General features: G+C 41.0%; 1 protein-coding gene across 1 annotated transcript; it reads left to right on the top strand.

The window, feature by feature from the left end:
• Positions 1-11,556: 11,556 nt before the first annotated feature.
• On the top strand, positions 11,557-61,592 carry LOC126094975 (alpha-(1,3)-fucosyltransferase 10-like). Its single transcript, XM_049909633.1, has 7 exons — positions 11,557-11,981; positions 12,060-12,138; positions 17,528-17,655; positions 20,855-21,077; positions 43,556-43,739; positions 50,424-50,598; positions 61,086-61,592. Exons 1-7 carry the CDS (start codon positions 11,898-11,900, stop codon positions 61,575-61,577), a joined length of 1,365 nt encoding a protein of 454 aa, XP_049765590.1. The 5' UTR covers positions 11,557-11,897; the 3' UTR covers positions 61,578-61,592.
• The last annotated feature ends 10,497 nt before the right edge of the window (positions 61,593-72,089 follow it).

The following is a 72,089-nucleotide window of genomic DNA, read 5'->3' as shown; positions in this document are numbered from 1 at the left end:
ACAAAGTTCTTGATCCAGTAACAAATCTGGTTAGAAACTTCTTGCAGATTTTCTTTCAGAAGCATTCTGGAAACCAGGAAACACAAAATAACACTGAACATTGCTGTGCAGTGCACCAGTTGGGTTTTGAATGACTAGCATTTTCTGAGTCCACATTAGGTGCCATGTGGAAGGCCATTTTCATTAATATAAGAAATTGTATTTGAATACATGTACATTTCATAATCGTGACTCATGTAGAGGTGAATAATACAGAGCATGTGACTGACTTATACTGTCTTTTATTTTAGTACCATCTGACAAAGAAATTTACTGTAAATTATCATTACTGCAGAGATTTCAAGTAGATAAAATGTGGCAATAATACTTTTCACCTTGAAGTAAGTTATGTGCTAAAATAAAGTTTCATGAAAGTGAAGAGGATTACCAGGTTGCTTGCACCAATAATCACACCCATTTAGCAATAGTTCATTTATTAACCTTTACACATACAAGGATCACAAAGAACTGAACTGAACATGGCGGAACAGCCAAAAATAATGCTTAGAGTCCAAAGATGAATGCATATTGATGTTGGTGTCGATGTCATTGGCACCACACATAGCCCCCCCCCCTCCCCCCGCAGTATGGAGTACTCTTGAGAGGCTGGGGGGGGGGGGTGACTATGGCGTTGGCAGGGGTGGTCCGCGGGAGCTGGACCACGATCAGCTCAACAACGTCGTCTCGGGGAGCTGTGTGGGTAGATGTGGTGAAGGAAGGTTCGGCCACCGAACCTGGAAGTCGTTGAAGTGAGCCGGGCGTCGTACTGGGCGTGCTGGTCATGCGGTGACAGGTAGGCCGGCGGTTTGCGGATGGAACGGAGTGACGATGACGATGTCTCCGGTGGGTTGGCGAACATATGAAGCATGTCCAGGTCGATGTCGGGCGGGAGGGGAACACATTTCAGCAGGTGGCAGGGAATGGCAGAGGTTGCATCATGAGCACTGGATGAAGAGAAACACATGACGAACAGTGTATAATCACGCAGTATTATTGAGATGTCGTGGATTATGTCCGGGGGGACAGGCACAAACACCTCGAGCGAGGGCACGTCCAAGATGGGGAGGGGGGGGAGCGTGAGAAACCTTGACAGGGCGAGGCAGGTGACGGTGGAGAGGTCGAAGGGACTGGCGAAGGGCCCGGCGGCAAGGGCGTGATCGTACGTAAGCTCGACGTGGGGAGCATCTGGTCACTCGACGGAGTGCGTGAGACCAGAGTGGACGGCGAGGTTGGAGGAGAGCTCGACGACTGGAGCTGGAAGTCACTCGATCGAGTGTGTAAGTCCGACGTTGAGGGAGTGGTCAGAGCATCGTGAGCCACAACAGTTAGTGGCATGGTCGTGGCCTGAAGGGGGGTAGAAGAAGGCTCGACATGAGTAGGCTTAAGTCTGTTGTGAGAGACTGTAGCAGCTGAATATTTCATCTGGATGTCATAGGTATTGGCTGAGCACCAGAGAACTCGGTACAGGCTGGTATATGGAGGTTGGAGGGGAGCACGGACAGTGTCATCTCGGAGCATGATGTACTCGCAATTGTCCAGAGATTTTGGGACGTGAACCTTAGGGCGGGAGTGGCTGGTGGGCAGAGGGATATGGAGGTTGATGAAGTGGCGTCTGACACAGTCCTCAGACTGAGGGAGAGAAGTGGGAGGGCTTACAAGTTCACCAGGGAGAACAATGTTCTGGCCGTGATAACGTAGATTTTCCCGGCATATCAAATACTGATGATTTTCACGGGTTTGCAGCTGGGTTCCATCATCCTGATGACAACACATGGCCCAAATCAGAACTTCAGTTTCCAGTTTCTGGTGGGAGAACTAACGTTTTTGAATTAACACTTGAGTCAGGTCTTTAGGTGTACATGGATTACTCAGTATGTGAAGTATTTCCTGCAAAAGGCAAAGGCAAAGGAGATTGAAAAAGTACTGGTGTTGTACACAACTTTAATGTGTCAGGTAGGCTTTTGGGTCTTCTCTACCCCATCTGTTAAGCCCTGTACATAAGGATTCATTACTTGCATGAGAATTTTGTTAGTGATTACCTTGTTAGATGTGTTACATTTTCTAAAAAGTCTTCCAAAGAATATCAGACTGGTATCTACGGTAACAACATCTAAATTTTTGTGGTCATTCTCTTCTCAGTCATTCTGGATGGTGCATCTTAAATACGAGTACTTGTTTACTCTAGAAGGCTCTGATGACTTCTCAGTAGTGTTCTGTTAAACAATAAGGTGTCCTTTCATCTATTAATGTGTCTCTTGTATCCAACAGCACTGCATGTGAAGAATCTCAGAGAGTTATCACAATTATCTTCTGTATGACTGACATAAATGATATGAGTAGGCAATGGTCCCATTTTATTTTCCTTGATGACAACAATATATCCTTATTTAGAACAGTATTCTGTGTTCCACTGTTGGAAGGTCTTGGGTGCTGGTGCACTGCATTCTTGCAAAATCTTCCAACTCAACATTTCTGCCTTCTTCTGGGAATAGGCTGTACGAAATGGCACACAGTCAAACTTGTGCTATTTTATGGACAGTGTTTACCTCATTTATTGCCATAGATGTTGGTGATATGCTACAGAGTAACCTTGTCATGATTAGTAACCTTGTCATGATTAGTGGAAGCATTCATAGGTGTACTGGTGGCCACAAGACTGTATGTAAGCGGTGCATTGTTTATGTTTCAGTATGAACACTTCCACCAATCATAGCAATGACATTCAATAGCCAATCATCAATATCCATTGCAATAAATGTGAAGTTTACTGTCCTTAAATTACTGAAAGTTGTACAATGTGCCACAATGAACAGACTTTTACCAGAAGAAGGCTGAACTGTTGACTCATAAGATCTTGCAAGAATGACATGGAAGCAATACCCTAAGACTTTTAATGTCATTGACCATAGACCACTAAAGCACACCCTCTTATTATAGTGGGGCCTCTGTACGGAAACAGTCAATCCAATCTCATGTATGGGCCAATTATTTGGATTGGTAACCATGTAAGTTTATCTTGGCTGTATGTAGGTATGATGGCTTAAATGAATATGCTAAAATTCCACATGTAGAGATAAGGTCTTTAATGATCAGCTTCATACAGCTATACATAAACACACAGTCACTCCAATTCAAAGTGTCGCAACGAACTGAAGAACACAAGCTCGAATTGATTCAACATTTGCATCGGAACTCGATGTTGACAGGCGTCCTGGGCGAGGGTCATCGTTCACTTCTTCTCGGCCATCCCGGAACCTTTTTAACCACTTGTTCACAGTTGGTTCCTTCAGAGAATTGTCTCCGTAACCCTGTTTCAAACACTCAAAAATCTCACGGCCATTCTTGCCTAGCTTTTCAAGAAACTTGATGTTGACGCGCTGTTCCTCAATCAGAGAGAGCTCCATGCTGACGGCAGGTGAAAAGGGTAACTGTCAACAAGCTGCCGCACACTCCCACCTTCACACAGAGTGCTTTGACTCGAACTGAGCTTTGATGGGATTGATTACAGCAGTAGCCCCACCTGGCGGTGACTGCAACTTGTAACATAAAGACATTATTCAACTTTTATATGTATTTTCCGGACAAACCTCGTATGACGCCACGGCTACGGGCGGTGACTCCGCGGGCCTGGACAAGCTGACCACGGCCACTGAGGACAAGGCCGTCGACGGTGATGGCGACGAAGAGGAGCAGGACAACACTGCGGCAGGCACACAGCCGCTGCCACAGTTCCCCAGGGAACACCTGCGTGTCATCGAGGTGCTCAGTGTCGGCCACTTTAGGGACCTACACTTACGTGAAGTAAAGCAGTTTCCAGAAGTTCTCGACAAGAATCTCTGTACATGCAAACCAGTGGCTGTGAAATTCCTGCATCCAAATGCTTTGGAAGTTGTAAGACTTCGGCTGCAGGAAGAGGCACGTGTGCTGTGGTGACTGCGGCATCCCAACTTGTGCCAGCGCACCGTACGACTCGCCCGCCTTCCTGGTGGTGCAGTACTTGCAGCTGGGGGACCTCAACCAGTTTCTGCAGGAGCACCTGGTCGACACTGTCACCTTGTTGCCACCCTCTTGTCGCGGCCGCACCCACCCTCTTGTCGCGGCCGCACCCTCAGTTACGGAGGCCTTCTATACATGGCTACTCAAATTGCAGCTGGGTTGAAGTATCTAGAATCTCACAATTTCCGTCACAGAGATTTGGTGACAAGAAACTTCGTTGTCAGATTGTCCTATCAAATAAAAATTTCTAGCAGTGCAATGTGTAAAAGTATATACACCGGCGATTACTACAAGGTAGAAGAATGGGCACTATTGCCCATAAGATAGATGGCCTGGGAAAGTATTCTGATGGGTAACTTCACTGCGAAGAGCGACGTTTGGTCCTTTGCTGTCACACTATGGGAAATACTAACATTTGCTAGAGAGCAACCTTTTGAAGAGTTGTGTGGCGGCAAAGTGATAGAAACTATGTTGCACATCTACCAAGATGATGGACAGCAGATGTTCCTACCTCCGCCAAAGAACTGCCACAAAGAAATATATATGACCTAATGTGCGAGTGCTGGCAGAGGAACAAATCCAATAGACCAAACTTCCTCTGTGGTGCGTCCTCCGAAGGTGCCTCCACTAGCAATGAGTTGCCTGCCACCACAGCTGAATCGAAAGAGAACTTGTTGAGGAGAATCCCTGAGGCGGCAAAGTAGAGCTGCAGATGCAAGAAGAGGCCAACGTAGTGGTGCAGCTTGACCGTGACATCATGTGGGTGCTCCATGAGCAGGTCAGCCACGTACGAGAAGGCCACCGGCTCCGTGGACACATGCTGTTGTTCAGACACCCTCAGAAACGCCTTCGCGTGTGAGAATACCTGCACATCCTTGCTGAACTGGTGTTGGCATGTAGATGTATCACGGAGAAGTTTCTCATGTGGTCAAACTCAAACAGCACCGGACTGTCTTCCATGCTGGGCGTGTCACTTCAGACATGTATACCTCAATGTGGTCGGTCCGCTGCCTCCCCCCCTCCCCCCCCCCCCCAATCACAAAACTATAGATACCTCTTGTCAGTTACTTCTACAATGGAAAAACCTTGGCTATGAACTGGAAATGAATTGTTAGCATTAAAGACTAATTTTAGAGCTGAAGTTAAAGAAATTATCAGTATCTGCCCTGAAGGGATAGTATTCTAGTTGACTGCATACATCCTATTTTTGACAGATTAAGTTTGAAGTTAGTGGAAGAACTAAGAAGATTCTGCTCAAGCAATATGTGATAAAGCACTGGTGGATGAATACATTGATAGATAGCAATACTCATACCATATTATCAATTTTCTTTCATTTCAAAGGGAGTGTCCATATTGTATCATTAACAACATATCAGTTCAGGACTTAAAAGATCTTCTATCCAAGAAACAGTACAATCTCACATATCTGACGTTTACAAGAGAAATAGTTTTCAGTAGGGAGGGGGCAGACACGGGGTCCCAGAAACTTGACCACAGTGCTACATCTGGCAGAAAGTCATGTGTTGCAAGGGCACGTGGATGATGCCACAGTGTGGAGGGAGTGAGGTCACCTAAATATTCCTTGTGAATAATGTGGTGAATGATCTTGTCAGAAGATAGCAACAAACGTTAACAAATAATTCGTTTAGCATTTGTGTATTGCAGAGGGGGGAGGGGGGGTGGCGGATGCACCACTATGTCACTGATTAAATCCAAATGGTTGGGTAAATGGCTGCTGAGTCACACGAATTTTGATTCCTCGAAGTGGACACCAGTAGCATGAAAAACAGAGTCCACCAGTGCAAACCAGGTGTACGGCTCGTCCTTTACAAATGTAGGCAATTTTGGAAATTTGGCGTGCGTGACATCCGATGACACTGCATTACTTGGGGGTTGACTGCCAGTAACTATTTGTTTGGTAGTGGTAAAACTGGGGGGAGGGGGACGTGGGGTCTCAGAAACTTGACCAGGCAGGTGAGGTTCCTGTTGCAGACAGGGCGTCAGGAAATGTTGTGGTGAGGTAGTAGCATTGGCCATATCAATAATTCACTGCTTGGAATTCATGGGAGAGGGTTGTAATTTGGTTGGAAATGTGGCTGGCACTTGTGGCGTGACAGACTCGACGTTGGCCGAGGCAGGACGGCATAGGTCGGCAAACACATGTTGTACGAAATCAGATGCAGTACATATCGGAGCACGAGGCACACTTCATGATACATCACTCTCTGGATCAAAATGCCCATACATGTACGAAAGCACAGTCTGAGGCAATATGGCGGTGGCCGCATGGATCCAGTTAACTGTAGCACTAACAGGCACGGTGGAAAAATTATGAAAGTTCGTGTTCGGAAGTTCTGGTTGTATGGCTGGAAGCTGCGATGGAACCTGGTTCACTGATAAGTAAGGTGCTTGAGTTGCTGCAGGCAAAGGTATCTGCTGTTGGCTGTTGAAAGACCACATGGTGCAGCAACAAAAGATGTTACAAAAATCATGAAAACAATTTTTCGGCGGGGTCACCAATGTGGAAGTAGGTATGATGGCGTAAATGAATACGCTAAGATTCCACATGTAGAGATAAGTTTGGAGAAAAAAGGCAAAAAAAAAGCTATAAAGTGAGAAATCATTAACAAACTGTGTCTACTGTGGAGAACTCCTGACTGTGACTGATGTACTGCTTTTAGGGAAAACAAGGTGACAAATGGTTCCACTGTTTGGCAGAAATGGATTTCACTAGCGTCAGTAACAAAAATGTTGTTTGCAAGAAATTCACTTGAAAATAATAAAAGCAAAGTTATTAGAATTTATCCACAAGTATTTCCTTCCCATGCACACAGCATATAGTTTCACCTGTGTGTCTCAATAACAAGAACAACAAACTGTCATCAGGTATGATTTTATCTTCAATAAAGAGACAATTTCTGGTCTGCTACCAGAAATTTGTTTAAGGTTGCATCTTTGATGGTCTTCCGCCAAAACAATTTTTTCACTATATGCTGCAGCGATAAGTCCATCTGCATACAGACTGGCTTTGGACAAGAAAGCATCCCTTATCATCTCCATTTATGATACAGAGTTATGATCGCCTGGAGTAATAAAGGTTTCTTTTCTACAGCTGCTGGTTTTAGAGACGATGATATTCTTAAGAGGACAGTCTATACAAGACATTATGACAGCCATAATTTTTTATGACCATGTATATGCAGCATTTTTAGCAGTAACTTTTCAGCACTTGGCTTTTAATGTATGAGTGAATCAGAAAATCAGGCAGCACCAGAGCCACTTTCAAACTGGAGTGTGGTTCAAATTCAAGTTTATTTACCGTTCTTACCTCAATTGATAGAAGCAGAATCCTTAAACAGCCACTTTGTTGTCCATCTGTCTGTCTTTTAAGATCCCTTTTTCTCAGGAATGGGTAGAGGTATCAAGTTGAAATGTATGTCAAATAATAATGTTTACAGTTCCTCAGCAGTGTAAAAAAAATTAAGCTTCTCAATCAATTCAGGCAAAAGGTATGGCCATTTGTGTCACTTATGTTAATACTCACAAAATCAAAATTGTTGGTTCTTATGAAAGTGTGGTCTGTAAGGCAGAGAAACTGACTTTCTCCTGTGTGTCTTTATTCTCTTCAGTATACTAATCAAACATTTTTCTTGATCTTGAATTATTTATGATGATCAAATTTTTTATCTATGTTGATATGCCTATAGATGGTATTATTTGTAGAGAGTACTTTTTATTGTATTATGTGTGAAGATTTCTTCCCGTCCAATTAATTGACTGGAAGCTATTATTACTCAAAGCTAACCTTCACTACTTAATAGACAACAGAACATGGCAAGTAAAGAAATACTTGATACTCGAGTGTTTACCATTAAGTATCAGTTGCTGAGTAGGTTAATTGACAGGTTAGGAGCTAATGTTTGTTTTGAATCCCATTTGAGGTAATTTTCTTTGAGTTGCTGCATTGTTTCATACGCAGGAACTCCAAACTGAGAGGGTACACAGCTGACAGTTCTTATTAAGATATTTTGGACCCTCATAAGAGCACCATACATGAGTGGCACATATTACCTTCTCTTCAATAATCATCTGTGTGAGAGTGTGTGTAGCAGCCAATGAAGCACACATTTCTGACAGTTTTTCCTAGAGAGCAACGGTGAATTGGTGAAGTCCATTTCGTGTTCTCTTCCATCATCATTTACAGTGGGGTTGATATCTGGGTCAGAATGAAGCCAGTGGAAAGACCAATCTTATTCTGCGCTGTGGAAACTACTCCTGTGAGAAACAGTTTGCTTCATCAGGATATGGTTGAGACACTACCAGGAACAAACTTTACACTACTTGTAATCGAAGTATACTGGACTGCCCCTGCTGCCACAGATATGCTGCTACAGGGCCATTTGACAAAACTGATACCGTGCAATGTATATATTTGTGGAAGACCAGCAGTCACAGAGAAAAATGCTAATGCCTAAATACAGTTGCCAATTCCTGCAGCCACACAGCCAACCTGCCTTTGTACCAAGAAGTCCCTTTCACATAAGAACCTTTTAGGACTTGGGAACCAATTGGAAATATTATTTCAATACTAATGTGTTAATAATAATGTTAATTTTAGTTGAAGCATTTCCTAAGTTTAATTCTAATAAACAGTAACTGAATATTTTCACTAGCCACATCTAGGTACACAATATTATCAGCTGTTCTTCATCACAGAATAATAAACTCTGTGCTGCTGCACAGATTCTTCACTAGGATGATGTGTTCCAGAGTTTGGAAAGACATCATTGCATCTACATCTACGTCCATTCTCTGCAGACTGCTGTGGTGTGCATGGCAGTACTGTGTTATGATTTCTTTCCCTTTCATTAGTATATGGAGTGTAGAAGGATTGTCTGCTTAAATTCCTCTGTGCATGTTGTACTTAATTTAATTTTACCTATATGGTCCTCACAGGACTGATACATAGGAGGCTTTAGTATATTCCTAGATTCTTCAGTTAATACTGGATCTTGAAAAATTGCAGGATAATTGACACTAAACTTTGAGTTTCTGCTACTTCAGGTTTTTCAACACTTCTGTGACACTATCCTAGACATGAAACAAGCCTGTGAACGAAACTTCCTGGCAGATTAAAACTGTGTGCCCGACCGAGACTCAAACTCGGGACCTTTGCCTTTCGCGGGCAAGTGCTCTACCAACTGAGCTACCGAAGCACGACTCACGCCCGGCACACACAGCTTTACTTCTGCCAGTACCTCGTCTCCTACCTTCCAAAACTTTACAGAAGCTCTCCTGCGAACCTTGCAGAACTAGCACTCCTGAAAGAAAGGATATTGCGGCGACATGGCTTAGCCACAGCCTGGGGGATGTTCGAGTCTCGGTCGGGCACACAGTTTTAATCTGCCAGGAAGTTTCATATCAGCGCACACTCCGCTGCAGAGTGAAAATCTCATTCTGGAAACATCCCCCAGGCTGTGGCTAAGCCATGTCTCCGCAATATCCTTTCTTTCAGGAGTGCTAGTTCTGCAAGGTTCGCAGGAGAGCTTCTGTAAAGTTTGGAAGGTAGGAGACGAGGTACTGGCAGAAGTAAAGCTGCGAGTGCCGGGCGTGAGTCGTGCTTCGGTAGCTCAGTTGGTAGAGCACTTGCCCGCGAAAGGCAAAGGTCCCGAGTTCGAGTCTCGGTCGGGCACACAGTTTTAATCTGCCAGGAAGTTTCATATCAGCGCACACTCCGCTGCAGAGTGAAAATCTCATTCTGGAAACATCCCCCAGGCTGTGGCTAAGCCATGTCTCCGCAATATCCTTTCTTTCAGGAGTGCTAGTTCTGCAAGGTTCGCAGGAGAGCTTCTGTAAAGTTTGGAAGGTAGGAGACGAGGTACTGGCAGAAGTAAAGCTGTGAGTGCCAGGCGTGAGTCGTGCTTCGGTAGCTCAGTTGGTAGAGCACTTGCCTGCGAAAGGCAAAGGTCCCGAGTTCTTAGTCTCTTTTTACTATTCTCAAGATCTCTTCATTTGTTTTCCTTGCTGTCCATGGAATTTTAAGGGTTCTTCAATATAACCACATCTCAAATGCTTCCAACTTGTTCATAGTGTTTACTTTCAGCATGCAGCTTTCCATGCCATACAAAAGCACTTTTCAGCATCCAGCTTTCCATGCCATACAAATGCAATGACCACATATAGCTCCTCATAAATCTTACTCTAAGATTAAGCTCTGTGTTAGTGCTTGTAAAAATTTTGTTGAATTTCATGAATGCTTTGTGGGCTTTCTCTGTTTTGTATCTGATTTCCATGTCAGATGACCAATTTTCGCATAACCACATCTGTAAGTAGTTGAATCTATTCTCCCTTTCTGTGGGTTGACTCTTATGCATTAGTTCCACATTGTAATATTCGTTTCAATTGTGAGTGATTCATCAATTTTGTCTTTTTGGTGTTGATACTTAGGCCCATATTATTGATGCTGCTGACACTACTATCTAAACCATACATCTTTGCACTAGTGTGAAAATTAAACTGTGTCATTACTCCTGGATCTTCTCTTAAAGATTTGAAAATGGAGTCCAGCATTTCCACTCTTGCTTTGTTACCCTCAGTTTAGGGTTCCTGTGTCATGGCACCAACTTTTGTGCAGCTGTCGTCTTAATATATGACCAGAATGTCTTTAATTTTTGCGAGATCTTTCAGTTGACAAATTTCTGTTAACACCTCTCTATAGTCCTGTGCTTTGTTCTACATCTATTGTGAAGTAGTAGCAGTTTCATTACGCGATTCTTTAGCACAGAGACTGTACACCATGTATGGTCTTTCTTGTCAACAACCGTTCCACTAGCTACAAGTCTTGCTATCCAGTGCTTATTCAACCACTCTTGTAAACATGAGTATCATGTAGCCTACAGCTAAATGATTAACGTTCCTCCTAGATACATGTCACTGCAGTCTCCTTATCTAGTTTACGGTACATGTAAATCTTGTTTTCGTTTCCCTTTATATTTTGTTGATAATCATTGTTTCTGCAACTGTATCGTAGTCACTGGTACTTATTTCAACGTTGACATCCTCAAAGATGTAAGTGTATTTGCCGCCAATACATCCAATATATTATCGTTATGAATGGGCTTCCGAGCTATGTGTAAAAAATAGTTTTCGCAGAAAGTGTTTGCGTAACTATAGTTTCGCGTGTTGTCTTGTCACACCTGCCACTTCCAACACTGTAATTATACCAATCCCTTATTGGAAGACCGAAGTCTGCTCTAAGTATCATTTCTCTATCTTTGTGCTTGGTTTAATGTTTTCTTAGTATCTTTCATTGCTACGCTAATGTGTTTTAACAAGCGTCCCAATCATAACGTACAAGCCAACTGTTCACCGCAAAGTCGCAAACTATGCAGACGACACATGTCCTTGTTTTGCAGTGAACAAGTGAAATGTCTGACGATCTATCCAGGGTAGCCAACAAGTGATCATGAGGATGGGCATTTTATTTTATTAGACAAGTTTTTAAAGAGTTGTGTGAGGGAGAAACTGCCTTTCTGTTGCTTCCTTACTGTATTCTCGTTGTTTGCAGTGGCAATACGCGTATTAAAGGAGAGGCTTGCGACAGCGAACTAGACTCTTTTTAAGAGGGCGTTGTTTTACAACGTCGTAAACTCAGTTACGAGTCCTTAAGGAAGCAGAAGTTCGAAGCAAACGTGGATATGAATTGTCATATCCTGTTGATAACTTCTAATGGGTTACTCAGAGAAGATTGTACGTCAGGCCAGTTTAATGTAGACGCGCCCTGGAGCTGACAGAAGACATTTGTTAAGCAATGGGCAGTAAATGAAAATAAGGAGCGTTTATCGTTCCAGTAGTTAGTGATGATCCGGTTAAAATACGCTGTGATTTTCTATCTTTGTTGTATACTACTAATATTTTTAACAGCTTTACAGTTATTCTTGGTGGTGCGTCACCCTACTTAACTCCATGTCGCATTCTGCGTGTAATTTCTTGCAGAAAGTGATCTTGTGGTTTTTGCCTAGGGTTTTCACGACGTACGGAAGTCCACTGAGAAAGAATATGTTCAATTGGACAACAGCGTACCGAGGATCAGTCTGCATGGTAGGATGTGTTCATGAAGTAATAGTATATTCTTTTCTAAACATCATGCAACCTTCGAATTAAATCCGATTGCTTTCGAGTCAAAGTCAGCAGCAGAAATAGAACGCAGTTCTGTATGTATTTCCTTTCATTCGCCCTCCAGATGACAGATTTTGCCTCATGACAGTCTTTAGATCACAGCCTAAACACTGTTGTATAATTAGTCAAGTTTCCATATACATAGAACATGTTTATCTCTTTAATTATATTCTTTCATTGGACAGACAACTGTACATAGATCTGACTACTGAAAAATGTTTTCAAATATATCTTGTGAAAATGAATTTTGATTGCAGTTCAAGGAAAAATAACTGTTAACATCATGATCTGCCTTATCAGATGAGTAACATGAATTATGGATGTATTGATGACAGTTGCTTTTGCAATATAATGAGGAAAGCTGATGGCAGTTTCACTTAGAATTGATTATTTTTAAGTAAGCTATTCTTAAAGTCTGTACTAGAGGATTTCCTGCCTCACAACCAAAATGGCAAATTCACTTTGACAAAGGCTTTTAAACTTGTTAAAGCACTACATGCACCATAATAAATATTCTGCAAACCACTCTGAAGTGGGTAGCAGAGACTACTTAGAATGGTACCATGTGTTATTTACACGTAACACACTAAGTGTATTAAACATACAACTAAGTTCCTCGACAGACTAGTTTAATGTTTAGATCAGTTGACTGTATTGGTAATTGTCAAAGAAAAATCATTACCAATTACATTATCTTACCTATAATGGGCTAAGAATACCATGGTTGTTTTCATAAATATCATTGAGGAGAAAAAACTGCAACCGGCCACACCTTTTGGTGGATATTGTAAAGCATAAAGAAAACCCGTATCTCAAGTAAATAAAGTGTAAAGATCGTATATATAATGTAAAAGCTTTTCTAAACAAGAAAATTGTGGATATTCTGTAATAAGACCAACCAAAATAATGTGGAATTTGTAAAAGAAATCCTCACTGCTGTCTGATGATGGTTTTGGCCCTTTAGTTAGTTGCCATGAAATAAAGCATTCATCAAAAATTGTGGCTGATTACTGTTTTTTGCAGTTCAGTGTTGACAGTTTGCTGTAAGAATGGAGCATCTAATAAGATAGAGGCCTTTGTTCTCTTTTAATTTCTTGAGGGTTCCAATTCCTAGTTTTGGTAGTGGCTTGTTAAAGATCTTTGCAACAGAATGCCTAACAGTATACTGAAACCTTCAGGAGGGATGTCCAGTTTCCCCATATAATAAAAGAGCTCTTGTTACAGAATGTTGCCAGTGTACATTAGCCCATATGTCTGTAGTAGCCCTATACAGTCTCTGTTGCACAATAGAATTTATTTCAATGACCAGATTCAGACGTTTGAAACTGGATGCTTGACAACTTTTATCAGTTGTTATATTAAATAAATTCTACTCTGCAAGTGGAACTGTGTAGGCTCCTACTGCATACATTTCTTCTAACTTTCCTACCTCAAAAGAACATTTATTTTTCTTTATACGATTTACTTCAGTTGAAATGTTTGTATCTAGTTTTTTATTTTGTGAATACCAGAATCTTTTATTTCCCTTTCAGTATTTTTTCACGCACTTCACTTTGTCGAAGTAAGTATGAAGTTAAGTTTTATACAAGAATCAGTTACATACAGGGTCACATAAGGAAATAATTTATTTAGAAACAGAAAGTTTTTTCTTTATCATTTAAGAATAACGTACACAGTAATGACAAGCTTATTGTGTGCTGCTTTGCTGTAGGGCCTGTTCAGATTTTTGTTTTCTGTAATCAGATTTTTACATTATTCACAAATTGTAACACACAAACTTTTCACGCTAATTAAGGCCATAGAAACATGGACTTTTCTGAATGTACTTCCACTACTGCAAGTAGTTCCACCCATCACTTTTACTTCTTAAAGTCCACACTTCCATGATCATTGGCACCAGCGCAATGTAGGTTCTTGGGACAAGGTTTCATTCAGTGGTTGCCAAACTCGGTTATCTTCTCTCCATGTGGAGAGTATGTTGTTTAGCCTGGGTGGCAGTGTGATGACTTGCGGTTGGATGCCTTGTGAAATCTTGGTTGGTCTTCCTGGATATTGCGGTTGCAGTGTCGTCAAAGATGCACCAGGTCGACTAACTCCTTAGTGCTGCTTTGGAATCGAATATCCTTAATATCTGACATCCGTTACCCACTGCATCTTCATAGTGTGCGGTCCCACAATGTGTGTTCTGGTGTGACCATACTACTCCAGGCGCAGCTATAATTCATCTGTCTTCTGGTTTTGTACAGATATGTGGCAGAAGAGCTGTGGTCTATCAGGTAATGTATTAACCCACCCAAAGGGCTAAGAAATCTCATTTCGAATCTCTCCCTAATGTTGGGGAAAAATTCATATGTTCTCCTGCCTGTGCCTGAAGTGCTCCATTCATTTTGCCACAGTTGTAATATGCAATCTTTTATTGCCTTTTTCAAATTGACCTCAGTTCCAAGCACTCTTTATACCTCCATTTGATTACCTTTCTTTAACCAGTAGAAGGCTCCCCTTTTCCTGATTTCCAAGTCCAGTGGTCATGTTCCTAGAATTACTAACAAATCAGCTACTCTCACTACTGAGGCTGGCTTCTCTAACTGCAGTCTGTGAGCCAAAATGCTTGCACCATATCCTAAGACGGTTGCTAATATATATTGGTGGTATGATTGTCTTCAGGGGAATGGTATGGTTGTCTTCAGGGGAAGTGGAAATTGCCTATTTGCAATGGTTATAATTTTATTCATCAGATTTGTACCTTTCCTATCTGCTTCCTGTACATGATGTGCAAAGTTACAATTTTTGTCGAGAAATACCCTGCGTTCCTCCTAATTGACCGAGCGAGGTGGCGCAGTGGTTAGACACTGGACTCGCATTCGGTAGGACGACGGTTCAATCCCGCGTCGGGCCATCCTGATTTAGGTTTTCCGTGATTTCCCTAAATCGCTCCAGGCAAATGCCGGGATGGTTCCTTCCAAAGGGCACGGCCGACTTCCCTCCCCGTCCTTCCCTAATCTGATGAGACCGATGACCTCGCTGTCTGGTCTCCTTCCCCAAACCAACCAACCAACCTCCTAATTGTTAAATCATTTAATTTTATGTTAGGGTTTCTTTTTAGGTTTCCATTCAGCAGGAGGTATGTGGTTTTGTGAGGTGCTAGTGAAAAGTTAACACTTAGACATCAGCCCTCAAGGTTGTGGAGGGCCGCATTACATTTGTCTTCTGTAATTCTTCTGGGGTCACCACTTCCAATGAACAGCACGTCATCTGCAAATGCCACCAGTCCCCATATGTTTCCACTTCATATAACTTCTGTAGTATGGGCCCCCGTGCTGCATCCCAAAACTTCAGACCACACCCTGACCCCTGCAGACAACATTTCATTATTGTCTTCATTATTTTCTTTCCTGGGCATGTTAAAGCAGCATGTAGTGTGTGGCATAATCTTTGAGGAAGTTATACAGTGCTTATGGTCACTCCAAATCCCTAAGGTGACCAAAGAAATACAGCCACCATAGGTTATCGAAAGTGTCAGCAATATCAGTCACCATTGCTGGAGCGTACGTAGAATGAATATCTATCGCTAGCGAGATCACCTTATTAATTGTGTCTTCAGTTGGCTTGCCTTCTCTAAACCCATACTGGCGAGGGCTCACTCTGTGTAACAGTCTTTGATCTTGTTATTTGCGCAATAGTTTTTCATACCTTGCTGAGAACGTTCAAAAGACAACTGGTCTGTAGGATTTGGGTGTATGTTGATCCTTTTCTTGCCTTTTACTAATTATTACCACTTCAGTGTATTTCCAAGAAGCAGGGACCCTTCCTTGCAAGAGAGTAACTATCTAATTGATAATATAAGGTTTGTCTACTTACGCAGGAATCCTGTCAGGTCCTGGAGATTTTTCTTTTTCAATCTTAAAATTATTTGCCTAATTTCTTCTTGTGCAAAGGGGTACACAAGTTTATTGTTTCTACATTCTTCCCATAACATTTCCCATAACCTACGCTGATCATCTGTCTTGCCTCCTTTTCCATCATCGGCAAGTAGCATAGGAATAATAGAGGAAATAGAGAAAATGCAAAGAAAAACAGCACTATTTGTTACAGGTTAATTTAGTAAGTGCAACAGCGCCACAAAATGCTCGGCCAGTGAAAGTGGGAAGTGCTGCAAGAGAGTTGTGCTGCATCACATTTTGCTTTACGCTAAAGTCCCAATAGCATAAATTTGTGGAAACGTCAAAAAGTGTATTGATTCTTATTGTGTGTATCTCGTGGGAATATCATAAAGGTAAAGTTAGAGAGATCAGAGCTCACTTAGAGACTTACCAGCAATCTTTCTTCCTGAAAATCGCTCGTGACTGGAACAAGAAAAGCAGAAAGTGTTAAGTGAGGAAACTGCAAATCCCAAAATCTTTAGACTTACAAATAAGAATGCCTTATTAACCAGTTCATCCATAATTTGTCAGAATATCTGGCCTCAGGAGTGTAATGGTCATAAAAGCAACATAACATTATGATAAATTAGGACACTTAGGTATATGCTTAATATTAAGTATTAGATAAAAGAACAGCAGCTGATCAGTGTAAAATAGAGAGCAATGGATTTTTTCAAAAGAAGCTACTTTTTGTAAAAAAGTCATGTAATTGTCTGTCTGAGCAGATTAGCACTTGTTGTAGTAATAGATTGTTAGTATCTTTACAGAAGTAGCCTAAAGTGACTGTGTCTGGCTCTTAATGTATAACTTGACTTGTTCCACATTCTTGAAGGCTCTTTTTCATGATAGGCTTACAGAACATGATATGTAAGTGAATGAACAAGCTATAAAATTACACTGAAGAGGTGGAATGGGTGGCTGCTATTTACCTCAAGGAAGCAAATTCTTAGTACTGATTAGACATATTGAAAAGTGAAAAATCTGTTCCTACTATTTGGAAGTGTTAAGTTTGTTTCTCAGGGTGGAAAGAGGGAGACATTGTGGAAGCGTGAAAGGGAGGAGGTGAGGTGGGGAAGGGAGGGAGTGAGGGCAGGTCACTCAGACCTCCCAGGGTGATAGTGAGATTTTGAAAATTGGATCGCGTAACATCCGTAAGCTACTGCATTCACAACAGATATTACGTGAAAGGGAAAAGAAAGCTTCTGTATGCTATTACTTTTTTTTTTCCAGATTCATCACTGTAATACATTAACGAATGAACATTAAGTCAGATTTATTTCTGTTAAGTGTCCTTTTTAATGCTTTTGTTTTTCTTACCTAATTCTAAGTTGACCCCACAGTATAGTGTATTCATACTGTCTATAACTGAGAAGCGCAAATATTAATTTCAGATGTTAAAGATCCAATTGTACTCTGGTGGACACCATTCACCGGAGACTTAGGATCTGTTAAACAGTGTGGAAACAAACGATGCTTCTTCACGCAAGACAGGAGGTTTCAGAACCATCCATTAACAAAGGTATATGTTGTTTTGTTTTGACTCATTTATTGGGTTTGTCATCCTTGAAGTTTCTTCATGCTCCGTGTAGTAGTTTTATGTATGTACTGTCTTTGCATTTGTTCATAGCATATTCATACTGAGTATATAAGAATTTTTGTCAAAAGTTATGAGCACATTCATAAGTACTGTTGAACTTGTGTATACAAAGTTAGTTTCTTTCTGTCTCACATAATTTTCAGCGTAATAAAAGTTGCATCGTTTCTTTCTGTCAGGTTTGTGTCTCACAATAAACATGCTATCCTATGTTGTAGTACACTATATTGTAATTGTGCTCACACTTGTTTGCATAATAGAATATGCTGTAAGTTGTCCCTGCCTTATAAAAACACACAGGTTTACTCATTATCAGTAATAAATAATAAACTGAGACATCAGTAGATGAGATTCTTTTATTTTTTGTTCTGTTTCTACAATAAATGTTAGCTGTTCACTGTATTCGTAATTTATGTGTATTATTGAGTTATGATTTAATTGATAATACTTTAGGTCACTAACTTTATTTAACAGTTGTTATAATTTTAAAACGGTTAAAACGAAATGAAACCGCATCGGCAGGTAGGTAGGACTCAACAGACAACAGCTGCATGGCAATCCAGCACACTACTGGCTGGGCTACTTCACTTATCTGCTGCCTAACTATTTATGACCTTATATGAGGTGTATATGAGTTATGTTTAAAACTTAAGAGACTTCCCCCCCACCCCTGCCCTCCCCCCCTCCCTGGATAGTACACTTTAAGACTTCTATGAGTGGACACCCTTGAGGCATACTAGTAAACTGCAAAGACTCATCCCGAACTGAATTTCTGAGATCGGAAGGTTCCCTAGTCAGTCCTTCTAATAATGTCAACACTTCTTTTGCTCTCCCAAATTGTAACTAACTATTGATATTGATACATGTTCCTTCCCATGTTTCATTCTTTGCTATCCTTATTTCTTCCACTTAATTCTTGTTTTCCTTAGAGACTACCCTGGTTTTTTATGATTTATCATTCAGCTGCTGCATTCCATTTTTCTGTCATTGCTGTCTTTATCTCTTTTTGATCACCGTTCTGCTTTCCGATTGCTTTCTGATTGTGGTTATTTTCCTGTATGTCCAGCCGGCACTGAAACTGCTCTGTGTTTTAATATTGATCTTATGTATTCATACATTTCTTCGGTACTTCCTTCAAATGATTCATCCAATATCCACCCCATTCTGGTAGCAAATAAAGTTCCTATACTTTCATCTTGGAAGTTATTGTTATGTTTATTTTCATCCTTCCAGTATGCTTCAATTTTATAGCACCATTATTATTTTTCGTTAGTGTTTTCCACGGCCAGAAAATTTCATTTTTTATTAAGTATTGGTGAGATCATAAATTTCAATCAGTTGTTCTCCATCAAGATTAGTACTGCTTCTCTGCATTTTCCTGCTATTGTACATGAGTCCCTGATTTCTACTCTTGCATTCATGTCTCCCATAATAATTAGTTTCTTCCTTCCTGGAATTTTACCATGATCTTTCGGAGAGTTGTCCACAAAGAATATTTCTCCTGGTCATTTGTACTGTTCATGAATGCATATACTCCAGTAATCACATTTTCCCTGGCAAACAGTTTCACTTCAGCAAGAATAGTATTTTTGCTGATAAATTCCAAGTTTGTGATGATTTTCTTCCATATTTTCTTGTATTATAATGGGTACTCCTGCTCTGGCCTGTACAGCTTTGGATATTGGACTCAAAATGTGTATGTAACTACCAAAGCATCCATTTCGAATGTGTCAAATTCTATGGGTAACACATTCACTTTAGCAGAAATATCTTGCACATTCCAACATTCAGATGTCAGTTTCCTTTCTCCATTGTCAGTCTGTCATCCAAAAGGTCTCTTTTTTCCAAGCATATTGTTAAGTTTTTTTTAGAATTTCATTATTTATGTCCTCCAATCTGGAGGACTGGTTTAATTTATTCTCAAGGTTTTTTCCTATCACATTTGATGAACCAATCTAAAACTTCAAGGTAACACTGCTAGTTTTGGTCCAGCTAGGGTATTTGTTATCCCTCATACCTACCACATTTGGCAGACATTCCCCATCTGCCACCTGCAGATGCATCTGCTGGGAGGCTAGCAACCCTGCACAGGATAATGTGTTATCAGTTTTTAATAAAAAAACTGATAATTTATGGTATTTATTTTAATGTAATATATGCATTTGTTTTTTACTGATAAGTTAATTAGTACAGCCTTGTATCTCAATATATATCTGTGAATGAAAGCTATGACAATGTCTGAAATAAATGAATAAATAAACAAACAAATAAATGCAACATGAATATAGGTGAGAGTCTTGGCTTAAAGTTCAAAAATAGATGGAAAGGTTTGACTCCTATTTTTTCTTTTAGTAATGTTAATATTTACATTTGTTCCTCCTTAGTTTCTAGTTCAGTGAAGTTTATGTTGCATATAAAAAAATACCCTATTGCTACCTCCAATCCTTAAACTGGATAATATTAGAATATTGCTCATTCTTGAAACTGCCCTCCTCAAGCAAACAGCAACCACAGCCACTGGCTGGGGTTTCTGTTTTTCATGACAGAGAAAGTATGTAACATCTTCAAAAGCTCATAATATATATTTAAAAAAGTGAGTTCATTGGTATGTGAGGACACCTTCTCTGTAAACATTACCTGCATAAATTAGCTATGTACCATGCACATTTTTACAGTCAGATGACTCATTGGCCAAGCCATGGGTCTCTCTTTTAGGAGGAGTGAGGTTCAAATCTTTGCCCTGTTATCCAGATTAATGATTTTTTATTTTAATAAATTATTAATGATCAATTTGTTGTTGTATATAACACAGAACAGCCATGTTAGGCATTCAAATGCTCACTTGCATGAAGTGTGTCTTAATACAATGATTGGAGGGCCTTTCCTTTCCCTTCAGGACCTGTACTTCCTGCCTTAGCTTACTGTGTTTCCTATCTTTCCATTTCTCTTAATGAAGCTATTTTTGAAAATTTTTAAACTCGGTGTCTGTCAGTCCTCACTTAGTGACCTCTTTCAGCAGCTTGCATCTAGAACATTCTTTTTCTATTCCTGCCATTCCTAGGATTCATTCTTATTTACTTTAATTATAATTACTATTTTTGTTGTTTTTTTTTTTTTTCTCCAGGCATTTGTTTTCTACGGTTCCCGTTTTGATATGTTTGATCTTCCGTTACCACGTAACTGGGAGAAATACAGTTGGGCTTTATTTCACGAAGAATCTCCAAAAAATATTCCTGCTTTTTCACATTCAAAGGCACTTTCACTATTTAATATTACTGCCACATTTAGCAGGCACAGTCACTTTCCTTTGACTTTTCAGTACTTAAAAGATTTGGATGTCTTGACTGGTAAGTTATAAAGTATGAATTTGTTATATCTGTAATAGATGTCAGTATTAGATTTTTTAACTTTGATTGTAAAGAGAATACAGTTACTGAATGACATGAATGACTATAAGGCAAATAAATCATGGAAGAACTGAAGACAACAACTTACCAAATAACTGATAGATCCCTTATCATTTAGCTACAAAATAGCAGGTCAGCAACTGGAAGCAGTTAATTCCATAAATTATCTGGGAGTACGCATTAGGAGTGATTTAAAATGGAATGATCATATAAAGTTGATCGTCGGTAAAGCAGATGCCAGACTGAGATTCGTTGGAAGAATCCTAAGGAAATGCAATCCGAAAACAAAGGAAATAGGTTACAGTATGCTTGTTCGCCCACTGCTTGAATACTGCTCACCAGTGTGGGATTCGTACCAGATAGGATTGATAGAAGAGATAGAGAAGATCCAACAGAGAGCAGCACGCTTCGTTACAAGATCATTTAGTAATCGCGAAAGCATTACGGAGATGATAGATAAACTCCAGTGGAAGACTCTGCAGGAGAGACGCTCAGTAGCTCGGTACGGGCTTTTGTTAAAGTTTCGAGAACATACCTTCACCGAAGAGTCGAGCAGTATATTGCTCCCTCCTACGTATATCTCGCGAAGAGACCTTGAGGATAAAATCAGAGAAATTAGAGCCCACACAGAAGCATACCGACAATCCTTCTTTCCAAGAACAATACGAGACTGGAATAGAAGGGAGAACCGATAGAGGTACTCAAAGTACCTTCCGCCACACACCGTTGGGTGAAGCAGAGTGTGGATGTAGATGTAGATGTAGAACTGACTGTTGAGCTTCATATATGCACATAAATGAGGCTTCTGTGACCGTTTTCAGTTGGAATAAAAACCTTCCATTGTTTATATTATACCAAGGACTTTTCATTACCACATTTATAAAGAAAATGCATTATTGAAATGACATGTTAATTTATTGTGTTCCGTAGATCCCATCATGAAGAAGTAACTTTAGGTACACTAAAAGAGTCAAGTTTCACATTAACTTAGTGAAGCAGTTTTGAGAAAATGTGTTAATATACATCTACATGAATACTCTGCAAACCACTGTGAGGTGCATGGCAGAGGGTACGTCCCATTGTACCAATTATTAAGATTTCTTCCCGTCTGTGGGAAAAATGATTGTTTGAATACCTATATGCATGCAGTAATCCTCATTATCTTGATGTGAACGATACATACGGGACTGTAGTATATTCCTACAGTCGTCATTTAAAGCTGGTTTCTGAAACTTAATTAATAGACTTTCTCGTGATAGTTTACATCTGCCGTGAAGAATCCTGCAGTTCAGCTCCTTCAGTATCTCTGTAACACTCTCCCATGGATTGAACAAACCAGTGACCATTCATGCTGCCCTTCTCTGCATGTGTTCAATATCCCCTGTTAGTCCTATTTGGTATGGGTTCCACACACTTGAGCAGTATTCTAGAACCAGTTGAACAAGTGCACTTCTCCAGTATTCTACCAATAAACTGGAGTGTACCACCTGCTTTATCCATGAGTGAGCCTATGTGATCATTCCATTTCATATTCCTGCAAAGTGCCACATACAGGCATTTGTATGAGTTGGCCGATTCCAGCAGTGTCTCATTGATATTATAGTCATAGGATACTATGTTTTTTCATTTTGCTAAGTGCACAATTTTACATTTCTGAACATTTAAAGAAAGTTCCCAATCCTTGCACCACTTTAAAATGTTATTAGGATCGTGCTGAATATTTATGCAGCCACTTTCATTAATGAGTGAATAATCATTAAATGTTTCTAAAATACCAGTCCTTACTCAAGCTAAATCCATAACAGTAAAGTGAACAGGAGTGTTGGTACTTCGAAAAAGGCTGCTGCTTCCTCGATTCTGTTAAGTAGCTGCTTTTTTTCCCCTATTGCTAGCTTAATATCTGCACGGCCACATTGGTTTTCATCATAGAACAACACTTTCCTCTGTTCTATAAGCAGAAGAGGCCCTTGAACACAAACAGTGTCACTCCCAGCAAAGCTAACAAAGATCACCAATCTTTGAATCTAGATAATAGTAATTTATAGAGGACATATGTTTTAATTTGTTTTGAATCTATAAAGATTCTCAGTTTTTTGCTTTGTGTCAGATGGGAGTTTGTTGAAGACTTTCAATCAGAATACGGAACAACAATCTCCACCCAGAACAAAGAGATGAAGCCTCCATGGAAATTATTTATGTGCTTTGTACTGTGGTTGTGTAAATTACAGTGTAACTGAAACAGATTCTTATTATCAGCAAGAAATTTTGACAGTGTTACTAAAACAATTGCACATGACTGAAACTGTCCCATAGGTAACTAAAAAGTTAGTGACAATGTTATGAAAAGAAAAGTTGCTACTCATCACATAGCGGAGATGCTGAGTCGCAGATAGGCAGTTGTGCCTATCTGCGACTCAGAATCTGCGCTATATGGTGAGTAGCAACTTTCCTTCTCATAACATTGTTACCTTCCATCCTGGATTTTCCATTGTTTGAAAAAAGTTAGTACGCTTGAGACTTACCCAAATTCTGAATTTTTTGTAATGTATTTTCTCACTTATACGATTTCAGAACACTCAAAAGCTATTTACTATTTTTGATGTCTCCGCTAATGCATTCTTTGATTTGTTCCCCATCACTGATGATTATCAGTTCAAGGATTGGAAACTCCTGTGAGCTGCATGACAAGTAGCACTGTTCATGATAAAGCTGTGTGATGAGCAGTGTATTATAAACAGGCCTCTGTTGTTCAAGGCGTAGGTGACTATTTTCTTTGAAAAATATCAGTGTAAAAATAAATGTTAAGATACCAATATGAGACAAGTAGAAGTTATTTAATATAACAGAGGAAACAGCAGCCTATTTCAAATTAGTGGCACTACCCCTAATTTAGTAAGATACATTTAGCTGACTTATGCACAGATAGTATACCAGTCTGTATAGAAAATCTTATTATTAACAGTGTGTATAGATTTAGTTTCTATGAGTTGTTTGCTTTTGTTTATGTGTACCTTGACTCATTCCAAATCCCAGAAGGGTCTCTTCTGTGATAGAATGTACAGAACATGAGTGAGTGAATGAACAAATTAATCAGTTTATCTATCTATCTCATTACTACTCAGTTTATCTATCTATCTCATTACTACCATTATCTGCAGAATGTAAGTCAGTGAGAGATTATAGCCAGAAATTGATATATGCTGTTTTTAGTGAAGTACAAAACAATAATATCAATGCAAACTGTTTAGAGATGCTGAATCTGCAGTGTGATGTATATTTTGTGACAACTGAAACTTTGTGTGTGGCCACGACTCAAACCTTGACGTCCTACATTCTACAAGCAGTCATGTTAACCATTAGGGTATTTGAGATCAGATAGCCTAATTGTTAAGGCAACTGCTTGTGAAAAACAGGCAATCTGAGTTTGAGTTTGTTTGGTGTACATTTTCAGTCGTGACAACATATTCAGTGTATCTGAATGTTTTACAATGATTAATTTCATCATTACACCTTGTTTGATTTCATAACCATCGAACAGTTCATAAAATTTCAGTGCAATTTGTTTCACAAAATAAGATCCTTTTGAATTCTTAATCACGTAACTGGATCATAAAATATAGCGGAAATGCTGAGTCACGATAGGCACACAGAAAAGATTCACACAATTTAAGCTTTTGGCCATTAAGGCCTTTGTCAGCAGTAGACACACATACACACATGCGCACACACACACACACTCACGCAAGTGCAACTTGCACACACATCTGCAGTCTCAGAGAGCTGAAACTACACTGCGAGCAGCAGCACCAGTGCATGATGGGAGTGGAGACTGGGTGGGGGTGAGGAGGAGGCTGGGGCGGGGAGGGGGAGGGATAGTATGGTGGGAGTGGTGGACAGTGAAATGTTGCAGTTTAGACGGAGGGTAGGAGAGAAGGTGTGGAGGGGGGAGGGTGTAGGTAGCGGAAAGGAGAGAAATGAAAAAAAGAAATTAAAAGACTAGGTGTGACGGTGAAATGACGGCTGTGTAGTGCTGGAATGGGAACTGAGAGGGGGCTGATTGGGTGAGGACAGTGACTAATGAAGGTTGAGGCCAGGAGGGTTATGGGAACGTAGGATGTATTGCAGGGAAAGTTCCCATCTGCGCAATTCAGAAAAGCTGGTGTTGGTGGGAAAGATCCATATGGCACAGGCTGTGAAGCAGTCATTGAGATGAGGGGCATCATGTTTGGCAGCGTGTTCTGCAACAGGGTGGTCCATTTATTTTTTATCCATAGTTTGTCGGTGGCCGTTCATGCGGACAGACAGCTTGTTGGTTGTCATGCCTACATAGAATGCAGCACAGTGGTTGCAGCTTAGCTTGTAGATTACATGACTGGTTTCAGAGGTAGCCCTGCCTTTGATGAGATAGGTGATATTAGTGACTGGGCTGGAGTAGGTGGTGGTAGGAGGATGTATGGGACAGGTCTTGCATCTAGGTCTATTACAGGGGTATGAGCCACGAGGTAAGGGATTGGGAGCAAGGGTTGTGTAAGGATGGACGAGTATATTTTGTCGGTTCGGTGGACGGTGGAATACCATGGTAGGAGGGGTGGGACTGCGATTCTTTCTGCGGATGTAAGGTTAGTATGGATGTTGAGGGATTTGGGGAATGATGGTGAGGCAAGGTTCGAGGATAATATATTCTGGAAAATTAACAGGGGGTGGTTTGGAGCCAGTAGAGGTGGATCATGGTCGGATGGAGGAGTGAACTGAGTTAGGCAATGTTGGTCTTTGGTTGAGTCTGATTGGTTGGGTTGGTGGTGAAAAAGTGTTTCCACTATAGGAAGGAGAGAAGAACTGCTGTCCACCATCTAAAAACTGATTCTGATCTTATAATCCTACCTGCAGACAAAGGCTCCACCACAGTAGTTTTGAACCGCCAGGATTACGTAGTAGAAGGACTCGTCAGCTGTCAGATACTTCTACCTACAAACCTGCCACAGTGATCCCATTCCAGCAATGCAGCAGGATCTCCAGTCACTACTCAAATCCTTAGGCCCATCCCAGTACCTCTCCCCAGAGTACATCTCTCTACTTACCACTACCACTCCCCGACTCCCACCTTCTTCATGCTTCCTAAAGTCTGTAAACCCAACCACCCAGGACACCCCATTGTGGCCGGTTACTGTGCCCCCACTGAGAAAATTTCTGCTCTCATAGACCAACACCTTCAACCTATTACCTGGAACCTATCCTCCTATATAAAAGATACCAACCATTTCCTCAACCGACTCTCCACAGTTCCTCTCCCTTTACCACATGGTGCCCTGCTCGTCACTATTGATGCCACCTCCCTGTACACTAATATTCCTAATGCCCATGGCCTTACTGCTATCGAATACTACCTTTCCAGATGCCCTATGGATTCCAAACCAACAACCTCCTTCCTAGTCTCTATGACCAACTATATCCTCACCCACTTCTCATCTGCAGTACAGCTATGGGCACCCGCATGGCACCATCCTATGCTAACCTATTCATGGGCCATGTAGAGTAATGCTTCCTAAAAACCGAGAATCCTAAACCCCTCACCTGGTTCAGATTTATTGATGACATCTTTGCTATCTGGATTGAAGGTGAGGACACAGTATTCATATTCCTCCAGAACCTCAACTACTTCTCCCCCATTTGCTACACCTGGTCCTACTCAACCCAACAAGCCACCTTCCTAGATGTTGACCTCCACCTGAGAGATGGCTACATCAGTACCTCCGTCCATATCAAACCTACTAACCACCACCAATACCTCCATGTTGACAGCTGCCACCCGTTTCATACCAAGAAGTCCCTTCCGTACAGCCTAGCCACACGAGGTTGCTGCATCTGCAGTGACGCGCAGTCCCTCTCTAAATATACCGAGCGTCTCACTGAAGCCTTCACTGACTGTAATTATCCTCCCATCCTTGTACAAAAACAAATCTCCTGTGCTTTATCTTTCCAGTCTCCCACCACCTCCCACAGTCCCACTGTCCGGCCACAGAGGAGCATTCCCCTCGTAACTCAGTACCATCCGGGACTGGAGCAACTGAATTATGTTCTCCGCCAGGGTTTCAATTACCTCTCGGCGTGTCCTAAAATGAGAAATGTCCTGCCCACTATCCTTCCCACCCCTCCTACCGTGGTACTCCGCCGTCCACCGAACCTACAAAATATACTCGTCCATCCTCACACAACCCCTGCTCCCAATCCCTTACCTCATGGCTCATACCCCTGTAATAGACCTAGATGCAAGACCTGTCCCATACATCCTCCTACAACCACCTACTCCAGTCCAGTCAAAGGCAGGGCTACCTCTGAAACCAGTCATGTGATCTACAAGCTAAGCTGCAACCACTGTGCAGCATTCTATGTAGGCATGACAAGCAACAAGCTGTCTGCCCGCATGAATGGCCAACTACAAACTTTAGACAAAAAACAAGTGGACCACCCTGTAGCTGAACACACTGCCAAACATGATACCCCTCATCTCAATGACTGCTTCACAGCCTGTGCCATGTGGATCCTTCCCACCAACACCAGCTTTTCTGAATTGCGCAGGTGGGAACTTTCCCTGCAATACATCCTACATTTCCATAACCCTCCTGGCCTCAACCTTAATTATTCACTGTCCTCACCCATCCAGCCCCCTACCTGTTTCCATTCCAGCACTACACAGCTGTCATTTCACTGCCACACCCAGTCTTTTAACTTCTTTTTTTTTATTTCTCTCCTTTCCTCTACTTACCTCCTCCCCCTTCCGCACCTTCTCTCCTACCTTCTGTCTAAACTATAACACTTCACTATCCGCCGCTCCCACCATACTATCCCTCCCCCTCCCCGCCCCAGCCTCCTCCATACCCCCACCCAGTCACCAGTCCCATCATGCACTGGCGCTGCTGCTCGCAGTGTGGTTTCAGCTCTCTGAAATTGCAGATGTGTGTGTGTGTGTGTGTGTGTGTGTGTGTGTGTGTGTGTGTGTGTGTGTGTGTGTACTGCTGACAGAGGCCTCAATGGCCAAAAGCTATGATTGTGTGAATCTTTTTTTATTGTGCCTATCATGGCTCAGAGTCTCCGCTATATGGTGAGTAGCAACTTTCCTTCTCTCGTATTGAGTGGCCACAAAATTATTTAGCAACCATACTGATGTTGCTGCAAATGTTTCTGAAGCACATTCCGTATCAGTTCGTTATTTATCTTCTCTACACATCTGGTCTTCATCATTCTTTTGTGGCACCACATTTATGTTTATTGTGCATGTTTTAGTTGTGTCAAAGCTTATATCTGAGACAAATATTTTTAGTAAAGTCCTCTGAGCACTTAAATTTAATTTATATGATAAGATAATTCTCTTCTTCAAAATTACTTTTCTTGTCATTGCCCTTGTACATTTTCTATCATCTTTACTTCAGTGTCAGTTCTTTTGCTGTTCAAGTAGAAAAACGCCCATATTACATTTAGGGTCTCATTTCCTAGCATAATTTTCTCAGTATCACCCAACTGAATTTGTCTACATTCCATTATCCTCATCTTTATTTTGTTGATATTTGTCTTTAACCACTTTTCAAGACATTAACCATTCCATTTAACTGTTCTTCCAAGTCCTTTGCCATCTCTGACAGTATTACAGTATCATTAGCAAAATGCCTATTATTTCATCTCCTTGAGCTTTAGCTCCCTTTACCAGTTCCTTTTCGGTTCCATTTTTCACTTCCTCAATGAATGAACTGAATAATGTGAAGGATACACTACAGCACTGTCTCACTCCTTTCTCATCTGGTGCTTCTCTTTTATGTCCTTAGTCTCTTATGACTGCAATCTAATTTTTTTTACAAATTGTAGACAATCTTTCAGTCCCAGAATTTTAGAGAAATTTATTCCAGCCAACATTGTCAAATTCTTTTCTTGAAATCCACAATTTTGTTCCTTCTTTCATTTCTTTGTTTTACAGTTTTAAACATGGCTGTTATTCAGCAACCAATTATTTGTTTCAACATAGCCATCTGGTTGTGAATTACCATTTGTTACACTGACCCAAGGTTTAGATACCTACTAAGGGTGTATTCAGCAGTCATAGTTGAAAATTTATTTATTTATTTAGTTATTTATATATTTTTTAAGATTAGTCATAGGGTCACTATTGCTTCATATATCCCTGTGTTTCTCTGGGACACAAACTGATCTTATCCAAGTCCAGGGATGTCCAGTCTTTCCATTGTCCTGTACGCAATTTTTGATAATATTTTACATTAAACTGATGGCTCAGCAATATTCACACTTGTCAGTGCCTGACTTCATTGTAACTGGAACTGGATTATTACCCCCCCCCCCCCCCCCCCAGAAGACATCACACCAATACCATTTAACACCAGCTCTGACTTTGATAATGTCCTCAGTTCACAATTCAGTGAAGAAGAGAGTTCATAAGTTTCTTCCTTTATGCTGTATTCAGCTGAAGTCACTCATTGATGATCAGATCCCACAAGAATTACCAAATTGCAGGGATGTCAATTACTATGTTTCATCTGCTGTTCCAAATATTCCTGGACATTTTCTGTGGGATTAAGATTGGGTGTTTTAGTGGACATTTTAGGTACAGTAAGGTGCCACAGTTTTTGTCAAGCAAGGAACGTATGCACACAGCCCTGTGAATATGCTGTTATCATTGTGGAAGACAGGACTGTCCTCCACATGCACGTGTGTAATATTTCCATAAGCATTGTATAGAAAGGTCTACACTATACAGCAGGTTTAATTTGAAGTAGGCTTCCAGATGATCTGAAAAAAAATTGAGTGATAAACCCTATTTATTCATATCCAGGTTGAAATGCGTCCTTGTGGCACACTCCTCCTCTGTACAGAAGTTCCTCACAGCAGTTGAAAACTTTTCTCTGTAATGTGTTATTTATTCATGTACCCTCTCTCATTTCTTTTGTTTAGAGAATTTCTAGTCAGCATTCTGTAAACTGCGTTGTGACTCATTCCATTACCATGGTCCCATAGAACCTGACAGAAAAATAAACAAACAGCTTACTCATCATGGTGACTGAGAATGTTCAAATCCTTGTTCATGTTCATAGGAACCTGAATGAGTTGGCCCTAGGCATGCCACAATAAAAAATCACAGAACCACCTCCAGCCTCATCTTAACTCTCCACATTGTCTTGGGTTGTCAGTGCACTTGATGCCTTGCAGCATTTGAAAAGAAGCAAAATTATGACTTGTGGGACCACACTACACACCTCCAGTCAGCTACTGCCCAGTTTCTGTATTGTTTGCCCCATTAAAGATTTGCAACTTTGTGTCGCTGTGAGCAGTGGCTTTTTGTGAAGTCCTCGACTCAAAATAATCATTGACTCCAGTCCACTCCTCAGTGTTTGCTCGGAAACTGATTGAGACGGATATTTAATGAAGTTTACTGACTGCAGCAATTGCTGTTGGGTTTGAAATCAGTTGCCATTGGCAAGGCATGACACTCACCTACGGATCTTTTTACGACCACTGTTCTTGCACTGTGTTATGTTGTTGCGAATGGTGTCCATAGCTTCTAGATTTGATAGGCTGTGTTAATATACCAACATACTGAGCAACTTTGTTCATGGTGTAGTCATGGGCATATCAGAACAAGGTAGCTCCTTTTTGTTATGTCTCAACTTTAACTCACCTCACTTCTGATTTTGTGCTACCGATACCCTTTTACTGCCATGACAACTCAGTGGTGGAGGGTCAAATCACTATGGGGTATTAGTCGTATACACCATCTACAGTGCTCTTGCTATTGTTTGCCCTCCTTTGGGGAACATGTCTGGAATGTTTTTAGGAATGTTTTCTGCATTTTCAGTACCCAACATCAGAACAGTCTCTCAACATTTTTTCGTTCCTTTTTTCTTTCTTTATTCCCCTTATCCTATTCTTACTCCACTTTGGCGTTTGAGGTTCCTCTTCTTCTTCTTCCTCCCTGTGTGCTCCTAAAGGCTGGCTCATGTGTATGACATGTAACATGAGCTTGGGTAATATGTAATTCCCAGCACCAGGTCAACTGATAGGGTTTGCACGTACCCCCTGGTACAGGCCATGCCTGGGGAGGGGTGATTTCCTGAGCTGCTACCTTCCCAAATTGCCAATTTGTCCCTGTGTCAGGTGTTCAGGAGGTGTGACCTGAGGTGCGAACAATCACCTAAGGTGTGTGTGTCCCCTCTGAGGGGGAGGGGGGGCCCTAGTTGGAAAGAGTGTGTCATCAGACACGCTGGCGATCATGGGGATTTTCTTGCAATGAGCCAGTCGTCTTCTTCACAGTCAACACTTACTAAACATAAACACAATGAATCTCACAATTCGAAGATCTTCCCAACTGCACCAAGGTTTCTCATGATTTCATGTAATGAAAGAGGTCAGTCCTTTGCTACAGTAAATCCATTTATTATTCAGAAAGGAGTGGATGCAGTTGCCGAGTTCCCGGCTCTGTGAAATCCTGCTATCGTTTAAGCAGTGGCAGTTTGCTTTTAGAGCCTGCTTCTGATTCTCAAGCACAACTACTACTTACTGCTTTGCTCCTCCATAGCTATCCTGTTTGTGTTGAGGCCCATTGAACACTGAATTCTTGCCGTGGTGTGACTCACACTAGGCTGCTCAATGGTCTGACCGAGGCAGAAATCCAAACTTACCTCTCTGATCAGGGTGTCATTGCAGCCCATCAGGTGATGAAATAGGTAGATGTGTCCGTAGTGCCCACATGCACTCCTTTTCTCACTTTCGATAGAGTGGTACTTCTGTCAAAGAGCAAAGCAGGCTATGAAGTTATCACAGTCTGACTGTACGTTCCAAACCCGATGTGCTGCTACCGGTGTCATCTTTACAATCACACTTGAATGTCCTGTTGACACGCAGCCAAATGTGTAACCTGTGGTAGGGATACTCATAAGGGCAATTGTCTGCCTTCTTCTCCCTGCTGTATCAATTGCAATGGCGACCATACAGCCTCCTCCCAAGACTGTCCTGTGTATCTCGATGAGCAGGCCGTCCAGAAGAACTGGGCGAAGGAAGGTGCCTTACTGGTCGCTCGCAAGTTGTTGGCTGTGTTCCACCATCCACTTACAGTACTGTTCTTGCTACACCTCACTCCATGAAGGACTGGCCACACAGACATGCAACCTCAAATTCAGCACCGCAGTTCTAAAGTCACCCATTGTCACAGTAGCATCCCTGTCTCCCCCTCCAGCTGTGCAACAAACTACTAGAATTTCGCCTCATGGCATGAAGTCACCTGCCACACAACAGGCAGGTTGGTAAGGACAGAAGGAATACTACTGCAAAGACTTCTTATGTCCCTCCAGCCAACACACATATGAGTCTTCCTGTACCTCTCAGAGAGGCTCCAAGAAATTAAACAAAGTCAAACAGTCCTCTCCTTTGCTGACTTGGAGATCCTCTTTGACAGTGTTGCCATGTGATACCCTCACCTAGTTGATTTCCATGTCCCTGGTGCACACCGCCAAATGTTTTTCTGCCCTGGACACCGCAGACTGACAGAGGGAGAATACCAATGCCTCTGTAGATCTCACTGAGCAGGATCCTCCAGCCTCTGCACCGTGTGCCAGTGAGTCTTCAAAGGCTAGCAGTCGGCAGCTGCTGAGGTGACACCCCTACATTTTTCCCTCCTCCCCTTTCCTTGTCATGATTCTCTTCCAATGGAAAGTTTGTGGCCTTAGATCCAACAAAGAGGACTTAACAGCTGCTCTTGAACTCGCAGCGTCCTCTTGTTATCTGCCTCCAGGAAACAAAATTGCATCTTCACACCCCCTCTGAGCTCTCACATTTCTTCACAGTCCACTTTGACCTTTCCCTTGAGGATGGCATTCCATATCATGGGGAGTCATGCTGCTCATCTGGGATGACGTTCATAGTCGGACCATCTCCCTCACTACCCAGCTTCAAGATGTTGCATTCTGCATTTTCCTTCCTCACATCACCTTCTTCCTTTGTACCAGTTACATCCCTCCATCATTCAGTGTCACCAGGATGGACTTCCTCCAGATTATTGGGCAACTCCCACAACCCTTTCTGCTACTAGGTGAGTTCAATGTGTGCCATCCCCTTTGGGGCTCTCCCGGAATCTGTCAGAGAGGTGCCCTCTTGCCTGATCTTCTCCATCAACTTAACTTTGTCTGCCTTAACACAGGAGCGGCACATTCGTTACAGATTCCATGCACACCTATTCTCAATTGGACCTCTCCTTCTGCACTGCCCAGCTTGCCCATTGTCTTGAGTGGTCCATTCTCTCTGACTCATTCTTGAGCGACCATTTAATGTGTAGCTATCCATTTGCTGACTTCTACCTCACCCAAGTTTACACAAATGACAGCTTTCTAAGGCTGATGGAAGGTTTTACTCCTTCCTGGCGGGGTCCCTTGGTGGACTGAAGCATGCTGCAATACAATTTGCATGCGAAGACATGCTCTCCATGTTTTTAACCATCATCCTGTGATAGCAGACTGCATTTGTTATAAACAGTTGCACACACAGTGTTGTCGTATTCTTTGTGGTAGCATAAAAGATAGCTGGATTTCACTTACTAGTTCTTTTAACAGTTCCAGTCACTCTTCTTTTGTGTGGGTCAACCTCCAACAGCTCTCTACGACCGAGGTCCATCCCTCAATTTCCATCCTGACAGTAGCAGATGATGTCATAGTGGACCCCATTGCTATCTCCTGCTATCTCCACCCACTGTCACCCTGCCTTCCTCCGTTAGAAACCAGTGGAGGCAGCTTGGGTGTTACCTTTCTCTTCTCAGAATCATAAGTGCTACAATGCTGCCTGTACTAAGAGGCAGTTAGATTATGCTCTCACTTCATCCTGATACTCCACCACAGGGCCAGACGATGTTCACATTCAGATGTTGCAGAACCTTTTTCTTGTGGGCAAGCACTTTCTCCTTCATATGTACAATCACATCTGGGCAGAGGGCATGTTTTCCAGATGCCTGCAGGAAGCCACTGTCATACATAAGCCCAGTAAGGACAAACACCTTCCTTCTAGTTATCGCTCCATTTCTCTCACCAGCTGTTTTTGCAAGGTTGGGGAATGTATGATCCATGCCTGGCTGGCACGGTGGCTCGAGTCTTGTAATGTGGATTTCGAGCACGCTGTTCTGCAGTCTGTGGAGTGACGGGTGGAAAATTTAGTTATTATTTTGTTTATATTGCCGTTCTCAACACAGGCGCTCTAACTACAATGTTGGCAACCAGAAAGTGATTAGCAAAAACGTGATGCCTGTAATTAGAGTTCACTGTGCCCACTCTGATGGAGAATAAAAGTTATTGATTATTGAAGTTCGTTACTCTGAGGGTTTAGGATGATTTCTGGGATTCATAGAAAATGCAGTTTACTCTAACAATTTTCACTATATTCTGAAAATGATAAAGTGTAAAATTCCAGACAAATGATTACCCATGTCAGTTATTGTACTATCAGAGCTGTTTAGAGTCTGTTGTGCGGATCCTATTATCCCTAGATAACGAAACTATTCAATAACCTTTATCGATGTAGATGTTCAAAGTGAATGCTCGCCAAAATTTGTGTTACACATGGAGCATCGACAATGGCTTTCTCTTTTCCACTGACAAAACCGTTTGTTTGAATTTCTGCTGGCGGAATTGGCTTCTTCTGCTGTCTTTACATCTTAGGCCTCTTGCTCTTCCATTCATTGAAACTATGAAATTCCTAGGGCCCATGCTCAATAGGAAATTATTTTTGGTCCTCCCTTGTGTCTCACCTGGCCGCCCGCTGTAAGCGATACCTCAATGTCATGTGTGTCCTCAGATCCTGGAGAGTGGATCAGACTACCCTCCTCCATTTGTACTGGTCCCTTATCAGTGTGAAACTAGACTATGGGTGCTCGTTTATGCATCTGCACGTCCATCCCTCTTACCCCGTCTTGATATTATTCACCGTTGTGGCTTCTGTTATGCCCCTGGCACCTTTTACGCTAGCCTGGTTGAGAGTCTTTACGCAGAAGCTGCTTAACTACCACTGTCATACCGCCATGATTTTCTCCTCAGCAGATATGCATGCCATTTGCTTCTCATGTGTGGCCCCCCTTCGTATGCCTCTTTAGCCAGTATGGGCGTGTCCCTCTTCTCTGTTACCTCCTGGAGTTTGCTTTCTCCTATTGCTCCAACAGCTTAACTTCATGCTACCTGCCGCTTTCCCAATGGCTGTGAATCCTTTACCACCTTGGCTTTATGCAGCGGCCGATGTTCACCTTGGACTTCATTCATTTCCTAAGGACCCAACTCCAACCTCGCTCTGTCGCCATAAGATTCTTGACCTCTGCACAGAAATTCATGATAGTACCTTTGTGTACACTGATGGCACTGGCACTGATGTTTTTGTTGTATCGGCTTTTGGGACACTGCTCAGTATTTACAGTGGAGCTCTTCCCCCTTTATCAGGCCATGCAGTACATCCGGCGAAACAGGCTTTTCAATTGTCATCTGCTCCGACTCTCTCGATGCCCATGCTGTACACTGTCCATCCCTTAGTGCAACGGGCCCAGGAAAGTTGTCATTTGCTCACTCTTGATGGAGCCACTGTGATGTTTTTGTGGGGCTCTGGTCACATTGGTCTGACAGGAAACAAGGCTGCTGGCACTGCTGCCAAGGCCGCAGTGCTTGTTCCTCGGCCTGCTAGTTCTTCCTTTCTCTTCAGTGATCTCTGTGTTGCCGTTTGTCAACAGGTGGTGTCACTTTGGCTTCACCACTGGTCCTCCCTTCATGGAACAAGCTCCAGGGAAATAAACCTCTCCCAGTAGCTTGGATGACCTCCTCTCGACTCTCTCACTTTGAAGAGACTGTTTTAGCTAGGTTGCATATCGGGCACTGTCTTTTTAGCCATCACCATTTGTAAGTTGTACTCCCCCACCACTTTGTGCTTACTTCCTTCAACCTTTGACTGTTTGCCATTTTCTGACGGATTGCCCTTTTTTTAACAACTTATGTTCTCATTTATGTTTGTCATCTGAGTTATCGGCTGTTTTAGCGAATGACTCTCAGGCTGTTGACCGGGTTTGCTTTTTATCTGTCTTAGCACAATGGCAAAGGACATTTAATCTTTAGTTCTGGACCTCCATATCTCTGTGGTGTGTTTTATGGACCTTTCACAAAGTCCCAGTTTTCAACTTTTTCCTTCCGTCGATTGGGCTTAACATGTAGTCATTTTCAACTCCTTTTTTTCATCTTCATGTTCTATGGTTCTGACATGGATGTGTATGATATTAGTTGTTTTTGCACCCTAAAACAAACAGAACAAGCAAAACAATCACATACCATGTGGAGTAGTTTCGCCATGTTTCTCACAAGGATACGTAGTGTACTTCTTGGAAAGCAAACATATTACAGTCTGATCGTGGCCAAAGGAAATGAAGATTTACTTGCACCTGCACCTACTTGTGCTGCAGTACACACAACAGTTCAGTAGAAGTCATTTTAGCAAGTGATGACTGTTTCAGCAGCTGTCATTAATGACCACCTCTGACACCCAAAAGACAAACTTTAATACCAAAATTGCAGTTCTGACTCTAAACAGATAAAAAATATGAACATAAATGAATACTGTTGGAGATCAATACCGCCATGCTAATAAAAAACTGAAGAAAGGAATCTTGGTACGTGGTAAGTAAGGCAATTAGGTTCAACAACACACAGAATGTTTCCTAAAGCACAAAACCAGTACAGAAAGTGAGCTTCCATAAAAATACAATCCTATGGTAAGGATGGTAGCATTAAACAATGAAAGTATTAACTCCATCCAAACAGGTCTCATAAGGCCCAACGTTACCGACTAACCGCCGTGTCATCCTCAGCTGATAGGTGTCACTGGATGTGGATATGGAGGGGCATTTGGTCAGCACATGGCTCTCCTGGCTAGCAGAGCCCAACAGCTGTTAACTTTGGTGATCAGACGGAAAACAGTGTTGCCACTGCAGCAAAGCTGTTGGCAAGCAATAAAACCAAGGAATTGAAAAAATGTGCAACACATAACATGCACATTACAGACTAATTCAGATTTACGTAGACAAATCTACAAATATCAGTTTTGAAAGTTTAAGGTATTAGCCAAAAGGAAACGAAGTTCAGATCAAGTTTCCTGATATTATTGGCATGTTGTGGACTAAATGCCAATGGCTAAAATATGACAGAATGTATGTAGTAGTGAAGAAAAATGAGTAGTATATTGGAAAGAAACCTTAATGTTGCTTAATATAAGCAGAATTGTGATATAAATGCGTTTTGTTTACAAAATAGTAGCATCCTGTTGGATTTATAATGTTGGTTTAAAACTAGTGTAAGCAGATACTTATTCGTTAATAAATAATGTTGATTCATTCTCCTAGCAGTATGCTTGTTCTAGGCAGAGCAGGCAGGGTGAACACAAAAGAGATGAGGAGAAGAGAGTGGCAAAGGGAAGAAAGATGGAGAGAAGCTGAAGAATGATGTTGACTGTGGACTCAGAGGCACCTTGTCAAAGTACAGGCAGGGACAATTGCATGTATCTGTGGATTGAGAGATCCAGGCAGCAGCAGAACACACTCTAGATAGTTGACATTGGACTGTATGCCATTGATACCCTGATTTGCCACATGGACAAGAGGTGTCTGAGATAGCATAGTGAGCGAAGCTGTAGATATACTCAGAGAACACACCTGTTAAAGATGAAGGTCTGCAATTGAGTATTCTGCAGTATCCAACAGGCTCCAGATGTAGAGGGGGGGGGGGGGCATGGCTTTATAGGCAGGCTATAGGCAATAGGCTATGACTATGGACTGGGTACCACTGATGTCAGAGATTGTAGCATGGTTGTATACAGGGTGTCCCAAGAGGAATGGTCAATATTCAGGGACATGACAGGAACAATCATCTGAAGTAAAAAAGTATAGTAAACATGGGCTGTGAGCACTTCGTCATCTTAGCTTCTGTGAAACACAACTCTTCTACTGAAAAGGTGCTCGTATCTCTTAAGGTATGCATCGTAGAGTGGATGTTTACTAGACAATTTTTTCATGTTTTGGTACATAACTACCTCCTCTCAAAATATGGAAAGCAAAGAGGTTGCAGCAGAAGATATTTGTTTCACAATAATGAAGATAAATTAGTGCTCATAGCTCTTAAGCTCTACATTTTAGAGCCCATGTTTACTAAATTTTCTTGCTTCAAATTATGATTCCTGTCATCACTGAATATTGATCGTTCCTTCTAAGATACCCCGTATGAGACTATTGATGTTAGCCACATGGCAGTCAGTACTTATCTCCTAACAGTGTCCATCAGCTGGAAGCCAAAGGACTTTGAAAAACTTGATGTGCCTTGGAGCCCAAGAAGACATTACAAGGAACTGCTGCTGTCTTCCAGGTACCAGTGCAGACTGGATTATAGAAATGTTTTATCTGAAGGACTGGCCAGTTAGACCAAATGCTGCTGTTTCATATACCCTAAGTTGTCAGTGTAGAATGTGTACCACTCATGTAATGAGTAAGCAAACAATCAGTGGACAGCATTTTTTGCTTAACAGAAAAGGAAGGTATTTGCCAATAATGCATGACTGTTTCTGTGGCAGTAAGATCTACCAGTTTGTTAAATATGTGGTATGGCTGTTTTAGTATGTGCAGCATTCTTTTCAAAATGCAGTATGCTATGATTGCAATACCATGCCACTATTCAAATCCATAGACTCCTACAAATACTTAGGTGTAGGGATATGAGACAGAATGATCATTTAGGCTCACTCATAGGTACAGCAGTTGACAGACTGGTTCATTTGATAGAATACTAGAGAAATGCAATCAGTCTATAAAAGAGATTGCTTACGAAACACTTGTGTGACCCATACCAAATAGGACTAATATTGGGTAGTGAGTGTGTACAATAAAGGACAGTGTATATCTGCTTCTTCAACAACACAGGCTTTATTGCACACCAGTTAAGTACAAATAAATCACATAAAATTATAGATCCTGGCACTTCTTGAACCAAACAGAAACAGACTTCTAGAGGTTGCAGTTAAAGTACTCTGGAGATTTAGACGATAGCTCAAACATTAGGGCTGGGAAACACAGTAACTGTGTCAGGCTGGGAAGCACTGTAATACAAACCACTCCTTTGTTGTATGCACATATTTGTCGGTGCTCTGACAGTAGGTGCAACATGCAGTCAAATGGAGAAGAGAGACAGCACCATATTAAGAAAATGTGCCTGTCCATGTGCAAGACAAATGTTGACTGTAGGGAATAACAGAGTCCAAGTCAGTGTCCAGAAAATAGCCCAGTATCAGTCATGGCCCTCTTGTAATCCCACCAGATTGTTGTCATTCACAGTACTGACAAAGCATAAAATGTGATTTATTATGTTAAAGAACAGTTTTACAGAACAAAAAGTCAAAAGACCCATTTGACAGTTCCAAAGACAATACCACTACTAAAGATCGTATGTAAGTGTGTTGTATCTTAGTCCAGAATGTTTGGTTTGTAAGAACACAAAGAACACAAGTGCCATGTAAACAATAGCCAGTAGTTATCTGAAAATGCCCTAATAAGCTGAAACTAGTTCATACAAATAATAAAAAAAAAGCCTAAGTGTTATTCAACCCTCAATAGAGACATAAAGTCTGTACTTGAGTACACAGACTGGTCCAAAGCTTCTACGATCTGATAAGTGAATAATACAGTTTTCTCCTTGATGGAAAGTTTCAAAAAACAGAAATAAAAACACTTGTAAGGTTATGGTACATTGAAAACTTTCTTCACTTGGAGAGAATGCTGTCATTTACAGATGACATTTACCTCCTGCACACAAAATGGTTGATTCTGAATGACTTACACAGATGGGGACCACAGCTTCCACATGTTAACTTGGTTTTCGTGATGTTGTCTCTCACTCCATGGTTACTTGAATTCTTCAAACATATGTAGCATCTTGCTTTCCTAGTTGGTTCCTCATTTGCAGCAATTTTGGTTACGTCTAGTTTATTTCCAAGGACCTCTCCCGTTGCACAAATAATAGGCAACTGGAGTCCTTTAAAGTCCTTGGATTGCTCTTCTATATATTGTTTCAAAAGTTCAAGGCTTAATTCAGGAGATAGTTCTCTGGTGTTCAATATTCATTTGTTCCGCTTAGGTACATTTTTCTTGAACAGTGTGTATGAGTTAACTGAAGCTATATCAAGTAGGCTGTAGAAAATTGACAGTGGCTGTCTTCTCGTACCCCATTTTGTAGAGTATGCCCTAGCCATTTGATCTGTGACATCTGCTCCTCCCTTAGTGGAATTATGGTTTAGGTTTTTTCTGGGTTTTCTTTTTGGTATATCAACTTCTGCTCCTGCATCATGGTGTTGTGTTGGCAATGTCAACAAGATGTTACTGGAGGTTTCTTAGTAGTTGTATCTGTGAATGCAAATTTGTAGTAGTACAGCTCTCTGCCTGCTGCCATGTTCTTGTGGTATATGTTTTCTGTTGGATTTGAGTGTCCCAACCAGTGTAAGATTATAATCTTCATACAGAATGTCTGTCAGTTGTACAGGAGTGTAGAAACGGTCAGTTTTGATGTTGTAGCCTTTATTCTTTATCGGGTCCACCTGTCTCTTCACAATATCAAGAGGGCCTTCTTCACAGGTAGCTCTACTGTCTTTTCCAGCATACGCTTCCATTTTTATTTTATATTGTTCACTTTCACTACTAATAATTCTAACAAGTATACCATATTTTCCAGATTTGTCTTTGAGGAAAACTTTTAAGGAAAAAACCCTCTGAAAAGACGTAGCATTTCATCAATTGTATTGTGAGGTTCATTTCTGAAGTACCTTGGAGTATTCCATTTAATTTCTCAAATACTTCACGCAGTGGTGCAAATTTGTCCTTGCATATTTTGTGCCCTGGTGCCTGTGTCATAAAAGCAAAGAATTTTCAGTAGCTGATATGCTCATGTTTTACTCAGTTCTTATATATGGCTCTTCCCAATAAATTTGACCATAAATCAGATAACAAAATATTGGTGTTCTGGTAAATGCCCATTAGAAATAAAATTCCCATCAAAGTATATATTTCAGAAATGCTAGCAGGAGATGTTTTTTTCTTTCAGCTCCTTCATTTGTATGGTCAACAATTCTCTGTACTATCACAGTAGTTAAAAACTTCTTGGATGACTCACATACCCTTATTACTTTCCCAGCAGTAGTTATTCCCTGATGTTCACGATTTATGTCGGCAAAATCCTCTTTACAATGCCTTGGAGCTTTTGCAAGGTACACTCTACCAGAAATGGAAACATTTGTGTGAAGCGTTACCTGCACGGTTTGTTTCCTCACTGTCCTCCGCTTTGCCATTTGAATTTTCTTCTACTTGTGTGATCTAACTCAAAATCACCAAAATCTGATAATTCATCATCTACTAAAAGTGCAGCAAGAATTTCTGTGTTCCTCAAGCCTCTAAAACTCACTTTAGAAAATCTACTTCACAAGAAAGGTGTTTTCCCTACTGATAATTCATCATCTACTAAAAGTGCAGCAAGAATTTCTGTGTTCCTCAAGCCTCTAAAACTCACTTTAGAAAATCTACTTCACAAGAAAGGTGTTTGCCCTACTGTGACAAACTGCTAATAATAATGGTTAGTAATCAACAATGAAAATGAAAACTCAACAATTAGATTCTCTACAAGGCACTGTAAAACTTGCATTTGATGTTACCAAATGAAATTTATTAAAAGAAAAATGTACAAGCAATTTTTGTCCATGCTTGGTGGTTGTAGGATTATATGCCACCTCTGTAACTGAGTCGTTGGTATGGCTGACTGCCATGCTAAGGACCCAGGTTCAATTCCTGGTACTGTCAGGGATGATTCCTTGGTGAGAGAAATCTAACGCAGTTCACTCTGCCTTGTGATTCCAACTGAGGAGCTACCTGAATGAGAAGTTGTAACTTCAAGGCTTGGATAACCGGTAATGGCCGGGACAACAGTATGCTGGCCCCATGGCCCTCAGTACCACACCCACATGATGCCATATGATATAAGATGATACAGTGGCCAGTCAGTGTCACATGGTCCCCTGGAGTTAGTTACTTTTTTATTAACTTTAATAAGAGCACTTGTAATAATGTTTAAGTTCATAAAAATAAAATTTATGTACACTAACTAACACTAACACTGGAAGAGCAGTTGAACGGAATGGACAGTGTCTTGAAAGGAGGGTATAAGATGAACATCAACAAAAGCAGAACGAGGATGAGGATAATGGAATGTAGTCGAATTAAGTCAGGTGATGCTGAGGGAATTAGATTAGGAAATGAGACACTTAAAGTAGTAGAGGAGTTTTGCTATTTAGGGAGTAAAATAACCGATGATGGTCGAAGTAGAGAGGATATAAAATGTAGACTGGCAATGGCAAGGAAAGCGTTTCTCAAGAAGAGGAATTTGTTAACATCGAGTATAGATTTAAGTGTCAGGAAGTCGTTTCTGAAAGTATTTGTATGGAGTGTAGCCATGTATGGAAGTGAAACATGGACGATAACTAGTTTGGACAAGAAGAGAATAGAAGCTTTTGAAATGTGGTGCTACAGAAGAATGCTGAAGATTAGATGGGTAGATCACATAACTAATGAGGAGGTATTAAATAGAATTGGGGAGAAGAGGAGTTTGTGGCACAACTTGACAAGAAGGGACTGGTTGGTAGGGCATGTTCTGAGGCATCAAGGGATCACCAATTTAGTACTGGAGGGCAGCATGGAGGGTAAAAATCATAGAGGGAGACCAAGAGATGAATACACTAAGCAGATTCAGAAGGACGTAGGTTGCAGTAAGTACTGGGAGATGAAGGAGCGTGCACAGGATAGAGTAGCATGGAGAGCTGCATCAAACCAGTCTCAGGACTCAAGACAACAACAACAACAACACTAACTATAATGCGGAACTGAAAACTGAGCACAAATACTAGAGTCTTTAAACAGTGATTTTTGTCTGATGGAATATCAGCTCCACTTTTTTTTTTTTTTAAAAAAAAGGGGGTGGTGCTGTTAAAAGTGGCATGCTGTTGTCTTCCTCCAAATTTTGAACTTACTTACCCAGCCAGTTAAAGTGGGACCTACAACTGAATGTGGCCCACAAACCATGGTGCTGCTCAGCATTTTTCACATCAACGAACATTGCCAGAGGTGAAAAAAATAAGTGACAAGAGGCAAATCCTAGTGCCAACTGGGGATTGAACCCAAGGCCTATGGATCCATAGTCTAGCACATTACCATCAACTATATTGTTGAAAATTAATCATTTAAACTTTTGATTTTGTTTAGCAGTAATCGCCATTTTGTTCAGCAGTAGAATTGAGTTTCAAGTTTCTTCTAAAGTTTTTTATTCTCTTTACAGGTACAAAATACTACTTGCCTGTAGAACTCAAAGATGTGCTATTAGATAATCTCGCCCCAGTTGTGTATGTCCATTCAGACTGCAGTACACCACTTGAACGTGACACATATGTTGCAGAACTGATGAAGTACATTAAAGTAGATTCGTATGGTGCCTGCTTACAGAACAAAAAGCTGCCAGAATAGTAAGTACTTTCTTTCGTAAAAGAATACATGCTTCGTTACAGATTAATGGAATATGTTTTACTGTATTTTGATGACCACTGTGAAGTGTGCGACAGATGTGTCCATTGTAAAAAAATCATTAATATATCTGTTTTGACAAACATATGATTGTACATTGCTTCATATCATTACCTAGTTTGGTGTGAATACTGAATGAAATTTGTGAAAAGGATAGTTGCTACTCACAGTATAGCGGAGATGCTAAGTCGCAGTTAGGCATAACAAAAAGACTGTCAACAAATGAGCTATCAGACAACAAGGCCTTCATCAGTAAAAACACACACACACACACACACACACACACACACACACACACACACACACAAAATCGTGAATCACAATCACAGTCTCTGGCTGCTGAGGCCAGACTGGGAGCAGCAGCGCGTCATGGGAGTAGCAACCGAACCGGTTGGTGGGGTTTAAGGAGGAGGCTGGGGGCATGGGAGGGGGGGGAGGGATTGCAGGGTACGAGGGAGGTGGTAAAGTGTTGCTTGTGGGAGCATATGGGGACAAGATGGAGAGAGTGTAGGGCAGCTAGGTGAAGTTAGGAGGTTAGACAGTGGGCGTGGGGGGGGGGGGGGGGGGTGTCATGGAGGCATAGTGCTAGTCGGGTAAAGACAATGACTAATAAAGGTTGAGGCCAAGAGGGTTATGGGAATGTGCGACATATTGCACGGAGATTTCATGCCTAGGCGGCTCAGAAAAGTTGGTGCTGCTGGGAATGATCCATATGGCACAGGCTGTGAAGCAGTCATTAAAATAAAGAACGTTGTGTGGGGATGCATGCTCAGCAATGGGGTGGTCCAGCTCTTTCTTGCCGCAGTTTTTCAGTCACCATTCATGTGGACAGACAGCTTGTTGGTTGTCATGCTCACATAGAATGCAGCACAGTGGTTACAGCTTAGCTTGTAGACAACATGACTGGTTTCACAGGTAGCCCTGCCTTTGATAAGATAGGTGAGGCTAGTGACTGGACTGGAATAGGTGGTGATGGTGGTGGTGGTAGAAGATGTATGGGACAGGTCTATTACAGGAATATGAGCCATGAGGCAAGGGGTTGGGAGCAAGGGTTCTGTAGGGATGGACGAAGATATTGCGTAGGTTCAGTGAGTGGCAGTATATGACTACGGGAGGGGTGGGAAGGATAGTGGGTAGGACATTCCTCATTTCGGGGCAGGATGAGAGATGGTTGAAACCCTGGTGGAGAATGTGGTTCAGATTCTGCAGTCCTAGATGGTACTGAGTCACGAGGAGATTGCGTCTCTGTGGCCAGTCACTGGGACTGAGGGAAGGGGTGGATGATTGATTCTCTGTCAAGGTTCTGACTATCTCTTGTCATGCCCTGAAATCAGGAATGCCCTACCCACTATCCTTCCCTCCCCTCCAACCGTGGAAATCCGCCACCCACCGAACACACACAGTATCCTTGTCCATCCCAACACAACCCCTCCTCTCAACCCTTTGCCTCATGGCTCATTCCCTATAATAAACGTAGATGCAAGATCTGTCTGTCCATGCATCTTCCGACCACTACGTACTCCAGTCCTGTCACCAGCATCACCTATCTCATCAAAGGCAGGGCTACCTATGAAACCAGTCATGTGATCTACAAGCTAAGATGCAACTACTATGCTGTGTTCTACATGGGCATTACAGCCAACAAGTATCTGTCCATGTGAATGGCCACCAATTAACTGTGACCAAGAAACAACTGGAGCACCCCATTGCTGAGCATGTTGCCCAACATGATGATCTTCATTCCAGTGACTGCTTCACAGACTGTACCATCTGGACCCTTTCCATTAACAACAGCATTTCTGAATTGTGCACGTGGGAACTCTCCCTGCAATATGTTCCATGTTCTCATAACCCTCCTGGCCTCAGCCTTTGTTAATTATTCTACTTACTCCACCTAGCCCTCTACCTGTGCCCATCCGCTGTTCCTCCCCCCTCCCCCCACCCCCGTGTCCATTTGCCACTCCCACCTCCACTCCCGTGCCTGTCCACTGCTTCTACCCTACCTGGGGCCATCAGCCACTCCTCCCCTGACTCCCACGTGCCAGTCTGCCTCTCCTCCCCTGACTCCCACGTGCCAGTCTGCCTCTCCTCCCCCCCCCCCCCCCATCAATTTTGGCTGCCACTACCCCTCCCCCCCTTTGTCCATCTGCCGTTCTCCTCCCCCACACCCACCCATTTGTCCGTCTGTCATTCCACCACCACCATCACTATGTACGTCTATCATCCACCACCACCACCCACCACCACCACCACCACCACCACCACCACCACCCATGTGTGCTTATGCCATCCCCCACCCACGTCCCCGTCTGCCACTCCCCCCTCCCCCACCTGCATGTCTGTCTACCACTCCCCCTCCCCCTTCCCAACCCATAAGGCCCGTCCACACGCAACGATCGGTCTGCTCAAATGTCTGCGCACATCACATCTGCGCAGACAGATCGTTGCGTGTGGACAGAAGATTTGCACCAACCTGAGGCGTGTGCAAACCTGGAAGTTGGAGTTGGAGGTGTGAGTGAAACCTCTCAAATCTGTGTTCAAACCACATCTGCGCAGAGAAGTTGGAGCGTGTGGACAGGACATCGCCGCAAATCTGGCACGAAACAGCTGTTTGCTCAATCTAGTGTTTGTATTTGTGCGCACAGGGCATTAAAATGGCTGATACTCGTCAGTGTTCTCGAGAGTTTGTTAGTGAATTCATTGAAATATATAGAAACCACCCATGTTTGTGGAAGATTAAAAGTAAAGAATATAGTGACCGAGACAAAAAAACAGCACCATACAATGCTCAATGCTCTAATTGAAAAATTGTGGGCAGTTGACGCCTCTGCAAACAGAGAAACAGTAATAAAAAGAATTTGTTTCGAACTGTTTACCGAAAAGAGTTATCTAAAGTTCAGAAATCTAGAAGATCTGGTGTAGGAGTAGATCAAGTATACCAGCCAGTATTATGGTATTTTGATCTGCTTGGCTTTCTTAAGGTTCGCTCTGCAAATCTCGCAGTAAATTTATGTGAGAAAACTGCTGTCGCTTTAACAGCCACTGTCTACACCATTTTGACCGCTTTCTCTGTTTCCTGCAGTTGGTCTAAATGTTTTTTGCAACACAAGTTGCGAACACAGACCACAACAGAACTTCCTCCATTTCCATATTTCAAAATAACTGAATTAAATTTTTGACGTTTACAGGGAGCATAGTTGCTTGCCACTGATATTTCTTTTCTACACCGACAGATGGCGGGCGAGTAGTAGATTGGGGTTTGTGTTGTGTGAACACACCACATTTGCAGTGATCTTTTGCATGTACAGACATCTGCGCCGATGTCTGCGCAGACAGATCGTTGCGTGTGGACCGGGCTATATGTCCGTCTACAGCTCCCCCTTCCCCACCCACATGTCCATCTACAGCTCCCCCCCCGCCCACCTGTGTGTCCGTCTACCACTGCCCCTCCCCCCCCCCCCCCCAGCTACCGCATGTCCATCTGCTGCTCCACCCTGCCCTCCCTCCTCCCCCCCCTCCCTGAGTCCGTCTGCACTTCTCCTGCAAACACCCTCTCCCCTCCCCCACGTCCATCTGCTGCTCCTCACACACACACACACACACACACACACACACACACACACACACACACACACACACACACACACTCTCCCGACCCCCCCCCCCCCCAAGTTTGTGCGCCGCTTCTCCTGCAACCCCCCCCCCCCACCCGAGTCCGTCTGCCACTCCTCTGCTGCCCCCCCCCCCCCTCTCTCCCTGTCCATCTGCCTTTCTCACTCAACCCCGCCCTCGTGCCCACTTACTCCACACTCCTCCACCTCTTCGCTCTCCATGGTATCACCCCACCTGAATAGTAGGCTGCTGGTTCTTAACACCACAGTATTTCCTTCTAGATAGCAAGTAATGTGCGTACCATGTTTGATGTGGTGTAGGAGAAGATTTGGAACATTCATACATACATCCATTCATACAATTTTATAATATAAAAAGATTTTTGTCTATGTACAATTAGTAAGGTCACACAGAGGCCTCAGTATTAAAATTCATTTCAGTTTTATCTGAGTTGTTTCGATTGAGTGGTAATCCCAGACAGAGGATCAAAAATAGCCCAGACAGTATATTATTCATGTTCAGCTTTATGCCACTTCCACTCTCATACCCCAAAGCTTGTCTAGTGTGCTTACCCAACTATTGCCTTTCCAGTACTTCCATTGGCAGATCCAATCCTATTAGAAGAAAAGTGGAATTTACAGAATTTTTTGCATCTACTACACAGTTTTCTACAGGGTGTCCAGTGAAAGAATCCCTGTTTCCAAAATTAAATATCTCGAAAACTAAGATCAATACTAATAAATTTATACAAAAGTTTTGAAATAGTTTGGAATGTTGCTAACAGATGGCGATGTAATCAAAGTATATAGCATTTGTAAATAGTGCACTGCAGCTCAGAGCAATCAGTTCCACTGTTGAAACATGAAAGTTGATTTATGTACTGAAGAAAGAGGTTGAAATCTTGTATTTCATGGAATAACATGTTTTCTGGTACTGGAATACCACAGGTGAGAACATGGCCATACAGAAACAATTCACAGTTTTCTAACACAAATTAATATTCTAAAAGGACAGCATGTGAAAAATATTTGCAGGATCTTTTCCTAATTCCAACAGACACAAAGCATAGCTCATGATCTGTCACCATGATTTCTGGAATTATTCAACAAAATCCAATGAAATCCATGTGAAGAATTGCCACAGAACTGGTTTGAAGCATTCCAGCATGCAGAAAACAATGAGACAGAGCCTACACATTTCCATTGAAAATCCAAAGCACAAGGCCATACCTCTGTGTGACAGAAGGCTGTCTTTGCAACAATTCTTATTCCCACAGCAATTGAAAATGAGAGCTTTTATTTTGGCTGCATCTGGTTCACAGATGAAGCATGCTTTCATGTAAATGGAGTCGTGAATAAACAAAACTAGTGTTTTTGGGGTTCTGAAAATCACTGTCTATGTGAAGCGAAGTCAATTTATTCTTCCAAAGCTACTGTTTGCTCTGTGGTATGCAGCAGAGAGGTTATGGCCCTTTTTCTGTGTGACAGACAGTTAGTAGTAAATGTTACATTAAAATTTTGGAAAAATTTGTAACCACACAACTAGCATTGCAGGATTGATTATTACAAATTTACTGCAGCAGGGATGGATTTGTCTCCATATTCACCCAACCTGATTCCTATTTCTTATGTCATTTTGAATCGATTACTGTTGAAAGCCCACAGTCTGTGATGGCAAATTTCATTGTTTGTTTGCACCACCTCTATATTGTAAGTGGTGAACATTTCAAAAAGATTGTGATGTGATTGCAAAGACTGCTTGCAGAGGATGAGTGTAATTGCACATGATGATATCCAATTTTGAAATCGGGGATTACTTCGCTGGACACCCTGTATATAGGTGTGGGGGCAGATCACTGACATAATATAGCCATCCAGATGGTGTTGGAGGGACACTTACTTATTGCCTGCCTACTGGGTGCTGAGCATATAGTGGTCAGCTTAAACAATTGCCTCACATCTACTGAGCAGCTGCTGGTCTCGTGTTTGGGAGAGGCAGAACTCGGATCCCCAGCCACCATGGTTTTCCTGTGTGACAAAGCAAATGACGAGTGCGCTTATGAAATGAAGTTGTGGTCAGTCTTTTTCCCTCTTCTGCAGCTAAATGATACAGTGCTCCATCTCTGATGAAACTTTAAACTGTAGCCTCATCCCAAATTTTGCAAGTCATTAAACATGGATCTTTCAAAAGAACTATCTTTTTCGAATTTTGTTAGTGAGAAATTTTTGTTCACACACATACTGTGGCCATGCAACTTTTTATCAATACCCCTCCACTTGTCTCTGTAGCCTTTCTTGTCCCCTACTTTTTTTCTGTGGAAGCATCCCCTTCCCAAATTTTATTTCTTAATTTTCCCAGCTCAGTTTATTTTCCGTGGTATTGTTCTCTCTTTCCATACTACTGTTCACACTGTTTCCTGAGTGGTCTAACTCTGTACTATCCCCCCGTCCCTTCCTACAATAACTACTCCCTTACTCTCAGTCTTCGTGGTTACCATCTCAATTCTCAGATAACCATTCTGAAAGCTTCCTTTTGTTATTTTCCTCTGCTACTGTGCGGTTCGGTGTGTAGGATAATACTTAGGTCTCCTTTGATATCTTTCATATTTCAAAAGTGAAGCTAATGAGTTCAGAACTAAGGGAACCAAACACTTTTTACCATCTCTAAATATTTCATCTGTGAGTTGCAAAGTAGAACAGTTACAAAAATACATGTTGTTACATCCTTGTGTAACATACTGTTACCTTCATTTTGAATTTTTCTAAATAAAAAAATGAATTAAGTTCATTTACGAACTGCACTTTGATGCAACCAGATGTCAATCTTGCATGTATGTTTATATTTTACAAAAATCTGAAGCTTACACAAAGTCTTCACCTCCCTTTAAAAAATTAAAATTTCAGTGACACTAATTTTTAAAAGATTTTTTTGCATCATTATGTTGTTCCCTGCTGTTTCTTGCCATTTTTATATCAGGAGATGGTATTACTGAAAGTAACAAATTGTTTCACCAGTCTTTCAGAGGCTATCACTGGGATGGATGCAGAAGATTTTTTTCACATATTGGCTCAGTACAAATTTACCTTAGCATTTGAAAATGCAGTTTGTGAAGATTACATAACAGAAAAGTTGTGGAGAACACTTATAGTTGGCTCTGTACCTGTGTATATGGGATCACCTTCTGTAATGGTAAGATATTGACACATGTGAAGTAATTATAATTAAATGTAATAGTGATGTATGAGGCCCTTAAAAACTTGGCGATGGCAAAGATCTGTATTCCAGTATTTAGATTATTTATTTATTTATTTATTTATGCATTTATTTTACCTGGCAAGATAACACTGGTGTAGGAAAAATGTTGCGATTTTTGCAGTTGCAAACTCCAATGACGGACAAAATAAAAGTAGTAGTAATGCCACTTATCTCTTCCCACTTATCTTTTCTCCTTGAAAATAGTTACTCTATTACCACACAAAACTGTTCCACTTTACTCAACTTCTCTGGGATGTCAATGATCTTCTCAGCGGGAAAACCTGGGGCACCCTATTTACAAAATGCATTTTTCTTCAAGAGAAAAAGATTGATCCTGGTGCATATAGCAACAGATTTTTAAGTCATGTTGATCATGCTGTTTGAATGACTCATACCTTGTGCTACAAATCTGTAAAGCATATATTTAGAACTACATAAAGATAGATAGTATGAAATATTTGTGCTAATATAAATTTTTGCATGATATTTTAGGCAATAAATATGTTTTACAGTCCAAAAATGAAGATTTATAAGCAAACGTTCCCTTCATTCCTTCTTCCATAGTAGACGAGAAAAAAGTGCTGATGATGTAATGAAGAGGTAAAACTGTGGAACAAGGCTCTGAATCACTAAATTTGCACCAGTAGATAAAAAGTTGAGTTGATTAATAATACTCAAAAAATATTTTTCTTACCCAAAATTTCTGACATCATCAAAAAAGTACACATTAATTTTTAACCTTCAAATGCTTACAATAGTTTGGTTATTTTGAATTATAAATCAGTAAGGTCTTAGTCAGTTTGGAACATCTTTTGCTTACATCAGATAAAATTATTTTTCATGACTGAAATATTATTGTTGCATGCAGACTGCTCAAGTGATATCAGAGCAGAAGACTTGCATCAGGCAGCTGATAAATCACAAAAGAATGTTGTAAACACAGCTCAAAAAATCATGTTCATAACTTTCATCTCCATCTGCTGACGGCTGCACCGGCGCCGTTCTGCCCATGTGGGAAATTGCTGACGGTCCGCCACATTTTAACGTCCTGTCCGGATTTTAACACACTGTGTCTTGATCTTGGCCTGCCATGTAATCTAGATGCCATTTTAGCGGATGACCCATGAGCAGCTGCTCGCATTCTTCGTTTTATCAACTTGACAAACCTCTCTAAGGACATTTGATTATGCTGTTTTTTTTAATCCTATGCCTGTCAGTCTGGCTTTTATCGTGTTTTTCCTTTTAGTTGCTGTTTTAAACTTGTGCCTCGCGGTGCATTCCTAACGTAGTCTGAGTGCTAATGACCATTGAAGTTGTGCGCCCTAAAACCACAAAAAAAAAAAAAAAAAAAAAAAGGGGGGGGGGGGGGAGAGAGAGAGAGAGAGAGAGAGAAAAACTTTCATCTGTTGTATACTGACTGCCCACTAAAATGGTCTTTATTTATTTTATACACATTATCTCAAAGTAATTTATTATTGTACTTTTTTCCATTGTTTAACTAGGCTATGCATGTCCCCATGGTATGACCTCTTCCTGACGCATGGTTTTCATTGTATTATCATTCCTAAAACTGTGTACCTGGAGACTCCTTTTACAGTTCAAGGTGTTGAAGTTAGCTTTTGGCCGTATGACGAATGAGGTTAAAGCTGCCATCGGTACTCTATCTTTATGTACTATGTTCTAGGAAATTTTCTCTCTTGCATTGCTGTATGAAAGAATTACATCAAACGGTAGTTTAAATAAGAATGACCATTGATGTTCTGTCTGTATCTCAAAAGACAAGTCACTGTCCTTCATACAGATGACACGCTTCTTAGTTTAATATTTATTCATGAATTTGAATGGCAGGATTCCACTGACTGTCTTTTGGCTACTTCAGAGATGTGAGTCCAAGTTACATCATCTGCCACAGTGGGTAATAAAAATTCCTCCTCTTCCATCGTGTAGCAGTGTGAAACACTGGCAGATGTTGTTTCTCTTGAACCTATATCATGGATCCCCCATGTACAATTTTTTTAGTAACTTTGAGTACTTAATGCAGTGTACACGATTAATCAGCTTTCACCTGGCTATCGTGAAAGCATCTTCCAGAGTCCCTGTCAATCTGAATAGCAATCTGTCACTTATGTGCCCCGATTAGCATTTTGCAAGTAAAATATTTATGGTGCCTACAGCCAGGCACTGTATGAATACAGAACATGGGATGGGCTACAAAAATATCAACACCCTCACTACTGGTTCTTTTTTCTATGACAGGTTTTTCAAAGAGGCTGTCCATATCAGCACAGCTGATAATTTCATGAACAGGAACATTTCTAAATGTACATGATTACTCTGCAGTTCACAGTCAAGTTCCTGGCATAGTGTCGAATATGGCACTTGAAGTGACAAAATCATGCCAACGGCAGATACAAGGGTAGTAATCAGTCTATTACTATCTGCCTTCCCCTTTCATGGTCCATGCTGTGGCCAGTTTTCACTGTCCATGTCACATGAACATGAACAGAGTGCACTGTCATCAGGAAATGGAATTACAGACCAGTGCTCAGCACTTGTGCTCTCTGGTTTTTCGTGACAATTAACTCTGTATTGCAGTTTTATGCTGACACTAATTGCCACCCCCTGCAGATGAAGAGCAGTACCACACAATTCAACACCCAACAGCCTCTCAATGTTTACAAAATGACGAAATCGTTAAAACATATAATATATTGACTCTAGACACATAGCTCCAGAAGATTATCCCTAAAAAAGAACAGGAGATTGGATTGGATTAGATTAGATGTCCTTTTCATTTCAATTGATTCGTAGTGAGGAGATTCCTCAGGATGTACAACATGTCAGTAGAAAACAAGAATATGCAATAAATATTTATGACAATGAAAATAATTATTGACAATATAACATAAATGGAGAGTTAAAAATAATCTACTCACCAACAGCAGCAGGGGAACACACATACAAAAGGGTTTAACTTTTACAAGCTTTCGGAGCCAGTGGCTCCTTCTGGAAAGTTTTAGGGAAAGGGGTACAGTTCAGAAAACTCACCTCTCCAGTTCTTTCCCTTCCCTTCACTTCACTTCCTTCCCCTTCAACTCTTCTGCAAGAAGGAGCCACTGGCTCAGAAAGCTTGTAAAAGTTAAACTGTTTCATGTGCGTTTCCTGCTGTCGTTGCTTGGTGAGTAGATTTTTTATCTATACATTTCCATTATGTTGACAATAAATATTTAGAATGAAAAACAAATATGCTAATGTACCTTCCACAAATCGTCAAGTAAAAAGATCGTCACAGATGTGGAATGAATCAATAAATGTTAAAAATATTTTCATTTAAAGTATAAAAAATACTAAACTGAAAAACCATTTTACAACAAATCATTTACAGTGAATGTTGGGCTCCATATGGCTTCCATTCTGTGCAGCAACTGTGAAATATAAAATTATGAAGAATGTAGCAACCAGTCACGGAAACATAATTTATTTATCTTGTTGCAAATCGATTTCGACTGATCGGTGCATTTCTCTTACCGATACATGCCATAAATAGTAGTAGTGTCCTTGGCAGATTTCTATAAAGAAATCTGACTTCTATTTCAGATTCTATCAAGAAATCTGCCAAGGTCGCTACTTCTGCTTATGGCATGTATCGGTTAGAAAAATGCACCGATGATGACTGATATCAGTCGAAATCGATTGCAACAAGATAAATAAATTGTTTCCAAGACTGGTTGCTACATTCTTCATAATTTTAATTTCATTTGCAGTGATCGCATTACAGCACTGAATTTGTTTAGAAGTCAGAGTGTACTAATATGTTATTTGATATTATTAATAATATACATCCATCAGTTGGTTCGACACAGAAATTCATGTGTAGTAAGAGGAATTGGCTACCAGTACATACTTTAGACTTCTCTTAAAGTGAACTTTAATGGTAGTGAAACTTTTTATGGTTGTTGGCAAGTTATTGAAAATGTGTGTTCCTGAATAGTGGATACCTGTTTGGAACAAAGTAAATGACTTTAAATCTTCGTGAAGAATGTTTTCATTTCTACAATATTATGAATATTAATATAATAGAGGGAAACATTCCACGTGGAAAAAATATATCTAAAAACAAAGATGATGAGACTTACCAAACAAAAGCGCTGGCAGGTCGATAGACACACAAACAAACACAAACATACACACAAAATTCAAGCTTTCGCAACAAACGGTTGCTTCGTCAGGAAGGAGGGAGGAGAGGGAAAGACGAAAGGATGTGGGTTTTAAGGGAGAGGGTAAGGAGTCATTCCAATCCCGGGAGCAGAAAGACTTACCTTAGGGGGAAAAAAAGGACAGGTATACACTCGCGCGCGCGCGCGCACACACACACACATATCCATCCGCATATACACAGACACAAGCAGACATTTGTAAAGGCAAAGAGTTTGGGCAGAGATGTCAGTCGAGGCGGAAGTACAGAGGCAAAGATGTTGTTGAAAGACAGGTGAGGTATGAGCGGTGGCAAATTGAAATTAGAAATTAGCGGAGATTGAGGTCTGGTGGATAGCGAGAAGAGAGGATATGCTGAAGGGCAAGTTCCCATCTCCAGAGTTCTGACAGGTTGGTGTTAGTGGGAAGTATCCAGATAACCCGGACGGTGTAACACTGTGCCAAGATGTGCTGGCCGTGCACCAAGGCATGTTTAGCCACAGGGTGATCCTCATTACCAACAAACACTGTCTGCCTGTGTCCATTCATGCGAATGGACAGTTTGTTGCTGGTCATTCCCACATAGAAGGCTTCACAGTGTAGGCAGGTCAGTTGGTAAATCACGTGGGTGCTAACACCAACCTGTCAGAACTCTGGAGATGGGAACTTGCCATTCAGCATATCCTCTCTTCTCGTTATCCGCCAGGCCTCAATCTCCGCTAATTTCTAATTTCAATTTGCCGCCGCTCATACCTCACCTGTCTTTCAACACCATCTTTGCCTCTGTACTTCCGCCTCGACTGACATCTCTGCCCAAACTCTTTGCCTTTACAAATGTCTGCTTGTGTCTGTGTATGTGCGGATGGATATGTGTGTGTGTGTGTGTGTGTGTGTGTGTGTGTGTGTGTGTGTGTGTGTGTGCGCGCGCGCGCGAGTGTATACCTGTCCTTTTTCCCCCTAAGGTAAGTCTTTCCGCTCCTGGGATTGGAATGACTCCTTACCCTCTCCCTTAAAACCCACATCCTTTCGTCTTTCCCTCTCCTTCCCTCTTTCCTGATGAAGCCACCGTTGGTTGCGAAAGCTTGAATTTTGTGTGTATGTTTGTTTGTGTTTGTTTGTGTGTCTATCGACCTGCCAGCGCTTCTGTTTGGTAAGTCACATCATCTTCGTCTTTATCTATCTCTGGCTACTGAGGCCACACTGCGAGCAGCTGTGCCTGATGGGAGAAGCAATCGGGGTGGTGGGGGAAAGGAGCAGACTGTGGTGGCGAGGGGAGCGTGTGGTGCTGCTTGTGGGAGCATGCAGGTGTGTGATGACAAGATAGTGTTGCTAGATGCATTTGGGAGATTCAGAGGGGAAAAAACAAGAGAGGCTGGTGGGTGCATTGTTCGAATAGAAGCCTGTGTAGTGGGAGCAGGAAGAGAGAGAGGGGGGTGAAGGACTAGGACTACGGTAGTAAAGGTTGAGGCCAGGAGAATTATGGGAACATAGAATATATTGCAGGAAGAGTTCACACCTCTGCAGTTCAGAATATCTGGTGTTGATAGGAAGGATCCAGATGGCACAGGCTGTGAAGCAGTCATTGAAGTGGGGCAACTGGCTGGTCCAACTGTCTCTTGGTCACAGTTTGTCGCTGGCTATTCATGCAGACAGATAGCTTGTTGGTTGTCATGCCCACATACAACGTAGCACAGTGATTGCAGCTTGGTTTGTAGTTCACATGATTGCTGCCACTTGTCCTGCCTTTGATGGGATGGGAGATACTTGTGACCACACTGGAGTAGGTGGTTGTGGGAGGATGTATAGGATAGGTCTTGCATTGAGTCAACTACGGGGGTAGGAGCCAGGAAGCAAGGGGTTGGGAGCTGGGAGGGATGGACAACAATACTGTGTAGGTTTGGCGGGTAGTGGAATACCACTAAGGGAGGGTCAGGAATGATAGTAAGTAGGATATTCCACATTTCAGGACATAACAGGTAGTTTAAGCCCTGGTGGAGAATGTCATTTAGTTGCTCTAGCCTGTGGTATTATCGAGTCATGAGGAAAGGGCTCCTTTGTGGCCGGATTGTGGGAGGTGGTATGTGACTGGAGAGACAAGGTATAGGAGATCAGTTTCTGTACGAGGTTGGGAAGGTAATTTTGGAAGACCTGAGTGAGACCTTTGATATATTTGGAGGAGGACTGCTCACCACAACAGTTGTGATCGCCCAAGGTGGCTATGCTCTATGGAAGGAGCTTCGTGGTATGGAATGGGTGGCAACTGTCAAAGTGGAGGTATTGCTGGTGATTGGTAAGTTTGATATGGCCAGAGGTCCTGATGTATCCACTTTTGAGTTGCAGGTCAACATTAAGGGAGGTGGCTTATTGGATCGAGGAGAATCGGGTGAAGCAAATAGGGGAGCAGGTGTTGAGGTTTTGGAGGGATGTGGGTAAGGTGTCCTCACCCAGTCAAGATCACGAAGATGTCATCAATGAATCTGAACCACGCGAGGGGCTTAGGATCAGGGTACACAGCCTTCTATTCCACCAACTCAGCCTCTAACCTCTTTTTTTCCTCCTCCTCCTCCTCCATTTCTCTCCTTTTGTTCTCCCCTTCACCCACACCCCTTTCTCTCAGTCTTCCTGGCTGCACCTAGCTGCCCTACCCTCTCTCCATCTTGTCCCTGTATGCTCCCACAAGCAGTACTGCACCCTCCTATCCCTCCTCACCCCAGTCTCCTTACCCTCACCACCTAGACTGCTCCTCCCTTCAGGCACAGTTGCTCTCACTCTATCCTTGGTGGCCAGAGACAGTGGACACGTGTATGAGATGTGCTCACTTGAAAGTGTGTGTGTTTTTTATGTCAGAGGAAGGTCTTTTGGTTGAAAGTTCACATGTACAGCAATCTTTTTGCTGTGCCTGTCTGTGACTCAACATCTCCTAGACATGGTGAGTAGCAGTCTGTCATTTTCATAATATTGTCATTATTCCATCCTGTATTTTCCGCTGTTCTATTATTATTTCTAATACTGAGCGGTTGGTTTGAAAAAAAGATATATTTTAATCGAAAAAATTAATTAGGGAATAAATATATTGGGGAAGCAATAGTTACTGTCCCAAGTTCCCTGAAGAAGTCTCAATAGGATGTTCTTGAATTCACACTGCAGGTAACTCTTACTTCATTGGACTTGGAACACTTTACCTTGCCTTGAGAAGTCAGCCCAAAAAATAGTCCCATGTGGGATTGTAGAATAAATGTAAGCACAGTATGCCAGATTTTTCATTTTTATATCGCCTTTGTCTGACTACATTCATATTGCAAATAAAGATTTGTTTGGATGCTTGAGCAGTTCTGTGGTGTGCTCCTTCCAGTTGAATTTATCATCAAGCTTTAATCCCAAGAATTTAACATTGTCTACTTCTTCTGTTTGTCATCATATTTTAGGCATGTACTGGTGAGAAATCTCTTTAAAGTTTTGAACTGCATCATGTCACCCCCCCCCCCCCACCCCCCCACCCCCCTCAAGTTTTAGTGACAAAGAATTGGTGAAGAACCATGAAAATTTTATTAACTGATCTGTCTCAGATCACACTTGATTTGCTATTTATTGCAATGATTGAATTATTTGCAAACAAAACAAACTTGGAGTCTGGTAATTAGCATTGATTACACAAGAAAAAGTAAGAGCCCTAAGATGGAACCTTGTAGGATACTACATGTAAGTAGTTTGCAGCTGGATGATGCCTGTTAGCTTAAATGTCTCTTTCTGAATGACAACCTTTGTTTCCTGTATCTCTGACAGGATTTGAATAATTTTGTGTGATTTCCTGATACACCGTAATATTCTAATTTATGTAAAAGTATATTGTGATTTACATAGTCAGATGCCTTTGATGGATCATAAAATACACCAGTAGCTTGCAATTTATTGTCTAATGAATTAAGTACATTTTCACTAGCCTTCTAATATCAGAACCCATTAGAAATCTGAAATGTGACTTTAATAATATATTATTTACAGTCAGTTGTATATTACTGTTTCTAAAATTTTTGAGAATGCTGACAAAACTTCAGCAAGGAAATGTTTCAGTGATCAATGACTGGTAACACAGATAGTTTAATATTTTATTAGACTTGTAAGCACGCTTTTTAATGAACTTTGTAGAAATTTTATCATAACTACTAGATTTTTTTATTTTAAAGATTTTATGGTGTTTATTACTTCTACTGGGATAATGGTCATATTGATATTACTGAAGTTATGTGTAATGACTGGTCTGAGGTTCTCCATGAAAGCATCTATTGAACCTGACAACCCCATCGTATCAGTAACAGTTATGAAATGCTTGTTACAAAGTTTTACAACAATGAACATGTTACCAATGTATCATTTACTCTTCTTTTTTGTGTACAAGATATCTTTATTCCTTGAGTAATTGTGGCTTCTTTGTAGACCAATCTGGGTTAGTTTTGAGAGAAAACAGTATTCAAATAATGTAGGCACTTTATTAACAAAAATGTATTTTTCATTCATGCCATGAGCACTGCATGCATCACTCCACTTTATGTCTTTTTAGGGGTCTCCTAAAATTATCAACTTTTGACTTACTGACTACCTTATGAATACAGATTTAATATCTTTTGTATCCAATTCAATAGTAACTTTTAACAAAAGAAACTGCATGTCCTTTTCTGAGACGCCATTGCTATTGGTTTTGTGATGTATCGTTGTTCGTTAGACCTTTCGGTAAAGATATCATCAGTGGCTGTTTATGGGCAGTTAGCTACCCTAGTTGGAGGTATGGATTTTCAAAGTTTAGTATTGATAACTGAAGTGCCCCGACATGCAGGAGGGATGACACTCTCTTTGTATTTCATTATAGTCGCCTTTGCAGGGCATGTCTGATCTGGTCTTATGGCTGCCTGGTTGCTCATACATTACAGACAAATCCCAGATACAAAAATCCTATAGGTTTACAGAAATTACAGGCTGCCCAATTACACACACACAAAAATGTTAATGTAGCACTTCTCTGTATTTTTTTGATCTGGATATGTTGACATCCTCTGATGTGCTCTACCTTGCACCTCCCACTGTGTGCCTGTTAGCTTCTCAGATATTCTTGAAATTTTGAGTCTTTGTTGATGCTTTCATATCACAGTTGCGATAGTTGATCGAAATGCAGCTTCTTTCTTCACCTTCCACTTAATGAATGTGTACATAAGACTCAAAGGCCTCTGCTGACAGTGCGTTTCCTGCCTAAATCATGAAGGACATCCAGTGCAACTTCATCAGTTGTCAGACAACAATACTGATGCAAACAACATTCCACTTGACACTTGAAACTGGAATAAAGTACAGAAACGCTAATGTACAAAATCAACACGCACCCGAATTAACTTGGGTGCAGTACTTTGTGAAGAAACCGATAAATGAGATAACTTATATGTATCAGTTAAGACATTACACTGTAGCCCATTTGGACACATAGGAAGTTTACACATGATGTTTTATGTAGCAACCAGAAACAATATTTATTTTTGGGATATGTGAATGTCACATATTACTGCATACTGAGCTGGCTTTGTTAGATTAAGAATTAATCTTGTTGATGACACACATTTCTAAACCTTTTAGGATATGGTAAGATAGAGTGCAGACTAACAACAGTGAAATATATCCTTCCTCTCTCTCTCTCTCTCTCTCTCTCTCTCTTTCTCTCTCTCTGCACAGAACTGGCTAATCATGCATACCATTCTAGCAAACATGAGGTTCTGAAGTAACATGTGATTCACATAGCCAGTTAAGTTGTTACATTTATTTTGATGCAATTCCTTTGTTGTGTAGTTACATGTGTAAATCTTTGAGAAGCAAGTAATACTTGTTCTTGTTGTAATATACAGCTGAGTTGAGTGAAATGAACTTTGGGCTGTACATAATTTCAATATATGTTACTTTTCTTGTGCTCCGGTAAAAATAAAATTCATACTTACGAAAAACCAGAAAATTTGTCAGTAATACGTGCCATTTTTTGTTTTCCTGTATAACTGTCTGTTGATGTAATGTACATATCTTTCACAAATTCGTTGGGTGTCAACTTTGGGCATGCAACTTCATGATTTTGTGTCTGTACTTATAGCGAGGCTTTCTAAGTAACTCTCAAACTATATGTATAGCCTCTCATGCAAAATTGTATACATCCTTCATGACATACTAGTAAACTGTTGTACAACTCTTCTTTCCAGGATTGGTTGCCAAACAACAATTCTGCCATACTAGTAGAAAACTTCAGTTCTCCAAAAGAACTAGCAGATTACTTGAAAGAAGTAAACAGAGACAGAAAGAAGTATGAAGAATTTCTCCAACATAAAATAGGCCCTAAAGAACAGAGAATTACAAACAAAAAACTTCAAGAAGCAATGACGGAGCGGGAATGGGGTATCGATGGCGACTTTGAGAAAACGAATATGGTGGATGCATTTGAATGTTTTGTATGTGAAAATATGGATAAAGAACCACCACTGCCACCAGTAGACATACATCACTACTACTGTCCACGTCCTATTTCTCCTCTTACAAAACAAGAAAATAAGAGCAACTTCTGGCTGGAACAGTGGTACAGCGGCAGATGTGAAGCTGAAATACTGCGCAATTATATAGACAGTGGTGTAATTCACTTTACAAACGATGAGTTTAATGACAAAATGGATCAAATGTTCTTTGATAAAACTTGTTGAACAAAAATCTTTGTGGTGTAATACTCTATCATTTTAATGTCAATTTTATAACCATTGTGCTACCAGCTGTGGCCTCCCATTCTCAGATTAATCTGCCATTTCTACAATAATTCATTTGCAATATAGTGAGGGTGGGGAACACACACCAGCAGTTGGCTAACAAACATTGAGGATTAAGGAGGGTTATTAAGTACTTAGGTTTTTAATGACAGGGCATAGAAAATGGTTTTTCATGCAGTTCATATAATAGAAGACAATGTGTGGGCTGCTGTTTACTTCAGATCTAAAGTGAATGCCATCACAATTGAAAATCATGAATAAGCCTTTTTTTTAAATTCAATTCCTGACAACATTGACAGCCACTTATCAAACCTCACAGGAAATTGCACCATTCATTTAACAATAAAAGCTTCAAAATGTTGACATGATAATTGTCAACTGCTTAACTATTTCCTCCATGCTTCCAAATAAACATCTGCTTTGGGGATTGTAATAAATAAATATAATATATATATATATATATATATATATATATATATATATATATATATATATATATATATCTCCAAACTCTTTGCCTTTACAAATGTCTGCTTGTGTCTGTGTATGTGCGGATGGATATGTGTGTGTGTGCGAGTGTATACCTGTCCTTTTTTCCCCCTAAGGTAAGTCTTTCCGCTCCCGGGATTGGAATGTCTCCTTACCCTCTCCCTTAAAACCCACATCCTTTAGTCTTTCCCTCTCCTTCCCTCTTTCCCGATGAAGCAACCATTGGTTGCGAAAGATTGAATTTTGTGTGTATGTTTGTGTGTCTATCGACTTGCCAGTGCTTTCGTTTGGTAAGTCACATCATCTTTGTTTTTAGATATATTTTTCCCACATGGAATGTTTCCCTCTATTATATAAAACAAAGATGATGTGACTTACCAAACGAAAGCGCTGGCAGGTTGATAGACACACAAAATTCAAGCTTTCGCAACCAACGGTTGCTTTATCAGGAAAGAGGGAAGGAGAGGGAAAGACGAAAGGATGTGGGTTTTAAGGGAGAGAGTAAGGAGTCATTCCAATCCTGGGAGCAGAAAGACTTGCCTTAGGGGGAAAAAAGGACATGTATAAACGCGCGCGCGCGCACATATCCATCCGCACACGTGTAAAGGCAAAGAGTTTTGGCAGAGATGTCAGTCGAGGCGGAAGTACAGAGGCAAAGATGTTGTTGAAAGACAGGTGAGGTATGAGCGGCAGCAACTTGAAATTAGCGGACGTTGAGGCCTGGCGGATAACGAGAAGAGAGGATATGCTGAAGGGCAAGTTCCCATCTCCGGAGTTCTGTCACGTTGGTGTTAGTGGGAAGTATCCAGATAACCCGGACGGTGTAACACTGTGCCAAGATGTGCTGGCCGTGCACCAAGGCATGTTTAGCCACAGGGTGATCCTCATTACCAACAAACACTGTCTGCCTGTGTCCATTCATGTGAAGGGACAGTTTGTTGCTGGTCATTCCCACATAGAAAGCTTCACACTGTAGGCAGGTCAGTTGGTAAATCACGTGGGTGCTTTCACATGTGGCTCTGCCTTTGATCATGTACACCTTCCGGGTTACAGGACTGGAGTAGGTGGTGGTGGGAGGGTGCATGGGACAGGTTTTACACCAGGGGCGGTTACAAGGGTAGGCGCCAGAGGGTAGGGAAGGTGGTTTGGGGATTTCATAGGGATAAACTAAGAGGTTACGAAGGTTAGGTGGATGTCGGAAAGACACTCTTGGTGGAGTGGGGAGGATTTCATGAAGGATGGATCTCATTTCAGGGCAGGATTTGAGGAAGTCGTATCCCTGCTGGAGAGCCACATTCAGAGTCTGATCCAGTCCCGGAAAGTATCCTGTCACAAGTGGGGCACTTTTGGGGTTCTTCTGTGGGAGGTTCTGGGTTTGAGGGGATGGGGAAGGGGCTCTGGTTATTTGCTTCTGTACCGGGTCGGGAGGGTAGTTACGGGATGCGAAAGCTGTTGTCGGGTTGTTGGTGTAATGGTTCAGGGATTCTGGACTGGAGCAGATTCGTTTGCCGCGAAGACCTAGGCTGTAGGGAAGGGACCGTTTGATGTGGAATGGGTGGCAGCGGTCATAATGGAGGTACTGTTGCTTGTTGGTGGGTTTGATGTGGACGGACGTTGTGAAGCTGGCCATTGGACAGATGGAGGTCAATGTCAAGGAAAGTGGCATGGGATTTGGAGTAGGACCAGGTGAATCTGATGGAACCAAAGGAGTTGAGGTTGGAGAGGAAATTCTGGAGTTCTTCTTCACTGTGAGTCCAGATCATGAAGATGTCATCAATAAATCTGTACCAAACTTTGGGTTGGCAGGCCTGGGTAACCAAGAAGGCTCCCTCTAAGCGACCCATAAATATAGGTTGGCGTACGAGGGGGCCATCCTGGTACCCATGGCTGTTCCCTTTAATTGTTGGTATGTCTGGCCTTCGAAAGTGAAGAAGTTGTGGGTCAGGATGAAGCTGGCTAAGGTAATGAGGAAAGAGGTTTTAGGTAGGGTGGCAAGTGATCGGCGTGAAAGAAAGTGCTCCATCGCAGCGAGGCCCTGGACGTGCGGACTTGTGTCTGTTATATGTGTGGATGGATATGTGTGTGTGCGCGAGTGTATACCTGTCCTTTTTCCCCCTAAGGTAAGTCTTTTCTCTCCCGGGATTTGAATGACTCCTTACCCTCTCCCTTAAAACCCACATCCTTTCGTCTTTCCCTCTTTCCTGATGAAGCAACCGTTGGTTGGGAAAGCTTGAAATTTTGTGTGTGTGTTTGTGTGTGTTTTTTTTTAAATTGTGTCTATCTACCAACGCTTTCCCGTTTGGTAAGTCATGGAATCTTTGTTTTTAATATATTTTTCCCATGTGGAATGTTTCTTTCTATTTTGTATATATATATAACTGTTTTACAGAGCTCTAGAATCACTAATAATTTGTGGAAGCTGACAAGAAGAGCATGCAAAATTCTCAAATAAATTGCTTGGGAAGTTTAAGATGTGGTCAGAATATATACATTAGCATGTGACTTAAGATCCACTCTGCCTAATGTTATCATGGCACCATGATTGACTGTAACTTGTATGTTAATCTTTAGAATGTGTGCTTCTGAATTGGCATTCTTGATAAAAATGAGTAGTACACTTTAAAAAAATAAAGTGCAATGAAAAGGTGACCAGTGACACCAAACAGCTTACTTCTTGGTTTGTGGTACTATGAGTGGTCAAATGAAAAGGCTTGAAATGCTGTAACAACCAAACTGTTTGAAATCTGAATATGCAACTTTGGGATACCATAAAGACATCCCAGGTACGTGAATGTAGTGCTGTCACCTCCTCCTAAAAAGTTCAAAACTATGCCATCAGCAGACAAGGTGTTCCTCCCTGCCTTTTTCTACATCTGATATTAAACGAATTCCTCAAACACAGAAAAACCATCAATAGTGACATTTATTGTGACACGCTCTGTAGCCTATAAAGATTAAATGGCCTGGGCTGTTCAGACAGTGATTCTACTCCATGATAACATGTGTCAACACATCTCAAAGATGAAAAAGTGTTATGGTAAAACTCAAGTGGGAGCAACTTGAGTGTCTTCCCTACAGCCGGGACATGTCGCCCTGTGGCTTCAATATGTTTGGTCGACTAAGAAAAAACATCTCAAAGAGAAGTGTTTCAGCTTGGACAGTGACCTGAAAGACACAGTGGACGACTGGCTCCTGTCCCAGCCACAGGAATTCAGAGAACAGGGAATTCCTTGGCCCGTGAAACAGTGGGATAGTTGTGATCAGGCCTTTGATGATTACATTAAAATAAAGACTTCAATGACACCCACAGTGGTTTTCATACCTTTTCTTGTGAACAACCCTCATATATCTGGAGAACACCTTTTTGTGTTGTGTCACAGGCATACAAATCTGAAACACTTCAAAATGGAGCTTGACCACCTGTACTTTCCAAAAGGTATCAAGAATATCTGTGATGCCTATTTACTGATAATTTGCAATTTAACTCTTGTATAAGGTCTTGCAGTATAATCTGCCAGAATTTCAGCTATATTTGGCATCACTTTTAAGCTTCCCTAATATAATTTATACCCTAGAGTGTAAATTTCCTTTGTGGGACAATTTAGTAGTATTATTTATAGCACCTTTTCAGTTAGCTCCTCAAATGGCACCAGAATGTAATTAACTTTTCAGTTTTGCATACACGGGAAAAGACTGAAGGAGAAATTGTGGGGAAAATTTAACACTTGAGTCAGTCCTTTCATACCACTCGGTGTTTATAATCAGGAGAGTTAATACAAAGGGATATATGTAAATAATTGGACTTTATGTGGGATAATTTGTTGTCATGTGGACCACTTTAACATAACAGAATTTTACTCAGACATGTGGGTCCCGCACCAGATACAACCAACTGGCAGTTCTGAATGTATAAAAAGGGCAGCACAAATAGTTAAAAGGTTGAATCATAGGAGAGTTTCAAGGAAATGATAGGCAAATGCTTAAAGATAGACACTAACTGAAGCATCAAATCCATTGTACAAAGTACAGAAATCTTGGAGTATACTACAATGTGTACGTTTTGCTGTGATCGGGACCGCAAAGAGGCTATGTACAACTTGTTTAAATAATCTTTCTTCCTGTGTGTCTTACACAAATTGAATGGAAAAAAACCTCAATACCTTGACCATGCAATTTACAGATTTTTTTTTTTTAAATACTCAGAAAAATTCAGTTTTCAGAAGTAGTCGTACACATTCAATATGTTATGCCAACCAACCCATCAGTTATTATTTGTAATAAATAACAACACAACAGCAAGGAAGACCAGTGTAGTTAGGCATTGTGTAAGTTAGACTGTTTGGGTTTTTTATTCAGGCCATTCGTTTGTATTACCATTTTTTATTTAAGTGCTGTTAAGTTGTGGACTCTTTTTATTGTGAACATAAATTTTGTTGTTGCAAAAAGCAGCAATGCTCAATGTTTTGTGGAATGATTTAGATAAAAGTTAGAAATAAGCAGATATGAGAAACATTTGATGCGCCCTGAATGATGTAAGACTGACTGCCATAACATCCAAACACACCAAAAATAAACGAAAAGTACAACTATTTTAAAAAGCAGATAAAAATTCGCTTGACACATTTCTAAGAGACAGTTCCCACTCCTTCTGATCTGACTGTGTAAGTGCAGAGCAGATGTGGTTTGATTCAAAGAAATTGTATTGGCAACAGATGAGAGGTATATACCAAATAAATTAATAAAAGTGTGGTTTCAGCTCTCTGAAACTGCAGATGTGTGTGCAAGTTGTGTGTGTGTGCCTACTGCTGACAAAGGCCTTAATGGCTGAAAGCTTTAATTGTGTGAATCTTTTCGTTGTGCCTATCGTGACTCAGCATCTCCGATACATGGTGAGTAGCAATTTTCCTTCTCTGGTATTGTTAAATTAATAAAGTGGATAGATAAAAACAATCTACTCACCAAGCAGTGGCATGAGGCTGCACATACAAGAGGCTGCACATACAAGAGGTATTTAAGTTTGCAAGCAGTGTCTCCTCTTCCTGGCAATAAGGTTGAAGGTGAAGAAAGAGTCTAGGAAAAGGACTCATGAGCTTTAAGGAAAAGGGTATAGTTCGGAGAAGTTACCAGAACGCCGCCTCAGGGGAGACTTACCAGACAGAATGGGGATGAAACACCGATTGCGGGGACTGCACAGGATGAGATTGACAACCTGACAGCTTAAAGGAAAATAGGGTTATACGCAAGAGATTACTGCCAAAATGTCGGGCATGAGTTAATAAGAGTGAGGGTGCAAGGGGATGGAGGCGGTGAAAAATAGACAGGCCCGAAAATGAAAGATGTAGAAAACTAAGAGAGCGAAGAAAGGAATAGTACTGTGAAGAAATGCTGACAATAAATTAACATATATTAAGGCCAGGTGGGTGACGAGAACCATGAACGTGTTGTAGTGCCAGTTCCCACCTGCAGAGTTCTGAGAAGCTGGTGTCAGGGGGATGATTCCCGATGGCACATGTGGTGCAACAGGCACCGAGGTCATGACTGTCATGTTGTAAAGTATGCTCTCGCAAGAGGATATTGTGTGTTGCCAGTACACTCCCTCTATGTATGCCCATTCATCCTAACTGATAACTTTGTGGTGGTCATCGTACTAAAAAAGTGTACATAACAGCTGGTATACGACAGGCTGTTTCACAGGCATAACATATACTGTCTCTCTTTGACAGTGTATGTTTTGTCAATTACTGTGCTAGTATATGAGAGATGGTACTGATCCTCCACAGTACACAAAATGGCTCAGAACATTGCTGCAGAGGCAATGAAAAAAGCATGCCAAATTTAAAAGAAAGTAAAATCCCCAAGATTGGAAAAGTTTTACAGAAACTGAAAATTTAGCATGAACTTCAATGTGAGACGCTTTTAATAGTTTCCACAACGAAACTGTCTCTCAATATCTGGCAGAAAACCCAGAGAGATCCTCGTCATATGTAAAGTACACCAGCAACAAGATGCAATCAATATTTGTTCTGTGTGATAACAGTGCTGATGTTACTAACAGTTCACTGAAGCAGGATTACTAAACACAGTTTTCTGAAACTCCTTCACAAAAGACAATATAATACATATTCCAGAATTCAGATCTAGAACAACTTCCAACATGAGTAACTTAGAAGCAGATATCCTCGGTTTAGTGAAGCAGCTTAAATCTCTTAATAAAGGTGAGCCCTCTGGTCCACATTGTATACCAGTCAGGATCTTTCAGAATACACCGATACAATAGCTTGTCAAAAGATCCGTTATAGGCTAGAAAGTTGTCAAAGTCACACCAGTAGTGAAGAAAAGAAATAAGATTACTCCACTGAATTACAGACCTAGGTCATTAACGTCAATTTGCAGTAGGATTTTGGTACGGACACTGTGTTTGAACAGAGTTACCTTGAAGAAAATGAATTATTGACAAATAGTCTGCACAGATTCAGAAAATATTGTTCTTGTGAAACACACAGCTCTTTCTTCTCACGAAGTAATGAGTGCTATCGACATGGGGTGTCAGATAGATTCCATAGTTTTTGATATCCAGAAGGCTTTTGACACCTTTCTTCACAAAAGACTTCAAATCAAATTGCGTGTCTGTGGAGTATCATATCAGTTACATGACTGGATTTGTGAGTTTCTGTTAGAAAGGTCACAGTTCACAGTAACAGATGGAAAGTCCTTGATTAAAACAGAAGTAATATCTGGTGTTCCCCAAGGAAGTGTTACAGGCCCCCTGCTGTTCCTGATTTACATAAATGACATAGGAGACAATCTGAGCAGCCCTCTTAGACTGTTTGTAGATGATGCTGTTATTTACCATCTTGTAAAGTCATCAGATGATCAAAACAAATTGCAAAACAATACACACAAGATATGTTAAGGTGCAAAAAATGGTAACTGACTCAAGAAAAGAGAGAGAGGTGTGAAGTCACCCGTGCAAGTACTAAAAGAAATATGCTAAATTTTGGGTACACAATAAATCGCCAAATCTAAAGGCTATAAATTCAACTAAATACTTAGGGATTACAACTACAAATAACTTAAACTGGAATCATCACATCAATAACGTTGTTTGGAAAGCAAAACAAAGACTGTGATTTATTGGCTGAACACTTAAAAAGTGGAACAGGTCTACTGACGAGGCAGCTTATACCATGCTTGTATGTCCTTTTCAGGAGAATTAATTACCCTGATTACTTTGAAACTATTATTATTATTATTATTATTATTACCACCCCAAAACAAACCCACATGATTTGATGCCCAATTTGTTCCCTTCCTACCCTTCATTTGGCTATGAAAATTTGGAGAAAACTCCATTGTGCAATTAAATGGAGTCATATTTTTGCTCCACTCATAAAATTTGACAAACAAACCATTCAAAAACTGAGGGTATGACTGAGTAAATTTAGTATGAGATACAGGGAAGGTAATAAATTGGATCAAGGAACAGACATGATCTAAGACATTACTGTAACTGTAATGAAAATGGAACAGAGAAGCGTAAGACACAGATGAATAGATTGACCAAGAAAGTTTTTTGGCGAACTCCAAGACATAAGAAAGGATTGACAAAAGGTGATAATGAAGGGTGGCTAGATGATATTGAAGAACATGCAGAAATACGATGCACACACAGCACTGGAGACCATAAAGCATAAAAAATTTCACACGAGGCCTTTGTCCAGCAGTGTATATAAAAGGACTGATGCTTCATTTTTATTTATTTACTTTTGTATTCACTTGCTAGGCAGTTCTATAATCCACTGAACAGTCCACATTTTGAGGTAACAAGGCAGGCATCAAGAGAGTGCTTGAACTGTCACATATCAAAATTCTGCTTTTACTTTTGGATTTTTTCCTTTGAAGGTAAGTACTATTATTTTTTGCAAAATTTACACCACGACAAATTGATCTGAATGAATTCACTTATTTTAGCTTTAGGTCACTTGAATATTTGAGGTTCTTCTGTTCATTTGCAAATTGTTGCAAACACCTGAACCTAGATGTGCAAAGTCAATGAAGACCTTATTGAGGATGTGTATACTTTCCACAGCAAATATAAATAAAAATGGGCTTTGACTGAGAAGTAATTTTAACCAAACATAAATATGAGCAGGCTCAAGAATGCTGAAGTTATTAATGTCATGATCAGAGTTACTTTACTTGATAAAATTATGGCCATAAATATTAGAATATTTTAAGTGCCAAGTATCAGACTAACATGGCCGTGCAGGCTTAGATCACTGAAGATTTTCACAGGTGAACACAGGTTACCGATTCCCAAAAATGAGAAAACTTGTTACACCACAAGACTGCTGGGGTTTCTTTCAAAGCTTACAGTGCATCTTGTCAAATAAATGGTCAAACTGCAGATCAACAGTATCCAAGCCTCATGATCAACTGTTTTAGCAAATATTCTGAAGCAACTGAGAAACAATTTACTCCACCATAGTGCAAGCAGCTACTAGAGTATATCTCATGTATACAGAGGGATCTTTAAGTTACAGGAACTCCCCCAGACTTGATGATGAATTATGTATCATAACTGGAGACATAAAATGATCAGCTACATTAATCACATAGCAGGACATTCATCTTTCCAGATCAGAAAGAGAGAACATAAGTGTGATATTAGTCAAGGGCAGCAGCACCAGTCTTAAGGTTCCAGAATTAGTTTTGATTACCAACACTAATATGCCCACACAATACTGCAAACAAATATGTGGTCAAAGTAAGAAGTTAGTAGCAGCAAAATCTTCAAGTCCAATTCAAAAACACATCACAAGTGTAGACAAGATGGCAATAGTGGCAGCAGATTTGTTGTTGTACAGAAATTGATAATATCTAGTCAGATTATTATAGACTCTCAATGTGAAGTAGTCTGGGTGAAAAGTGTCACAAATGGCTTGAACATCGTATTCAACACCTGCCTTGTAAGCTGTAGTGGCATAGACTTTCAAGAAAAGTTTGAGCATTTTCTGGTCATTTATGGTAATAGGATTGATTTCAACTTGCCAGAAAGGAAATGTCATGTAATCAAAAAGAGGTATGAGGGACAGGAAGTTATGTGAGATTGGTTCAAATTACTTCGTGTTCTTAGAAAACTGACATGTTCAGGTCTCCTAGTAACTTAAGGCCCAGACTGCTTGTACTAGGTAAGACAGAGGAGGGGTCAACTTGAGCATTTGATACCACCCATCAGCTTCAAGCTGCAATGTGACAGTTGATAATGAGCTGAGGCTCCTGAAATTTCAGAGATTAAACGTTACCTCTGGTTGTCCTAATAAAGACTGAGTACAGAGCTAACAATTTATGTGGACTTATAATTACATGATAAACAAATTTCCCTTTTGAAAATAAAATTTTTGCCCAGCATGTTAAATCCTTTTGAGAGACAGCCACATTTTCTGGATTATACTTATGTAACAAATTTTTCTTTGTTTAATTATTTTGTTTTACTGGTTTCCAATACCACACTGTAATTTTTGCAAAATGGATCATTCATTAATATTTAATAGTCATATGTTGTGGCAGGAGACCACAAGTTTATTAAATTTTTACAATAGTTAGATGTAATGGGGAGAATATTGTAGATGCAGTGTATGTAGTCTTTGTATGGATTTGACGGTTTCTTTTCAGCGGTCAGAATAGCAGTCATCTGTGTTTCTGCAGTGAGTGCTTATTTTGATTCTTTTTAGTTGGGGATGGGGAGGTTTCGGTTAAGTTTGTTGTGTTTCATGTGTGGCAGTGGGGTTTTTATTTACGTTTACTTTCTCTTTCATGCCAAAATTTGTCTGGCAAGTTGGATGATTTTTTGTTCTGTTAAAGTTGTTTTTGATATGTCAGTTATGATTTTCAAATTTTGGTTGATTGGTTAATTTGAGGTGAGGGTACCAAACAGTGAGGTCATTGGTCCCATTCGATTAG

This window comes from Schistocerca cancellata, chromosome 1 (assembly GCF_023864275.1).
Source record: "Schistocerca cancellata isolate TAMUIC-IGC-003103 chromosome 1, iqSchCanc2.1, whole genome shotgun sequence".
Lineage (NCBI taxonomy): Eukaryota > Metazoa > Arthropoda > Insecta > Orthoptera > Acrididae > Schistocerca > Schistocerca cancellata.
This window is presented reverse-complemented; position numbering and strand designations above follow the sequence as displayed.

Excerpts from the sequence above, each read along its gene's own strand:
- LOC126094975 (XM_049909633.1), top strand. The coding sequence starts at position 11,898 with ATGATCCGGTTAAAATACGCTGTGATTTTCTATCTTTGTTGTATACTA. Across the intron at positions 43,740-50,423 it reads AACAAAAAGCTGCCAGAATA|TCTTTCAGAGGCTATCACTG; the intron begins GTAAGTACTTTC and ends TTGTTTCACCAG. Across the intron at positions 50,599-61,085 it reads TGGGATCACCTTCTGTAATG|GATTGGTTGCCAAACAACAA; the intron begins GTAAGATATTGA and ends TCTTCTTTCCAG.